General features: G+C 39.7%; 1 long non-coding RNA gene across 2 annotated transcripts; it reads left to right on the top strand.

Annotated features, from left to right (window-relative positions):
- Positions 1-53,461: 53,461 nt before the first annotated feature.
- LOC108961319 (uncharacterized) lies at positions 53,462-65,456 on the top strand. 2 transcript variants are annotated; one of them, XR_007777844.1, is made up of 4 exons: positions 53,462-53,668; positions 58,900-59,018; positions 64,550-64,647; positions 65,073-65,456. It is a non-coding gene; the product is annotated as an uncharacterized LOC108961319 (long non-coding RNA). The 2 variants fall into 2 exon arrangements; XR_007777845.1 differs by lacking the exon at positions 53,462-53,668 and adding an exon at positions 56,796-57,110.
- Positions 65,457-72,089: the final 6,633 nt, after the last annotated feature.

Here is a 72,089-nt window from a genome sequence, read left to right as displayed (position 1 = left end):
CAGAGGGACTTGGACAGCAGAGTTAAAGGGAAGTATTTTGCAGAGGGGATGAGGCTGGACCTTCATTCCATAAACGGGGGAGACAGTCTGGGCCACCTAGATTGCACTGATGAGAAGACAAAAAGAGCCAGACATTCCATGTTTGAACTGCTGGACTCTCCCCTTCATTTTTAAAATGAAATTACAGGCATTGAACCCAGCAGCTGAAAAGCCTGCTGAATGGGTTTCTTTGTAGATAGAAGGAAAAATCTGTATTCTGATTAAAACCATTATATATGACAGCTTTGACAGAGGGTTCATGAAATCCCACGGAGCAACAACAGCCCACCTTCATTTTGTTACTACTAACTGCCCCACTCCTGGCCAGCCACTACACAAATCACTAAAAACCCCAAAAATCCCAAACAAAAAACTCCCTATAAGCATTTTCTACTAGGTGAACTTAGTGTAGAAAAACTTAGAAATATCACATTTGATTACCAGAAGGTGCTTATGCTGCCTGCAAGGAGAAAAGTGTGGAGGGAGCAATGTTGGGGCAGCACTGTGCTGGCCTTGGCAGGACTTATGCAGCTGCAGTGTCCCTGGAGCTCTGGGCTTTGTGGCTTTCTGAACCCTAACCCTAAGCCTAACCCTTGGTGGAGCAGAAAAATGGTCATGGAGGTAAGAGAGGCTGTCATCTTCTAATGCGCTCTTTGAGGCAGGATTGGATTTGCTGTAGATCAGCAGCCACCAGGCTGACAGTAATTCCACAGGATGTGGATGTTACAATGGTGAATTGCCACGTGCTTGGCACTCCTGGGCAGTGGAGTTGCCTGGAACAGAATCATCTTGTGGTTAGATGGTTGGTTTCCTCAGAAGGAAACGAAACAGAAGGTGAGAGTAACAGAAAACTGCCTGTGAAATGACCTCTGACAGTCTGCAGATTTCTGTGACATCCTTATGTTCCCACTGCACGATAGAGGGTGTAGTTTATAGCTGTTAATGTGGGCAGAACTATTGTTAAGGGTTTTAATTCTTGTTCTCTGACCCTGCAGGTGCTCTAGGTGCAGGTGTCTGTGTATTGTTTGTTTCCACTTTGGCCTAAGGAAATGCAGCTGTCATGCTCCTGGGGAGAGCTGGGGCAAGGGACTTGAGTGGTGGAGGAGCAGGAAGTCTCAGGTGTGGCAGGAGCTCAGCTGCAGTCCCTGGCTGGAGAGGGTCCAGAACACATGGAAGGCACTGCTTCCCTGCTATGTTTCTGGTCACCATGCACTGAGCACTCTCTCCTGCAGAATTTCTGCAAAACGTCTTAGGTAACAGAGGGGACTTCTACTTCTTGTTTCAGGCTCTTCTTGCAAGGTGAAGGGATTAAAGAATAACATGTCCAAGGTACTGCTATCCTTCCTTTAAATGTAAATCAAGGTGGTTAATGTATTTGCATAGAAGATGTCCATCTATCAAATCAGGCATCAAGGTGTTGATCAAGTGAAGCATTTTCTAGCAACGTGGCTTTGAGATTAAATAGATAATTATAGCTGACCTTCTGCAGGAAAAAAATGGCAATGCTTTCCAAGTTAGTGCCAAGTATTGGTTTCCTTTGAAGTATCAAGAAACAGCCTCAAGTTATTATAAAGATGATGAACTGGACTGGATAACAATTGTTCTGTGCATTCCTTCAGTTAGTCACCGGTAAGACTGTGAGGAAGCATTGATAATTTCCTATTACTTCTACTTTGCATGACCTGACAGTAACTGAGCAGCTCTCCTTAGGCTCCCCATCAGCTGGAGTCATAATCTGTGTGCTCCTTGGACAGGTAAGTCATGAAGAAGATACACCAAATCATGGTAATGACACTAACATTCAGTACTGATTTTTTGTTTTCTGTTGATTCACACATGCACTTTTGCACTGGAAATCCCAGCAGAAGAAAGTCCTTGGTGCAAAAAGATGATTTTAAAACCGAGTAACTCTCAGGTTTTACTTGAACTTGAAAAGAGAACTCTGGAAACCCTGGTGCCAGCAACTGGCTGGAAATACACTGGTCATGTGTTTCAGACAAGGGTGCAGTAGCTTTGAATCTTTGAATTAGGGACCACAGATAAGTCAAAGGAGATACTGAAAATTTCAATGGACTCAGTGTTTCCTTACCAGACTCCCTTAAGAAGAATATGCTATAAGCTATTGACCTGAGGCACCCTCTAGTATTTTAATAATAGGAACTCTAAGCAATATAAAAAAAGCCTTGTTTAATATTTTTAAATATTAGTCGTTCATCTTGGACATATATCCGATGTTATCTAAAATATTTACCTGAATAGCATGAATAATTTTGACTGGAAGGAAACTCCAGCACAGTAAATCCCTGTATATGAAACTTAGTGGATGATCTGACAGAGGAGAAAACCCACTTGCTTTCACTTCTGCACTGGGTGATTTTTCAAAAATTCTGTACATTCAAGGCAGCCAAATTCAGGTGAACACCTCTGTCAACACTTGGTCTTGGTCATCTTTTCTCTGATTCCATTATTTCCTGGGCTTAAACCCCAACAGTGTTTAAAGTGAAAAGGGCAGCTAGAGATGTCTGGTCAGTTATGAACAACAGGAGCCTATTATATGACCTGTCAAATGTAATGCCTGGCTAATTCTTTTTTTTTTTTTCCCCAAGGCTAGCTGGGAGCTTAAATGTCTCTTTTACTTTGTAAGTCATCTGTTGAAAAGAAGCCTTTCCTCACCAGGATAGAAATAGTTGTAGCTAACAGTCCAGATAAAGCAAAAGTCCTTTCACCCACTGTGTCATTATGTGTAGGTATGCTAAGAGGATGAATACACTATAAAAAGTCCACTTTTGTGGAACTCTGCATAATATTCTGCTTGAAGTCAAAATTCAGAGAAATGTGACAGGCTATAAAGTACAATTAAAACTGAGTACATCAGTAATAAGGAGCCACAAAGCATGCATAATCATGAGATAAATGACCTCAATGGACAGATGATGATGGCCAAGGAGAAGCCAAGGTCAATTATCAGAACTTCTAATTTTAGTGCTATAATTAATAATGAATATTTCAACAAAGAATGTTTAAAGAATAATTGTATTCTGGTATTAAAACCTGTTCAACATTAAACTTATGCAATTTATGCAAATGAATCTGATAAGAAGAGACAATTAAGGTTTATAATTAACAGATAAATACAAATGATCCAGTGATGAAGGTCTTGGTTTCTCCTCTGTCTTATGAGACAATGTAATTGATTTTTATAAATGCTAATTTATATGCACTGCTAACCATTAATACATTGAAGAGATCATTTATTAAATTAGAGATGAATAGTGGTGTATGCAAAGATAGTACCTGAGTTTTCAACATTCTAAAGATGAAAAGGAAGCAGAAAAAAAACCCAAAGCCTTGAATTATTTTCCTTGGGGTTTTTTTTTTTTTTTTTTCCACTAAACAACTTTTGACATGCCAAGTACAAGGTATAGGAAAAAAAGTTTAATGGAGACAAACAGTCTTTGTTCAGTAAGTCTTTACGTGACAGTAAGAGAGATTTTTGGCACGATGCTTGCCTTTTAACATTTGTTCTCATGGACTAGAAGTAATGTGCATTCTTACTTTGCTTTGCTGTGCTCTTTCTTTGTGTTCTTGTATGAGAAGATGGCACGTTCCCCCTGGAATGAAGCTGTTTTTAGCAGGGCAGGGGGAGTTTTTCAGGACAAGTGTGCTAACTTGGCATCCTCTCACAAACAGTCCCCTCCTTGTTTTCTGAGGTGTTACATTGACTCCGTGCTTTCTTAAGACTCTCTGACTTCTCCTCCTTTTAAAATGTATGATGGCATTTTGCCAGCCCCTGTACTTATAAGTACATGTAGTAAGTTTCTCTCCTTTCTTTCATTTAAATCTCTGTATTAGCAGGGATTCTGAACCAGTTATAAAATGGATGCATTTTGCATTATATTTTGTATCCACCTTCAGAACAGTAATGCAATTTGGCTTTGCAGGAGCAACTTCAAACAATAGCTACACTTAATTAAGTGTGGCTTTATCTTTGACAGCTCTTCCCTTCTCCTCTATTTTCCAAGGGTGAGGTTGTTGGCTGAATTGCAGCAAAGCAGGTGCTTGCAAGGCAGCTCCAGGAAAGTGGCTCCCAACGGCCCAAAGAAAGTCCTGAAGGGTCAAGGAAAGGGAAATGAAAAAAGCATGCTGTAGCAGATTTTATTACCTCTATGATTAGATTCCAAACAAAAACATAAGAGATCTTTGCAATATCTAAATATAATGACCGTCCATTTTAAAGCATTCTCAGTAATTTCCCCCCTGTTTTTCTCCTTACTTCTGACTGGTGTCCTTGGCATTGTAGTCTGTGCTGAATTGCACTCTGGAACTGGCTCAGGAAATCAGCACTACAGGAGCTTCAAAAAGTATGGACACTTTTGCAGGAATAGGCAAAATTTGCACCTACTGATGCAATCAGTGGAAAATCCATGGTCTTCCACTGGGGATGTGGTCTGCTGGGTTCAGCAGGGCTTCTTGATCTAAATCCGTGCAGAATTTGACTTAATAACACATGCACTCATTTTCTGCCCCCAGCAGCTGTGGTACAGCCCAGGGTATTCCACTGAACGCATACTGGCACTGTCACAGCCAGGTAAGGAAAAGCACACTTGTCTTCTCACACAGGTCATCTTCTAACACAGATTAGCTGGGGATATTCACCATAAATCAGAATTATTTCTCTGTTTCTAGATGTCAGTATGATGTGCTTCTCCCAGTTTCTGATTTCCTTGAGCAAAGAGCTCTGTTGACTGTGATAGTTCTACAGCATCTAGCATGACATAGGCACTACAGAATAAGTGTGTCTGATGTCAGTGGTGCATTGAAGAAATATCTGTTCTCTGATTGCTGGACAACAAACCCAAATGGTAAGGCAGAGTTTGTTTAGTCACTGCCCATTTCCCTCCCCTGGGAGTTCCATATTTTTCCATATTTTAGTCATATTTTAGCCCCTTCTGCAAAGTGTGGTGATGGCAAGCAGTAGCCACCCAAGCCTGTCACCAGCTCATCAAGTACATCAACAGTTGGAATAAAAGAATGGCAGGCTACTTTTACTATACCTTTTGCACTGTTTTTTAATCCTACATGGCCAAATATGTGGACAGAAAGTATGATTAGGAGGAAGAGATGTCAGACTTGGACTCACTTGAAGCTGTTTGGGCTTCCTAAATCCCCAGTGTGGCCAGAGCCAGCTGGAGCAAGTGTCAAATAGGGGAGGGCAGTGTCCCTGTGCTGGGCACTGGAGCAACCTGGCAGGTGGTGGGCTGCAGCCTTTTATGTTCTGCCAGGTTTTGGAATGGCTTTTTTTGCTGCTGCAGTGATTCAGCACTTTGTACTGAAACCCCCTTTCACTGGAAGTTGCAAATTGATTCTAGCAACAAGTGTCAGTAAAGGTCTAGAGAATATTGTCTTGGGAATTTTGAGCATAAAGCCTTTTTTTATTTGTTTGTTTGTTTCCCAAGTCTTTAATGAGCCTTAGTATAGTTAATAGATTTGTAGCAAAAAACCTTGCTGCCTTTGATTCTGGAGATGAAAGTCCAGATATTTCTGAAACATTTAATTATATAACAGATGCTTCCCTTGTATTAAGATTCAAGAATGTGGCTTTGATTAAAAAAAAAAGGCAATTTCAGGACATATTTTCTGAATAACCTGCTATGTTTTCTATCCTTTCCTCTACTCCCCACAAAAGGTACTGGTTTTATACTTACCCATATTTGACTGTGATCCCTCTTACAAACAGCCTCTAGAGCTCATAGTCTCTTCTAGAGGCTGAGTACTCCCTGGAAACAATCAAGCAAAGAACAAACTGAGGTTCCTACCTGTCACCGACATGTTTTATGAAAAATCCTTTCCTTAGGATTTTTCCCCTCCTGAGAAGCTGAGAGGCCTCAGGAACAAACTGTAAACAATTCTTATCTGCTGCTGTGGAATGCAACAGGGGGAATCTGTGATTGGCCTCATCTGGCTGTTTCCAATTAAGGGCCAATCACAGATCACCTGTCTGGCCGGTCTCGGTCTGAGAGAAAACTTTGTTATTAATTCCTTTTCTATTCTTAGCTTAGCCTTGTAGTGAAATCCTTTCCTCTATTCTTTTAGTATAGTTTTAATATATTATCTATCATAAAATAATAAATCAATCTTCTGAAACATGGAGTCAACTTTCTCATCTCTTCCCTCATCCTGGGACCCTTGTGGACAATACCACACCTACCCTTCTCTAATGATACAGGCTGGAGCCAAAGTGAGGACATCTGCTCCATTTCTATTTTTATTGAAATCACATAGTAAGGACTGTTTTAAAAATTTTTATTTCAGGAAGATAATGCTATAGGATCAAGGCTTTTTATTTATCTGAACTGCTGTAGAGCAGTTATAGATATGATTATATGCCAATAGCCATAATGAAATCATTCTAATAATTTGGAAGACATTTCCTGAACTTGTTGAATTCTTACATATATTTTGCACTTAGCAGTCCTTTACATGTTTTGTCATAGATTTTAGTTTTAGTAGATGGGAATTAAAATTAGAGGTATTTAGATGTGGAAAATATTGGCATTTTGGAATTTGTCATGTTATGTAAAAGTAATATTTCAGAAATTTCCTGGGAAGTTGGAAATTGATTTAAATATTTTTGGAAAAGTTGTGCTTGAAATTCTCTGAGTGTGCTGGCAATTATTCATGTCATTTCAGTTTTATAGTTTACATAATCCATTTGGATAAAACATCCTGCTTTCTTCATTTCAGCCACCAGGAGACACTTGCTGTACAGAAGCGATAAGGTATTTTAGTTAATGTAAAGGAAAAGCTGACCAGAACAATTTGAGGAATCAAGTACAGCTGACAGCACTGAAATTGTTATAATGGGCTGTATTTTAGCCACCAAGTAAGCTGGAGGGAACCTGCAGAGGTCACTTAAGTCTGACACGCTGCTCAAAGCAGGACTAACATCATGAGTAGCTCAAATTGCTCAGCCTGCACTGATCAAGCACAAACACCTATGCAGAGGGAGATCCCACAGCCTCACCAGGCAGCCCTTTCCAACGTGTTACTACTTCTATTGATGTTCTTCCCACCCTTATCCCCCACTGGTATTTCTCTTGTTGCAGCTGGTGACCTTTGCCTCGAGTCTGTTGCTGTGCAGCTCTGTGGAGCAATTGACTCTGTCTGCTTGAGCTGCTGCAGGTAATGGAAGCAGCTAGAGTGCTGCTTTAGCATGCCAGGAAGAAATGTCAGATGCTAGTCCTTGACTGCAACCAACAGGAGGGCTTCCCCAGGGTAACATTTTGAATGAAAATTTCCATTTCCAAAACAATCTTGACTTTTAAATTCTATTTAAAAAAAAATTATGAGATGGAGTCTCAGCATTCCTGAATTTTCCCCTGAATGAAAAAGAAAAGCTTTTAACATTTTTGAAAACTACTTGTCCCCATGTCTGAAGATCCCCAGTATTTTTCAGGTTAGGTGTGGACTCTTTTCTGCTAAGGATGGTTAATGAGTGTGGGGCAGCTCTTTTAATTCTTCTTCATCTTCCTACCAAGGGTCTGAAGCCCCAGTACAGAGCCAGACCAGCCCTACTGGGACCAGAGCAGGATGGTTATGCCCTGCCAGAGCAGTGCTTGGCCACACAACTCCTCCAGTTGTCAGCCAGGGCTAGGGAGCTGGATGCAGCCCCAGTTAATGCAGCTGTAATGTTCCTGGCAGCTGGGCCAGTCTCTGTGTGTGGCAGTGTGCTGGAGCCTGCACGTGGCTCCCTTTCGCAGGGAGAAGGGCTGCTTGTGAAATGGGGACACCTGAAACTCTGTCAGAAGCTCTGTGTTCTGCTTTTTGGGGCTTCAGCTTTCTGGGGGGAAGAGTCTGCAACTTCAGGACAGCACAGCAGGGCTGGAGCCAGCTGGCAATGCTGTAGAATGGTGATTTCCCTCCCAGATTCCTGTCCCAGAGCCAGGAATTGCTTTTTCCTGCCCAGTTGGTGGCTGGGCTTTATTCCTTTACTAATTTCTCTACCAGCAATGGTCATGCTGCTCCTCTGCTCGTGCTAGGGACATGTGTGAGGAAACACACCCATGTGAAAGTGTTGGACTGCTCTCTTGCAGGGCACTGGGGCTGACTGTGAGGGACTGGCATTGATGGGGGGTAGGAGCTCCCAGCCTGGACCAGAAGCTGCAGGGGACAGTTAGAGAGGGGAAAAACATAAAGTTGTTACCCAAGAGATGACTTTTTCTCAAACAGACTTTGAAGAAAGCTTTGTTGGTGTTTTCTTCAGCTGGTCTTTGCTGGGTTTTCTTCAGTTCTTCTGGTGAACTTTCAGAAGGTCTTTTGCTTTCTCAATGACAGCCAGGTGTTGCAAGCTACCTATTTAAAAAGTAATACTGAGAGAGATTCCCTGTGTGGCACAGAAAAGGGAAAATAATGCTACTTACAGGCAATAGCACTTTTCACAGTGAATGCTTCACTCTGGTTGGGGGGGAATCTTCAAAGCATGTTTATATTTGTGTTTCTGTCTAAGCATTGTGGTTTTGCCTGCAAAGAGATTTTGTTCTCTTTTTGGCACGAATGCAGCAGTTTATTCAGCTTCAAGCAATTTTGCTGAGCTGCAGCACAGGTTTGACTGACTCTGTGCTCCTGCAGCACAGCTGTAAATCACTGTGAGATGCTACTGAAGGCACGTCAGCCACGCAGAGGGCAAGTTCTGCATGGAGGGGGGAGAGGAGTTCTCTTTGATCAGTCTGGCTCCAAAACCTGAACGTGGCTTCAGCTGGGAGGCCACAGCCATGTGAAGGTGGAAGCTCAAATTCCTCCTTCCAGAGGATTGCTCTTGTAGCTGCTTCATGAATGTTCAGTTGTTAAAAATTTTACCTGCTACAGCACTGCATAATTTGGGATTTGACTGGAGATCCTAAGTGTCCTGTTAATTTATGTACCAGCAAGCACAGTGCTGTTATGTTAAAATCAGAATGAAAACATGAATGGAAACATGAACCCTTGAGATCAGCATGAATCAGATGGGCAATAAAAAGAGAATTTGATTTGTTCCAAGAGATTTTGTGAATTGGACTACATCTGGCACTGATGATATAATCCAATACCTTATTAGTTTTTTCAGTGAATTAAATAGCCAGTTTTAAAGAAACTACTGTCTAAAGAGGAAATACTGCTCTTAACAGAGACTGATACCTAAGTGAACTAATTAGTAACTTAGTAAAGATTGGACATGATGTCTTTTTGTATTTAGCAGGGGAGAGAAGTAAGGCCAAATTCTCATATCATCTTCATCTCATTTACAACACTTTGTCTCAAGATTGCAGGCAGCTCTTGCATGGGATGGCTGTTCACTGTTTGCTGTCAGCCAGTCAAAATGCAGGTGTATTTATTTATTTATTGATTTATCATCTTTTATCAGGAAAGAAACATCACAGGGAGGAGGCAGAACTTTTGACAACTACTTGAACCCAAGGCCTCCTAAATTTCAAAACCTAACATACTGAAGAACCTGGTTTTCCTTCTCTCTCCTACAATTAAATAACCAGCAGAGATGCAGAAACATCCATCAGGAAGTTTGTAGCTCCTGGCATATGGCACTGTTATTCTCCATATTGTCTTTCAAACAATTGGCCCTGGCAAGGGACCAGGAGAAATGGTAAGGACAGAAGATGTGAAAGTGCAATTTTGTACTTGTGTGAAGAAACTGGAAGAAAATGTCAAACAAAGCTGACATTCAAATATAGTTGTCTGTTAAACAAGTTGGACTAGTTTGTGTTTAGAGGCAGGTCCCTTCCCCTCTGTTCCAGCCCCACCTTCCTGCTGTGATATGCAGGTCTCCAAATCCTCAACCCTGTGCCATGCTCTTATACAGGCACTTTCTCTGCCCTAGCACTTAATGCCTTAAAATGACTGACCTCTGCACATTCTGTTCCCAGTTTCCACAAGATGTGCATTCCTTAGTGATGTGTCTGTTTGGTTGGGGTTTTTTCCTTGGTGTGCAACCTACTGACTTTTTTGCTGGTTGGTTTTAATTGGGTTGTTTGATAGCCAGGACTATTTAGCTTCAAGTACTTGAGCAGATGATTGGATTCTTTAAAGGTTAAAGAATCCTATTTGTTCCCTTCCACAATAGATTTGAATCTTTTCTTATATAACCAAGAAATTGTTTTCTAAGAAGCAATCTGTGGAAAGCATTATTAATACTCACCAGGTGTGAAGCATGAGGAGACAGCTTTGTTCTTTTAGATATATGTAGATGCTTAAATGATTTTTATCACAAAGGAAAGCATCAGTACTGGCCTTTAAATTTTCAGTTGTTGTTTTAGAATGCCTAAGAGAAATAAAAACAAGACAAGGAAATCTTTTGTGGGAAAAGTTAGAGACCTCTCTTAATTTTGGCTCAGCACTTTTCAAAAGTTCTTTCCATCAAGGAATTAACTGCTTGCTTTAACATCCCCTGCAATTCTTTTTGGACTTTTCAGGAGGGGAGATAGTGAGCTTAAGGAGTGGTGTTAGGCCACTAACAGGCTTGATGCTGATGTCTGTAGCAGTGTGTGTTTTGCATATTCTGCAGTCTTGGAAGTGTGCTGAGCTCCTGAAGGGATCCAACATACATATTCTTTGTGTGTTTCTCTCCAGGAGCTCAAGGCTGAAGCAGGCATTTAGGAGGAACCAGAAGACAAGCATCTGAAGCTCATCAGACAGCCAAGCTGTGATATTTTAATATATGAAAAGGAAATAAAATTAAAGATTGGTGAAAAATATTTCCTTTTTAGCAAAGTATTCTGCTCCATTAGAGTAAAGGGAGTGGCTGTTTATTTTGCAGTTCTGCTTTTTTCCCCCCTTAAAAGTGCTTTGTGCACAGGGCTCTCACTTGAGGGTAATCTTTATCATAACTCATTAGCTCTTATCTAAAATCAAACTACTGTACTTGATGTTACATGTGTAATGCCCTGTTTTTAATATTGTAACGTGGTTTCATTGGTCTAAAGAGCTGGAGAGCAGGAAAGAGGAGATGGTGAGAACAGAGCTGTGTGAGTGCCTCCACACACATGCAGAGGGAGAAGCCAAGTCAAAAATGGGCTTTTTAATGTCTTCTTATTGCCTATGCCACGTAGGGATCAGTCCTGGAGCCTGCTGTGATTATTTATTTATTGAAAAAGAAACACACTGGAAGACAAGACTGTAAATGGGCTGGAGCCATGCTTGGATGTGGAAGAAATTTTGGAAGCCAAATCTGACTTTGCTATTAATTCACGCAGAACTCAGCTTTGTTTGCTGAATTGTTTGCTTGAATGCTTGCAGGCCTGGTTGTGTGTAGGTACAGGCTTCAGGTCTCTCTGTTCAGTCTCTGGGAACTGCCAGTTTTCTCAAGGATTTCCATAATGAAGGGTTTTTACTGGAAAAGTGTGCAAACTGCATGAAATTGCTGAGATTCGTTTTTCTCTGGTGCCAAACAGCACAATGACACATTTCACATATTAGAATATGGCTTAAAAAGCTATGTCTCATTAATGAGATTGTAATGGCAGTGTTTTTCTGGTTTAGGACAGAAAAATAATAAAAAAATCAAGTGAGGATACAGTATTAAGAGTCAATAGAAGGAATACCTTTTGAAAAAAAATGTCTGTTTAAAAGCTGCCCATAGAATTCCAAATACTACCCACTATATAATATGTTGTTTAACAAGAAGCAGAGCTCTAAAGCATTCTGACAAGCAGAAACAATTCCTTCCCTATGCATTATGTGCAGCAGATCTGAATTCTAGCTTGAGGAAAACCACCCCAAGTGGTCTGGAAAGCCAGAACTTTGGCCTGCATTGCAGCTGGGAGGCACATGAAGATGTGATAATATTTACACAGAATGTTATTCAGTAGCTAGTTATGTGAAATGTATTAAACAGCACTCCAGTCCTTCTTACCTGTTTCTGGAATGTAAGTTTAAAGCTGAGATCTGCAGGAGAAGAGCAGCACCTGTGGTGGGATTTTGGTGCTAAAGTCTTGGTTTGGGTCTCAGACTGAAAAGCCATTTTCCTGTGTTCTCTTTACAAAGCCTGGGAAGTGTTGTCTTCCATGAAGCATCAAATCTGCTGAGCTAACTGTTGGAAGGTGCATAGTGGGTAAATCTTACATTATTCTTGTGTGTTCTGTAGGGGTGTTAGCACTGTTTGCCATGAGTTGTTCATCCAGTCAGTGCTGCTGTTTGACCTGTTTTCTTCTGCTGGGTTGCTGAGAGAGGTTCAGAACAAATGGCTACACAATGGATAGGGGAAACAAATCTGTTCAGCCACTCCTGTAAATGCTCAAGAGTTCAGCTAGATAATACTCTAAGTTTTAATTCAAATGGACTGCTATATGCTGGTTCCCTGAGCACTACTTGTACAAATTTTATCTGTCTTGGTAATAAAACAGACAGTAAAATGGGTGTTCTGCTTGCTAAATTGCTGCAGCTGCTGCTGTAACAAGTGAATTGCAGCAGGTACATGCAATGGTGTGTGCTGGCATGGCTACCCAAGCTTTAGAACTCTCTCAGACACAGAGGCAAGGTGACAGGGAGCCAGTGGTTTCACCCACCTCTGCGGACTCTACATCAAGTGCCAGATACACTCTTGTTATCTAAAATAGAAGTACAGCAATGTAATTAAAAGGGTTAGGGTTATTGAAATTTGGCACTGAAATAATCCAGCTTGGGAAACCTTGATTTACCCCTCCATATACATATTTTTAAATAGAATCTGTACAGTGCCATGCTTCTCATGGGAGGCTTGGAAATGTCATCCTCCACCTTTGTGCTGCAAAAGCTCAATGTTAGAAACAAATCAGGGCAAGGCAAAGAAGACCAGGATGGAATTCCTAACATAGGCAAATTGTTTAAGTCAAGATTCCTGCTAGCTGTGAATATTTTGATGCTTAATTGTCCAGCCAGAGATCTGCAGTCTTGCTAACAGCAGTTGGGTTGTAGAACAAGCAGCACTTTGACATTTTCTCTCTTTCCCATTCTGCAAAGAGTGAAGTGAGTTAAATTAGATTAGACTTTTTTTTTTGTGTATGTGAAAGTTTATTCTCTGAAACCTAATGTCTTGGTCATTACAGATTGAGGATGGAATTGCCAAATTGTATTTTTTTTTTTCAGCAGGAAAAAGGAGGGGGGATGTTGTGTAGTTTTTGGGTTTGTGGCTTGATACCTAGCAGCCTCTCCCCACTGTCCCTCTCACACTTTGTTACTTGATGAAGTAACAAAGTAATTCTCTGTACATGAAAGCAGAACAGCCCCTGCTTCCCTTGCTTTCAGCTGGAGTACTCTACACCTGTGGAGCCCTGACGTGCAGGAATTCCAGGATGCAGTGATTCTCCAATGCTTAGTGAATGCCTCTCACAGTGAGCCTTCACAGCTCTTCCTCAGTTTCCCTACCCATAAAATGCAGATAAGGTGGAAGAGATTTTTTTGACAGCTTTGAACAGAAAGCACTCATAACTGGCAGTGTTTCCTACCTTTATTTTTTTTTTCCTACTGACCGAATAAGAGGGACTTGTTTTTGAACCTGTTACCTGACTTTTTTTCCAGGAATTTTTACTCTTCTCAGCCATTTTAGCCTGAGCGTGGAAGAGACAGGTATAACGACCTGGCTAAAGTACTTTCATAACCATATGAGAAATAATGTTGAAAATTATTAAAATTAAGGACACACATTGTATACCCAGCTGCCAGGTCAAGGCCAGAGCTACAGGAAACTTTAACATAAATATTAATATAGCAGGCACTTTAATTAGCTGTGCCCTTCAATCACTTGTTATTTGCCCCCTTGGTCTCCATCTTGAGCCTTCATAGAATAGGATGACCCCTACTTGTCAAGTTGGATTTCATTCAATTTATCTAATTACTTTTGGGACCCTTTTAATACATGCTCCACAGAGTGCTAAGATTGCCCAGCTCTGTCTCTGTTCCTGGACTCAAGCATATAATACAGGATGCAAAATGCACATCAGAACTCCTGCTTAAGATATGCACAGCCTGCTTTAAACTGCACTCCTTATTAGTGATTCCTTGCTTCCAATCAGCTGAAATAGCTGGGAGCAACTGTTCTTCATTTTTCTCATGTTAATGCTTTGCCTTTTTATATCTGTCTTTTTCCCTTCAAGGCTGGTTTTGCTCCAAAGTTAATGGAAGGAGAACTGAAAAAACTGTCTGAGAGCATACCATGGAAGTGTAACCTTTAGGGAGGTGTTGGTACTGGTGTAAAACCACTTTTGTAGGTTTTGCCACATGGCAGTGGCTCCCCCATGATGAGCTGCAGCCACAGTCACATTGGTGGTCTCTTCCAGCTGGTCTCAAGCAGCAGTGCACATTTCAGCTTAAAAGAAAAAGAATGGGTTTTTTTCTTATCTGTTGCACAGATTCCTTAGGAATAATACACAGACCTCAAATTTGACCTTCTGCAAATTGTGTGCTGAGTCTGATCGCCTATGAAGTAAAGTACTAGGGCCTTATGTACCCTTCAGATTTAAACCACCTTTTTCTGATTCTGTCCTGAATAAAAATTGATTGGAATCATATGCTGAGTTTTAACAAGCAGCATCCAAACACACCTGACTTTAATATGCAGTTGACAGACCCACATTTTACTATTTTCTAATCTTCCTCCTTACAAGGTTACAGCTGTTTTTGAGACAAGCCTAGTGTGAGAGGGAGAGGCAGACAGAGTGGCAAGGTAAGTGAGTCAGATTTACCACAAGGATTAAAAAAAATAAGCATTGAAAGCAAGGGTAGTGTCTTGTGATACTCTGCATTTATTTTTTTCTTTTAATCCAAAACCTCTTGTTTCTAAAAATAACAAGTATTGGAAAGAGAACAATTTGCTTGCTATGAGGGGAAATGGGCCAGCTGCTCAACAGGACACAGCAATTCTAAACAGTCCTAATCAGGAGGGGAAGCAGAATGTGCTACTCAGTTGAAGTTCAAGGGCAATTTATAGAGGCAGAAAATAGTATCTATTACTCCAGACAGAACATGACTAAATTAAAAGGGATTATATCTTGAGTGTGTGAAAAAAAAAAAAAAAACAACACCTCAATAGAATTACTGGCACCTCGTAGTTACTGGCTGGAAACCCAAAGGTTTTGTTCTGGATCATTTTACATTTATTGTCTTAAATTGTAAATTTGGAGGGATCAGCTGCATTGGGCAATATCCTTGGGATGCTGGGTTTGCTTGGGCAAATGAAACCTGGGGAGGTTTCTGCAACCCATTACAATTATGCAATTAGTAAGGCTGGATGTCTTCACCTCTCTGGGCATTTTGATTCCAGTAAGAGTTTTTACTGTAATTAAGAGGAAACAGCAACATTTTAATATGTTTGTGGGTCCCTTCCTATCCAAAACTTTTGGGTTTTGGCTCCTTTCCCTCTTTTCTCCCAATCCCCCACCCCACACACTCACAGAGCAGAGCCCCACATCTCAGCACTTATTTTCTTGGCAGCTTTGGAAAGTGGTTGAACGTGCAGAAACTGAAATCCAAAGGGTACAAATTCCTGCAATGAGGCACAGAAATTTACAAAATGTACTAACTGTAATCTTAGTAATCTCAGGCAACAAAGACATGCTCTCTCAAACATGGTATTAGTTAAGGTTTCTTTTGATACTTTATATTACTTTATTGCATTTTCTAATGTGTTAGTTGAATGGAAGAAACAGAGCAGCGCCTAGGAATAAACTGTCTTCACCAGTCTTTTCAGTTTCTATTTAGGCACAATGTGTTTCTGCTGTGAAGATGCTATTTTATTTTTGTGATATTTATGCCTGTTTCCTAAGTATGAGTATTTTGCACAGAGCATATTTAAATGTATGCATATTTATTAAGACATGTCAACATTTTATCAAGTAGTTTTGATATTACTTTCTGCATTCAGACAGTCCTGGGCTTTCTAAGGGCAAAAAGAGGAGGTGGGAGTAGAAGCATTATTATTGTGTGCTCTTGATGGATGGATGATGGTTGGCATCTGAAATTTCTTGAGATATTTAAAAACAAAGTAAAGATGGTCAAATGTTCTTTTTAACAAAAGAATGGTTTCCCAAGGATCTGGTTAACTCCCCTACCATACCCTGTTTAGTGTGGAGAAGTGTTGCCCTTTTTAGAACTCAACAGAGAGCTTCTTTCTCTCAAAGAACCTAAAAATATTGCTATGTTGTCTTATGGTGTTTTCTGAGCTTCTGTTTTGTCCTCTGTGAGTCAGTGCCTCCTCTCCTGGCTTCACTCTTGCTTTACTGTGGTGTGAGTGTCTCCAAGTGGAAGGTGCTGTCAGCTCAGTTAACAGGGAAGATCACAGAATACAGACTTGTCATCTGAAAGATGAAGGGTACAAAGAAGTGTCTGAATTGATCACTGAGGCAGAATTTCCATGCCACCTGTTTTATATTTGCAAGTGTTAATTTTCAGCCAAAATCTGAAAATATTTTTGAGAGATGGAAACTGAATGTCCAAATGCCCAATGATAGACTCATTTATGCTCCTACCAGAGCAGGAGTGAAACCTTCAGACCTTACTGAGAGACAGGTTTGGTAGGGGCTGATTCAGTTATTTTGGAGGAGCTGAGTCAGGCTCTTAATTAAAAGCATTGAGAGACTTTTTGGTGCTAAGGAGACTGGTTTCCTGCAAAGAGCTTGCAGTTATACTCCAAATGTACCCTGCACAAAGGCGTGTTTTGCTTTTACTTCAACGCTGCCAGTCAAACCATCACATTCCAGTCACAAACAGTTTCAAAACTGTCCATCCTTCCCTGCCATTTCATGGAGTGCTGCTAATACGATGGAATGGGCACGAGAAGACTTCCCTGTGCCAATTTGAACAAAAAAGGTTTTGGCTGCCTTTCAGACTGGAAATAGCAGGTGCTTACATTTTTAACCACAGCATGAGCGGGAGCTCACGTCCGCACGCACACACAGAGCGCGCCTGCTCTGACGTGCGGATGCGGGGCTGCAGGCTCCTTGTTGACAGCAGGGTCACATTCGACACTGGCTGTCTGATTGAACAAAAGTAGGCTACAGCATGGCAAACAAGTTGTGCTCTGGGTTTCTGATCTATCAGCAGCCTTGCCAAAATGCCAGCTAGCTGAAAAGGAGATTGCATTGTTTCTAATGAAACATGCTGTGCTCACTTGTCTAGTGTGTGCTTTAGGAAGCAAATGCAACTGGTCCCCTCTCATTTGCACAGTTCCTTGGTTGCTGCTGCCTCCTGTTCCTCACACATTAAACAACTGCACTAGATCTTTCCCAGCAGCTTTATGTATAGTTTAATATTTACATGGGGAAATAACTTCTCTGTCTTACAGATAAGATGCGCTGATTTCTGTGCAATTTGTGGTTACAGAAAAGCTATGCTTTTGGGAAGAGAGAAATCTAAAAAGAAGCATTGTGTCCTGCTAAGTAGCCTCATTATTATCTTAAAAACATTTCCTTGCACGCATAGAAATAAATCTGTGTGTATGGGCTTAATGTTGTAAGATTCTTGAGTAGTATAGGATGTGTACAGAAGGTTATTGCTGGAATTGTTTTTGTTGTTGCCTAATTGCAAATGAAATAGTGGCACTTCCTGCCACCATAATGTACAACTCCCTGCCAAGAGACCTTTTGTAGACCAAAACTCTTTTGCTTAGTACAGTAAATGAGAATCTTGTTGCTTGAAATGATTCTTATTTAACTGTGGAGTATATCAGCATAAAAAAGGCATGATGGGATCTCCCAGTGGCCTCCAGGCTCAGCTGACTCATTTTCAAACACTAAAAATTCTAGATGGAGAAGTAGATAAGGAGAAAGCATTCATGAACAGTAGATGATAGCAAAAGATCTTGCAAGCAGGGTCTGTCCCTGTGTGTGCTGAACAAATGATGCTTGTGGGGGATGGCCAACAATGAGTAAGGAAGGACAGCAAGAACTTTCAGAAGTTTAGTAACCCTGATTGATGTGGAAATCTTGGATGAGCTGAGTCTATCTAATCTAGAGAAATGAGTAGCAGCCTTAAGGTAGATCCAACATGGTAGGAGTGCAGAGGAGAAGGACCTGCACATCTCCCTGCCTGTTGCAGCAGTGTGGCTAAAACACAGCAAGGGGGTCTTATACAAGATAAGGATTAAAGATATTTTTAAAGCTATGTATAGTCAAGTATTGGAATGGATTCTGTGCAGTCCCTGTCGCTGAAGGTTTTACACTTTTAGAGTCCCTTAGAGAAATGGGTTGATTATTCTGGAGGAAAGAGTGGGGACTAAGCTTCCTCTTGAGAAGCTCCTGGTTGTGAGCAGGGGTGTGATTTATACCTGGTGTTCATGTGACTGCCACAACTGGTGCTACCACAGCAGAAGGATCAAAGTCAATTTGCTGTCCCAGTTGTACCACAGATGTGTTTCCAAGTCAAAGAGCATCTCTAACACTTTGCTTCAGAAGAATTACAAATACTGCTCAAAGTGACAGATGGTAGGTTCCTAGAGGTGACTGCAGCAAGATCAATTTCTGTCTTTAGTGGGGAGGCTTTAACAGTTGCAAACAAATCAATTCCTAGTAAACATTAGTGATGTGGAAAATGTACATATTCAGGGGTCACCTTTCAGAATTGTTTTCCTCTGGCAGATGGGGATCTTTTTAGGAAACCTTCTAGTGCCTAACTAAATTCACAGTGACAGGAAAATGCAACACTCTTCTGGCTATTTACTTTACTGATGGTGGCTTTGGCTGATGCTCTTGAAGAATCTTCCTGTGATTTGTTATAGGACCAGGTAGACCTTATCAGGATAATTGCAAAGCAGTTATTTTGTTAAATTATAGTGTTATTTTGTTAAATGAAGCATATTCTTCAGGAGTGTATTGGTTTTAATAAGGCTGGAGAGATGAAAACTTTGACTTTTTCTAGTGCTTTATGGTTAAGTTATGAAGTCACTGGTCTGCCATGATACCATTTTTTGGGAATGAGCTGCTGACACATGAAGTTGGCTTGACAACTTCACAGGTCAGTCTCCTAAGCAAATATATTCCTCTGTGGTTTTATTCTGGGTGAAAAAGACATCAAAATACTTTGTTTCTGCAAAAGGCTGTCAGCTGTGGTTGGGGTTTTTTTTTTGTTTTTTTCTTTTTTTTTTTCCATGGAAGAGAGGGGTGGAAAAGAAAATACCTTGAAAGTTACTGCAAAAGAGAGTGAAATTTTTAATTTAGCAGCTTGTGAAGTACCTGAGGTGCTTGGTGCTTTCCCATGACACTGTATTGCACTGCTCTTTATGCTTAGTTTCTGTGTTTCTTTGTCCTTTTACTTTACCCAGGTGTGAACAGAGATGGTGTTTTAACCTTCAGGTTTGTGCAAGGCATATAAAGTTACTGTGATGCTTTTCCTGGGTTGCAAGTCAGATAGACTCTCCTGACTGACAACTATATATAATGTAAATTATCACTTTGCCGTAGGGAGAAGCTGATCATCCCTTTTATTCCTCTAGTAATTTATATTAGGCTGTTGGCCTATCTTAAACCCAGATCTTAACCTTTTTCTGCACTCTCCCCTTTCTACCCTCTAATCCCTAATTTTCTATTACTGTTCTTGGATTATAAATAGAGTAAGGATCCTCTATTTATTCAGTAGGTGTGGGGACCCACTGGTTTACAGCATAGTTATATCAGCTTCCACATTGCAACTTGGATAAAAGCACGTGGGGATGGGAATAGGATCATCCCTGATGGGACTAGGTTGGATCCCTGTCCATCCTCCCCTCCCACATGTGATTTATGCACTGGGCTGTCAGAGTACCTGCTCCTAATGCTCCAATAGCTGGACTGAATTGTAGTCTGGGCTACATACTCCACAAAATATTTAATAACACGTCATAGATTCCTGTTTAATTAGGATAAATATTTTAATGCAATTTTTTTTCTGTCTTTATCTGAGGGTTAGTCAGTGGCTGTGTGGTTGGGATGTATTTGGCACCTGACACAGCTCAACAGCATATCAGAAACTGGAGGTGAGAAGCAGTAGCAATCATGCCAGTCTTTGGCACGACTTTCTAAACTCCCTCTCAAGCAAGGGTTTAGGGCATTACCTTTCCACCTGCACCAGGCAGAAAACAATCTGCTTCTTACCTTTATTCCCTGCTGATCTTGGTTTAAGCTGTGGCTTTTTGGGAAAACAGAACCTTCTTCACAATGTAGAATGACCAGACATTATATATTATACTCTGTGTGTGTGCAAGTAAAACTATTCAAGTGTGTTGTAACTTGGAATTCTGAATAGTATTCCTTCCTTAATGTGTTTAGAGAGCTTATGTTTCACACTGTGCTGTAGTGTGCTGCCACACTAGAAGAAGGGTTTTATTATTTATTGAATTTCTTCCTGAATAAACATAAACATCCAACAAAGGAAGTATTACTGTACAGATAGGCAAGTGATGTTAATAATAAATATACTGACGGCAGATCACCATTCAGGTCACTATTTTGCTGTTATTTTTTTCCTGATTTCAGGAATAAAAGATTATTTCAAGAAGCTTTAATAATAATTTTCTTTATTTCTTTCTCTTATCGCATAGGGCTAGTCTACACACAAGTTGATACCAAGAGCATTGAAAGTATTTTGGTGTCAAGTCTGCTCATAGATTGGTCTTTCCACTTTGCTTTGAAGTGTTGCCTATCCCAAGAAAATCACTACTGATGGCCTGTGAGCAATGTTGCAGTTGAGCTGGTAATGAACATAACTTGTTTGCAAGTGTCAACCAGGATACAGCATCTTTTACTCCTTGCAGGAATTGTGGCTGAATTACAGTTAAATACAGAGATTTCTTAGTGCAGACTTTACAAGCTTTGTTTTCTAACTGCACACATTTGAGGGTGCTCAGCTTTTCCCAGGAGTGTTGCCTTCTGCTTCCTCTCGTGTTGTTTGAGAAGCGTGATGGTCTCCAGAGCCCTTGGGTCTTTCCAGTGCTACACCAGGCAGGCTGGGATGGGAGACTGGTGATGATCCTGGCTCAACAGGGGGACATCCCACAGCTGATAAGGACCATGTTCCCTTGAGACTGCGTGCACGTTGTTCAGGTGATCCATTTTCTAAGGTTGCTCTGGCAACCCAGGTATGCACGAACAAAAACTATGGTTATTTCTTGTTGGACATATTTGGTTGCCTTGGTAACAAGAGAATAATTCATCTGAAATGCAACTGGATAGGATAATTGATATATTTTGAGGAATGCCTACAGGCAATAATAGGGATTTGTCTGCCACCAATGGTTCCAGACTTCAGAAAAAATAAGGTTAGGCTCTGAAACAGGAACAAGTGTGTTTTCTATGAGTCTGGATGTAAAGGTAATACTGTTCTTCCTCATGCCTCTGAGGGATCCTTGATGGACTTTTCTGTGACTTTAGTGCAGATCAAACTGCATCTATGATTTCTTTTGAATATTTATTTTATACAATCCAAAGAGTTTAGAAAACCTATGAAGTAATGAGCTCCCACTATTGTTTTGTTTCTTTGTTCTGTGAATGAAATGCCTTGCAGCAACCTTGGAGGCTCCTGTACAGGAAATTCATATTGACAGTGATGACCCATTATTACAGATCCTAATGACTGACTGCCAGGCCTTAAAGGCATTAAAGCCCCTGGCTGCTAACCTGGCTCACTGTACTCAGTCTTCGTGGAAAATTTATGAATCCTGATCATCCAGTATTTGATGTTTACTTGAACAGCCTCGTGTTTTCAACACCTTGCTAAGTGTCTTCCAGCCCCTGTGCAGGACACAGTAAGACCTACTCCCCAGTGAATGGGAGGTTAACATCTCATCCCTGTTCATCTCCTTCTGCACAAAGGCTGACAGGAAGGGGTGTAAGAATGGCATGGGAAAACAGATGGGAAGAGTGCCTGTGGGAAGACTGAGCAGATGACCCTGGGGTCCTGAGACTTGCTGGGTACATGCTGGAGCACAGCTCTATCTGACTTCATAGCTGGTTGATTTTCTTCTTGTAACACTAACCTTTCCAGAGGGATGGTTTTCCTGCTAAGCTGTTCTGCCCCAGGCTTTTTTCTCTCACTTGACTCAAGAGTCTGTCCTCCCATGACTGGTGTCTTGTCTTCTCCCAGTAACTTCTTCTGCTCCCAAACAAGATATAAAGCTGACAACTAACTTAAACAAGGAATGTTCAGCCTGGCTTTAAGGCTGCTTGTGTGAATTCATCAGAAGCTTGACAGTTTAATAGCATTTCTGGAACTTAATCTCAATTTTCACTGACATTTTATTAATTTCACCTTTTTCATTCTGGATATAGGATCTGATACCAAGAAAGCTCTCTATTTATTCAAAACTAGTTCTGAATCAAGTAGAGCTCAGAAAGATATCTGTTTTCCTGGAAAGGAAAACTATAACTCTTAAAGTTTCCCAGGAATATATATTCCAGCAGCGACAGATCACAAGGTCAGTACGATTAGAAAAAGGAAGTATTTACTTTATTATAGCAAGGCACCAAATGGTGCATGCTTTCACTTTGAGGACCCTAGAAGAAAATGTTTTCAGAAAAAAAAAGTTAGAGCCCTAATGAAAGTAGAAATACTTTTCATTCCCTCAGGACACTGTTTATTGTGTTTGTATACAATCCATCAGAGCAGTAAATGGAGTCAATAAATAAGGTAGTTGTCTGACATACTTCAGGATTTTGTGCTAAGGGAAATATGGTTCTCTTTCTAGCACAAGACAAGATCTTTCTTTAGCCACAGACAAGGACAGTCTGAATGGATAATGTCTGTACTTGAATCCTTATAATGACATTTGCAACTGGTCAGCCATTGAAAATCCTTCTAAATTTATCTGTGCTGTGCTGTAAACTACATGAGCCTGCAAACTTTTGACTCTAAGAATTCACAAGTAACTGTTGAAGCCGTGCAAATAGGTATTATTCATTCCTTTTTCAAGGAAAATGTTCAGTTCGCCCTGGTTGAACAATTATGAGTATTAACTCCATAAAACTTCTTTTTATTACAAAAGTAATAAAAAGAAGTATCCCAATTAAGGAATTCTAATACTGATGCAGAAGATGATGGTATGTTAGCTCTTGTTAACCTCTCTATTATTGTATCTGATCTATAGCAATCTTTTTATCCTGCAATAAATTAGCATCTTAGACTTCAATTTTCCTGCAGAAAAAAAATTGCTTTTTTTTAGTTGAGATAATCTCAGCCTAAAAATACTCAAGGTTTTCCTTGTTTTTTTTGGCCATAGGCAATCTCTATGGAAGTTTACCTTGACTATATGCATGGGAATGAAAACTGGGGCATCTTATCATACAGAAATCATACCCTGAGAAATGAGATCATGCTTGTCTCTTGAGTAAAGCTGAAAAGTATTGTTCTTCCTCCTCCTTTGGCAATTTCAGAAGAGTTCCTGACATCCAAACAGCTGTCCAGCTGCCACAGGGCAGAATCATTTAAAGGTCATTAGCACTAGCCCAAGTTTCAGTTATATCTTGGAAAACGTTTGACACACTGTCGCAGACTATGTTATGGTCTCCTTCACTAGGGGTTTGATAATTTTTAATTTGTAAATGGACAATTTTAACACTACTTGCAGCTAAATCTTTCTCTAAAAGGGTGTGTAACTGATAATACTGGGGTGTGTGGTATACTAACAACATAGTTGTTATTTTGTCATTATCTTCCCCATCCAGTATATTTGAGAAAGATAACAAATTTCTCTAACAGCCTCTTACATAGTATGGAGTTTCCTGGGAAGTTGGTAAGGCTAAAGCTTACAGAAACTTACAGCTTCTTCAAAGATGAATAGTAAAACAGTTATTTTGAAGTTTGGTTGTACTGTCTGCCTTTCTTATCTCTCACAGTGGAAAAAGCCCCTGACACTCTATGGGGATTCTCTTCAAAGAAAGTGGAACATGATCCACACATGAAATTGTAGCCTTCATTGAATTATTAAAAGTCGGCTGCTTTCTGGCAGCAGGGTCAGAAATCTTCAGTCCTACTCCATATTTTACCTTTCTAGGCTTTCTGTCTCTTATTACAAAATCTGCAGCTAACAAAATTCAGTGCAGTCTCTGAAAGGACTCCTGAGCACTGTTATCGTTTTCTTTGATTGCCTTGGAGATGTTGTAAAAGGAGAAACAGGACAAAATTTAAAAAATTACTAAAACAAAGTCAAAGGTGACGATTTGAAATGAGAAACTCCTTGACTCTTTTCCAAACACCTTTCAGTGTTTCCATCTCCCCTCTAGAGTTTCCCACTCTGCAGAAGCTGTACATTTCTTTAGGATCAAGAGAACGGTGGCCAGTATTTCATGGGAACTACTTTCTGTGCATTAGAGATAGAAGGAATTCACTTGCCCTACAAGGATCTTTTCTACAACACTGCAGAGCAAGAACTGTAGAAAACATCCTGCCTGTGGTTTGCCTACTTCTGGAAGGTCAGCTCTGTTTAAAAAGAATATACAGCGTGATGAAATGACAGCTGTACTAACCTTATAATTAGGAATGTTGCTCTGGAGGGGAACTTCTGAATCACTGGAAGTGCTATAGCCAGTCAGCCAGGTCACGTAAACTCTTCCAACAGCTGATTGAGTTCTGTTTTAATCTAGCTTTTCTTTGTAGTTTTTTATTCCTGCTGAAAGGCTGTGCTGGGGCCTTTCTGCTTTCAAGGCTAGAGGGGTGATCCTCTATCACAGCTGGCTTCTTGTGTGTTGTTTTGAAATTTAGTGCTAGTTGATTCAGCTTGGTTTTATGCTAATTTTTTTTTTCATGGCTTCTTTTCCTTTGCTTTTTTTCTCTTTTCCCCCTGCTGCCTAACTGTTTTATAGACAGTGTACCTCTCAGCCACCAAGCTGTTGGGTAAAAAAGTAATCTCTCAGGCAAAATGTGTGCTGTTCCATAGGGTATCTGCTGTGTATTTCCCTTCTCTGTTCAAGCTGGGGAACTAGTTGCAGAATGTCTTTCCTTTACCTCTCATCTGGGTTGCCTTCCCATGGAAACTGAGGCATAAGGGAGAAAGAGGGCAGCAAGGTCTAATGTGGCCTTGTCCTCACGTGGAACTGAGACATAAAGGGAAAGACCTCACAAGCTGGAGACATGAAGCATGCTTTGAGGTCCTGCAGTACAGTTCAGCTTGATTTTTATTTTTTTTTAACAGCTTGAATGATAAGGGAATGGTGAAACTACTGTATAGCCTTGGCTCTGTCTGGAGTTCATGTTCTTCAGACACAGAATGGATCACCTAGACATCACTAGTGCTTTGTAAGTGATTTTAATAATGTTTGAATCTCTCCAAAAATCTTGCCTAATAGAATCCTCATCTACAATCTGACTCTTTCACATCTGAATTTTCTTGGTTGTTTTCATCATTGTTCAGGAGCCTCCATCCATCTCAGGCTTTCTCCTTCTTTGGTTCTTAGCAATAGATACATTTATAGCAAGACCTATGTGTAGCCTTGTGCTTGGTATAAATGACATTTTCATCCCACATGTCTCACTCCAGCTTTTAACACACTTCAACTTTTTTTCACTGATCTTCCTCTGTATTGGAACCCTTATGTTCTGAGGCAATAGCAAATTTTAATGCTGCAAATGCATTTTGCACCATATCCTATTTTGTTTTTTTAAATAAGAATCAAACGTATTCTAGGAAAAAGTAATGAGATTTTACCTGTTAATTACCCTTCATCTACAGGATTCTTTTGCTGTAATCTTCCCTTTAGCCAGTTATTCTCCTAATTTATAATCTAATATTGTATTAATCTCTAGTTTCTGACTAAATGGTTTCTCTCTGATGCCACATCATTAAGTATTTTTACCAATGTCCACCTAGATTGAATCAGCTGCCTCTCCTTGGTCTTAATAATTATTTACTTTCATGTTTAGTCTTGCTTGTTCTACCTTTAATAAACCTGTGCAGCATTTCTTTCCACTTACCTCCATGTCTTTAATTATTCTTTCCATCAAAGTTTGCTCTAAAAAATTGTGTACAGTTGTGGTCAGACTAATGATCCTCTCCTGTGTTTCTTCCTCTTTGCTGTCCTCTGGCTGTATGACCTCTTGGAAGATTTGACAACGAATTCTGTGGAGCAGACCTGCAACTTCTCAAGCTATTTCTTTTGGAGGCTGGGATGTAACCCAGTATTTTTCAAGTTGGAATGTGTGGAGACCTTCAGCCTCTTTCTGCTCTAACATAGTACTTGTGGTTCCTATTTTTGTTCTGCTTAGCCATTCTTCCTGTGCATCCCCACTCAATATTTCCAACATACATGAGTTAACTGACATAAAAGCACTTGGGTTTTGGTCTAAACTGTAATTGTCTTTAATCTCTATCCTACTCCTCCACAATTTCAGTTCCCATCTGTACTTTATTTTTATTTACCTTTTGGAATGTCTCTGCACGTTCTAATTCTGTTTGACTACCAATAAAATTGCTAGCAGAATTATTGCCATCAGGTTTTGACATTGGTAATTTTCAGATTTTACCTCTTAAAATGTCTGTCAAAAGAAAAAAACATGGCATCAAAACAGCACTTGTTTATTTCTGGTCAAAAAGATACCACATCAGATCACTGAGTTTTGTCTTCTTGGATGTTGTGTTGGAAGAGTGTGGTGGTTTTGGTTTGCCAGTTTGAGATTTCCCAGCTAATGCACCAATTCAGGGCTGGCTAATCACCAGTGCACTCTCTTGAATGATTTTAATTTTTGACATGGGTTCTCACAGGGGTGTGTTAGCTTTTTCTTTGCATTACTTTTGTGAGTGCCTCCCATGCAAAACTACTACAAAGTGGTAATATGTTGAGTGTTTCCCTTCCCTTCCCTGAAGTTTTGGAGAATTCTTTGCATTAGCTCATAGGTATTTTCAGAGTGTTCTCATGCATTTTGTTGAGGGGATAGAGAGGAGGAAAATGTAATACACAGGATTTGGAGTGGGGGGGCGGGGTTGATGTGTGGGGGGGTGTGTTCTTTGCCTGCTATCAATTGTGGCACAAATCACAAGCCTATAAACAATTAGAAAAAAAAGTTAGTCAACTTCCTTGGTAGATTTTTGCTATATGTTCTGGTTCACTATATATTCAATATTCAAATTATTTTCAAGGTAACTGTATCTTGATTTTTAATGCAAAACCAACTAAGAAAAGGAGAAAAAATAATGATTATTTTCCTATATCACAGCCAAAGCAAGCTTGCCAGACTAGTCATTGTTTGAGGTGGAGGGAACAGGAGGAAGGAAGACGTGACAGTTTTGAGGTTGCAGTTCTTTGTTTTACATCTATTACCTAAGAACAAAGGCTGGTCTTGGTTGAGCTTGAGTTAATTTTCATCACAGTAGGCGGTGTGGGGCTGTGCTTTGGATTTGTTCTGGAACCAGTGTTGGTAGTTCAGGAATGTTTTTGTTACAGCTGAACATTCCTTACACAGAGTCAAGGCCTTTTCTGCTTTTCACCCCACCCCACAGTGAGAAGGGTGGGGATGCACAAAAGGTTGGAAGGGGATGCAGCTGGGAGAGCTGAACCCAGGGGTATTCCATAGAATATGGCACCATGCTTGGCCATAGGGCTGTGGGGGTGAGGTTGTCTGGAGACCACTGCTCAGGGACTGGGTGCACACTGGTTGGTGGTAAGCGGTTGTTTTCATTTGCATCACTTGTCTGTCTTGGGTTTTACTTCTTTCTCTTGTTATTTCCTTTTTTTTTTTTGACAACTTGAATTATTAAAAAAATTATTTTAATTATTAAACTGGTTTTATCATAATCCGTGAGTGGATTAAACTGGTTTTATCATAATTCCCTTCCCCCTGTCCCACTGGGGGAGCAGCTGTATGGTTGGAACATGTCAGCCCTTGGCACAGTCCAGAGGGACCCGTGAAGACACAGGAGGAAAAAGAAGCAATCCCTACCCAAGGACCTCGGGAATGATTGAGGAAAGATTTCTTGAGTAATGTCTTTAAAAGCAGTTTTCAGAGAGATAGACACACACACACACACACACACATATTGGTGTGGTGCATAAATTATCACAAAGGCTTTATTTCTGCAAAAGGGCAGGTTTTAATTTACATCAATAACAGTCAAAATACTCAGCCAAAAAGGAGCTGAAGTGGGGTTTTGAGCCATGGCTGGGGTGTGGGGAGCCCCAGGAGCTGGGCAGGGACAGTCAAGCTTGTTACGGTCTCAGGGCTGTTAGGGACATTGAGCCTGCTTGTGTGACCATCCTAAGCATGCTTGTTTGGCTGTAGCATTTGGACAGATACTGTATATTTGAAATATAAAGTAAAATTGGGTCAATTCAGTCCTATAAATGTAATTTATGTAGTTTAACCATCAGGATTTGGTGTAGTTTCCTGACCTCAGAATGCTATAGCATTAAGACTCATCTAGGTTCAGAAACTCCCAGGCAAAGACTCTGATCTGTGGTAAAAGCTATTAACAATTTAAATGAAATGTAATCAGGATTTGGACAAAATGTCATGGGAGTATCAGTGAGACAGAAGCCACAATTACAGAAGCCTGTATTTAATGTTGTAAGGGACTTACAAATATGTTATTCTAAAACTGAACATAAGAGCCATATAGTTCAAACAAAATTATTTTCCTAGCTTATAAGGATCCAAAATTTTATGAAATTCAGATCTATCTTATTACAGTTTTTGATCTTTCAAGAAAAAAGTGAAGAGAATGAGAATTCTTTTGCTTCCTCTTGATACGTTTTATCTTGCTTGGCTTTGAGTTAAAACTGTGACATTCAATTAGGTGCCGAAAATGTAGTCGTTGATTTGACACAGAAAGAAAAAAATGTGAATAATTTCCCATAGAAATACAATTTCTGCAGGATTTCAAGTCCCCACTTTATACTATAAAACAGTCTTTTTTCTTTTTTCCCTCCCCTGTAAAGATTTTGATGGGAAAATTCCCATATTAATACCTGTAAATATAGGTATTAAGCTGAGCCAGAGGAGGGAGCCTCTAATTGTTCTATGAACACAATGAACACCTGTTGAGAATAGCAGCAAAGTGAGAAACTTTTCAATTAAAGAAAAAAGCAAGCAATCAGAGGCCTTTGTTGATTCCTATAGCTTTTAATGAAAAAGCCCTCCATCTAAGCCCATTTATTGTAGTTATCTTTTTCAGTGACTCAGTGCCATGTCTTCCTGAAATCCAATCCATGAAATTCTTGCAGCTGGTGCTGCAAATGCTGCCTACACTGCCAAAAAACTCTTCCTGTCTCCAGACCCCGGCCTCCCTCCTTCCCCTGCCACAGCAGGGTAGTGCTGGTCCTTTTCAGCTCAGGTTTGCTTTGCTTCTCCCCTACTTTTGTCTTCCTTTCCACCCTTTTCCTTCTCCAGTCTTGTCCTGGTCTCCGCTCCTGTTGCCTGCTTTGCCTGGCAGCAGGTCGGGGTGGAGAGCCTGGCAGTGGGTGCTGTTCAAGGCGCAGCAGTGAGAGGGAGGCAGTGTTTTTATCAGCCCAGATAAACAGGCATGGAAGCAACCCACAGCAGGATTGTGGAGGTGTGGGTCAGTTCACTCTGCTTTGAGGAGTGCAGACACGGTGTACTCCTCACATCCTGAAAATGACTAATCTATAGCTGATGAGCAGGCACTGTTGATTTCTCCTTGAGGCTTTACCCAGTCTCCCTATGATTTCTCCTTGAGGCTTTACCCAGTCTCCCTATGTGCTGCTAAAAACAAGATTTAGCAAAATGTTACTTGAAATTACAAACGTTGGAGTAACTCAGAATGTGTGTATACTTTCTGCCTACTGTAGCATTCTGAATCTTCAAATTGCAACACCTACTCAACCCCCCATCATGTTTTTCATCTTCCTGAGTCTGGGTACACAAAACAATATAAAACACAAAAGTCAGAAATGTCTGAAATCAGATTGCCTGTAGGTTTGAAATTGTTATCTCTGTATATGGCTTGCAGTGGTTAAATGCTTAAAACCCCTCTATTTCTTGTTCTGTTAAACAAACCACTCATAATTGTCTGACCATATATAATCATGACTCACAAACCTTCTGCACACTGGCTGAAAGGGCTCCTTCAGTCCTTCCTCACCACCACATGAATGACTTCCAGGAAGAATGAGCAATTAGAGATTAAGCTAAAGGGTTAAGACACTTAGATTCAAAGCTGTAATGGTATTATTAAGGGGCTGGCATTGGAGGGGGATTATAATCTTTACCAGTGAAAGCTGTTTCTTGCCTTCATTTTGCTCTACAGTTCCCACCTAATGAGTTGTTTCAATAGCAATTTGTATTTGATTACTGCCTGTGGGTATGGCCAAAGCCTTAGCATGCAGTGAAATTTTGTGCAAAGATTCCCTCCATCTGCTCCTGAACACTTTCCATTTTCTGTTTGCCAGGAAATATTTACTAGAGTTTCTTCTTGCATGTGAGAGACACATGACAGAAAAAGCTCATCCCAAAACTTCCAGAGGAAGTATTCATTTAACACTTGTTCATTTTGAGATTACAGGTGCCTGTTTAAGTTCCACCACATGTGGCTTTAGCTTCCTTTACTTTATTTGTTTTAAGGGGTACATCCAAGATCTAATGTTCAAATCGAGATCTTGGATCTTTCCAGAAATTGCAGCTCAATGTTTTACTTTATTCCATTGCTGAAACAAAATATTGTTTTCCTGAGTAACATGTGAACAAGAACCCTAAGGATAAGATATCTAATTGATAGCTTTAAAAGTATGCAGTACAACTAAGTGGCAGTTTTACTTCATTATAATTTTTCCCCTTTCTTCCATTTTTTAGCATTATATCTCAAAAAATCAGGTATGAACTGGTTCTCAAATGCAAATCTCTTCTAGCTGTTGTAGATAATCAGGCTTCAGATAAAAATCATGGCACTTCTCATTTTTATCCTCTCAATCAATCATCTCATCTTCATATGCTTAAAATTCAAAACTCAGCTCCTTCCAAAGGTCCAGTTAGATGTTCTCAGTCTGTTGCAAGTGTTACAAGCCTTTCACTGTAGGTTGGTTATGATGATTTTGCTTAGCTGGTGGCAAATATCAATTAGTGCATGCTTTTCTCTAGACGATATGACTCTCAAATGTAAAGGAAAGGAAGGAAATAGGCATAAAAATTTCACTCTTTCCTCTTCTGAAAATACTGTATGAACATGTTTGTGTCCCACAGGCCTGAACTGCTGCTGAGTTTCTCAAAACTCACTAGAATTATCTTAGCATGCTCTACTGCAGACAAAGCTTTCCAGTGTTCAGTTCTCACTGAAGTGTTTTCCTTCCTTGGCCTTCAGCCACAGATTAATAGTCTGCAAGCAAGCTTGCTCTCAGAAACGTCAAATTTAATTGGGAAAGGAAATCAGAAAATAAAAGGTTGTCTGGCCTGCTTCCTCTGGGTCCCACTCCTGGCAGCTTTGCAGGTTTCTCTGTTTCATTGACCAGCTCAGGGCTGGTAGGTGAGGTCCTCACTGTCCCCACTGCAGCTTCCACCTGGAGTCCCTGGGGCACATCCAGCCATGGTGGCATCAGAGGAGCACAGCTAGGCTCACTTCTGGCTCACAGCCTGCACGGAGCAATGACAGCCCTCTTGTCACCTCCTTCCCCTGCCTGCTTTGCTCATAAGCTGAAGAAAAGCAATAGCATGAGCTGTCACATGGCTAAGGACAGTGGGCTGCCATCTGCACCTTGTTATTTCTAGCCCAGCACTGTGCATCTCAAGGGGGGCTGGAATGGAAGGTGCAGAGCTCTGAAAGGAGACTGCAGATACGTGGCCCAAAAGTTTTCCTAATAAAGCAGGTAGCATTTGGTTTAGAGCCTCTGGTTTGCTGTGCTTTGTGTGTATCAAAGGGAATTGTGAAAGAGCTGGATGTCTGTCATGGCATGCTAGGAATCTGAGAAAGTGGTGACCCCAGCTCACCACATAACTCTAGAACTGAGAGCTGGGATGTGCCAGTCCCTCTGCTCTACAGAATTGCCTCCCTGGTCAGTTTTACTGTGTGCCTCTGAAACTGGCAGGAATGTCTAAACCACAATTCTTCTCTTGTGTGAATTTACTGAAAAAACCCACAATTCTTCTCTTGTGTGAATTTACTGAAAAGCAGAACGCTGAGGTTTTGGCTGAATTTCATGCTGAGAAAAAACTGTTGAGGCAAAGCATTCTGTCCTGGAAGCAGCTGTTTAGAGCTGTTGTGGATGTGCACCAGTCCCAAGTTCTGTATGAGGGCATATGCCCTCAGTTTTCAAAGCTTTCCAGTGATTTTCTTTGGTTTTGAGTCCAGCAGACTAAAGAAATCTTGTATCTTACAGGAAGGAAATTTGTTATAGGAACTTGGTGTTTTGGAAATAGTACCAGAACAGGAGAGTGGCACCCTGCCCTGGGAGGGTCTCTTTGAGTGGGCATCCATCCTGCTGCTGTGTTTAGATGCCAGCAGAGTCCAAGTGACCTCCCTTTCTGGCCTACAGGTAGAACACTGTTTTGATCTAGAAAGCAGCATAGTGTTGATGATTGTCCATTCAGAGGGAAGCATTTCAGTGTTGGGTTTTTGCCTGTGATATCGGAAAGAATTTTTACTGTTTCTCTTCTGTGTTATATCTTGGAGGGAGGTAAAATGTGGCCAAGTTAAAAAACAGAGTGCTCAATCCAGTGCAGGTGTGCAGTGACTCCTCAGTATTCATGGATCATAGACTTTTTCCTGCCTTCACACAGTGCTACAAAATTGCAGAAGACAAATTTATAGCAGGAACCATTATTAGAAATTATTTCTTGCCTGTTTGCTGTTGAATATGTTGTGCAGTACAGATAAAGTTCTGAAACACTAAGACTTGTGCATGTGGGGACTTTATTTAAAGAAAACTGTCTATTTCCTTAGAATAGATTTTTTAAACATACTTCTTTTACAGCTCCATAATCTGATATCTATGCTCCATAAAGAGATAAGAACACTTGATGAGGGTCCATGAGGTCACTCTTAAGTAATGCATTCAGAGATGTAGTCTACATTTTCCCCATGATTTCCATGGTTTGGTTCTGTTCCAGAGACTCTTCCCCAGGCAGGCCTGTGGGAGAGTGAAAGGCTGTATTAGTGCTGAGAACCAAAACTGGAGAGGTAGGGAATCCTCAGCAAGTCAGGGAGTCCTCAGCAAGGAGCCTTAGGACTTTCTCCAGTGCTGTCTATAGCAAGGAGACTTGCCTTGACAGGAATTGGGGGTTGTAGGATATTTTTGGTGGATGGAAGAGTGCCACAACAGAAATAAGGTGCTCACCCATGTTCTGTATTCTCCAGTTGTATGATGGAGGGCTAGGCTGCTCCCCCCAAAATACCTTCTTCCTTTGGGACTGAAGGCTGTGCTGATCAATGACTGCAATGAGAGTGGGGATAATGAAGGTCTCTTCACACCTCTTGATTTACCTTGGGCTAATTTCCTCACCTTCCTTATTCCTGAATTTCCTAAAATTGTGAGCAATCATACCTGTGACTTTACAAAGACTTTTCACCAAATTAAGCACTAAAAACTGAGTAATATCCATGAGACTAGTCTAGGATGCCATCCTGTAGATGTATAGCGTTTTCCCCAAGCATGACAAACAGCTGCAGCCTGTAATGGATTTTTTTTTTTTGTTCATTTCCATGTCCAACATTTCTTGAAGGATAAGTAGGTTTGCAATGTTCACTTTTGTTTAGCTCTGAATATTACAGCCTCTGTAGGTGGTTATTTGGTCTCCTCTCTGACTCAAGGGTGGTACAGCTGAGTGTTGCTAGGAAAATCAGGCTTCTGCTTTTTATTTTTGTCACAACAGTTTAAAGCAGTTGATCTCCAGGTTTCTTCTGTGAGAACAGGAATCAGACTGCACCAGCACCACTTTTTATCCAACACATTTTCATAGCTGGAGAGAACCTGGTGCAGGCTCCCAGGCAGTTGTCAATCATGGGAAGCTTTGCATTTTCAATCACTTCTGAGAAATTCTGTATTACCATCAAAGCAATCAACTCAGCCAGCATTCAGCCTTAGTCTCCTCATACTGGGGGGCAGCTCGAGTTTACATGAACAAAATCAGGATCACTTTTATAGAGGTTTGTTAGAAAGTGTGGGAATACTATCTTCAGTAAAATAATTATCCATCTCAAAGTAGAACTTGATAGAAGTTGGAAAACAGGAAACAAATGCTACAAAAGACAAGTAAACTCAGGCTCCTGAAGAATACAATGTATTTTCAAAGTTACACTGGAGGGAATTTAGTGCCTTCAGATAATTTTCAAACTGAATGATTTCATATAGGCCATGAGAACATTCTTCAGACATAGAGAAAAACCAGTGTGCACTCTCTTCACAGATTGGGGGAATAACTGAATAAAATTTATTTACATGACCTACCTCAAAAACTCTTTAAAGATTAAGTACCCTAAAATCAATTTGCTGTCCAGCTCAATATTGAGTTTGTAAAGAATCTGTGATTGATTCTAAATGGAGGAAAGTAGTTATCTGAAACTAGTAATTGTTTGCTGATGAATGAGGAATGCAGCTGACTGAGACAGTGGGGCATCTCCCTAGTGTTAACCAGGTGACAGCTGTAGAAACAGATGCAGTTTCCAGGTGTCATTGCAAGAGATAATATGGTTATGAGTTAAGGCAACATTTTGTGGTCAGCAAGTGCACTGATGCATCTGGATGTTTAGGATTGTGGGACAGTGTGAAATTGGCCTCTGAAGAAGCAAGGCTGAGTCATTAGATGTGGCTGTGGATATGAGTTGTAAGGAGCATTTTAGTTTGAGCCCTCTCAATTATCAAGCAAAAATCTCCTAAGAGATCAAGGTTTCCTTCAAGTTACAATTATTATTGGTTTTTATCAGCATGTTGGACACAGAACAATTTGAAATCTCTTCCAGCATTGCTGGTTACAGTAATAGTTACTTTATTAATTTTTGGAGAAATAATGAATTAACTTCTCTTGCAACTCTTTAATAGGGAAGTACAACCTGTCTTTGAAGTACTAGCAGCCCTGCTGTTCCTGTGTTATTCTGGCACATGTAATTATCTCTCTCCAAGACTTTAAGCCATTATGTTTATCAAGCAAATCAGCAAGTAAGTCAAAGTACAACTCTAAAAGTGAAGCAGCCTTGTCTGCAATGCAGGAAATAGAATTCTGCTGCTATTTTGTGGCACATGGGGCTATCCAAAATAAATCTTCTTCCAAATCAGATAACTTTTACCAATAGATCAACTAACAGAAATTATGGAGAAAGGAAATACACGTGAAAGTAGAGGAAAGAAGTCCCAGATTTCAAATCTAATGTGCTTCTGCTGTAATAGGCTCCAGTATTAAAAAGAGAGAAAGAAAAATAGCAGAGTGAGAACAAATCTACCACATTGTTCTATAACCCAAATGGAAACAGTGTTTACAAATCTTCAGGTATTCATAGGAGAGAAATAGTTCTTTCTACTAAAGTGGAACAATGAAAGTAAACAGGGATAAATAATGTTCTTCAAGAAAACTCTGAATTCTTGTCTACATGGAGTGGTTTTCCCTCCTAAAAAAAAAAATAAAAATTACATGTATCTCATTTTTTCCAGTGATGATATTAATAGATTTAAAGAGTCTGTCACTTTGTTTACATTGGGTTAGTTCCCAAAGAATAAGAGAGAGAGATCCACAGAGTCCTAGACTTTCTCAAAATACTTGTGTACCATTCTGGTTGCAACATCCCTCCAGTTTTGCATTCTGGGACATTTTTCATTCTTGGTTTTCTACTAGAGTCTGCTGTATTTATCAATCTCATGGTCAAATTAAAAGATTCTTTGATTCCTCTGATAGGATCTCATTGTGCGTGTGGTTTCAGTGATTTCACCACCAATTTCATGTTGCTTGAAGGCACCACTGACCACTGTAAATCAGACAGCTGTTACTGCAGACTGGGTAAGCGTGCATGCTCTCGTAGCCTGGGTGATGGTCCTTCCAACAAAGCCTCCTTTCCCAGCATTCTAAAAGGTTTCCATACTCATACATCCTTTCTTCTTCTGGTCAAGTGATATGGATGATGCACACAGGGCACAGGAGTGCCTGCAAAATGGCAGTGGCCAGAAGGGGCTGTGGGGCAGCTGGATCTGGAAGGGCCTTTGGCTGAGTGCAGGTGGTCAGTGGGTGTCTGCAGCACAAGGCTAGTTCAGGTTCCCTTTCACTAGAGGGGGCTGTCTGTCATCACCTCATTGTTGCTCCTGAGATCTATTTACTTGTTTCAGATCAGTTTAGTGGTATTTTTTAAGTGTGAGGGCTGTAGTCACTGGTGATAATGCTGTTTAAAACTGTCCTCTGCCCTCGTTTTTCTAACACCGAGTGCTACAAAGGAGATGAAATGACAGATTTGCAGGACTGTGATTGCAGTGAAACACAGAGGTCACTGATGGGACCTGGTTACAAACTCTCCAGTGTATTTAAGTGCTTAAATCCCACTGAAGTTTTTTGTGTATTTGTTCTTATGATGTTCCAGAGCATAATCTAAAATTAAACATCTGATTTTGTCCATAGGGGAAGTTAATTAGCAAATCTCAACTTGCCCACCAATATCACTTTCATTTGGCATTAAGAGCAAGTTTAGCACTCAAGTCTCTTGTTGTTTTTTCATAGCAAACAGCCTCTGCTTATTATCATATTAAAGGAATGCCACTGGTTAAATCAAGCAATGAATATAAATAGCTGTATTACTGCCATCAGGCATCAGTGTTTATTTAGTGGATGTGAATCATGAGTGCCTCTTTGATCTGGCTTTGACTAAGCCAGTGCTGTTTTCATACAAAAGAGGTTATTTGCAAACAATTCAAGAGTATGTATATATTAAATATGGAACTAATCAATATGGAAGGGTCTTTGCTACTTTGACAACCCTGCATGCTGCTACAGTGTTTTTAAGTGTTTTGAATTTCTCCATCAAGATTGAAATCTGGGCCCCACTGAAATCAGTGGCCATATCACTCTCAGGTCCCTGTGAAGGGCACATATCTTGCAGCAGGAAAGACAAAAATAATCAAGGACAACACTGATTTATGTGTGGACTGGTTTGATTACAGTGCATGCAAGAGAGTATTTGAAAGAGAAATTTGTGCACAATCAGGCAGGCAGGTAGACTCGGACCTACTTGTGCTCATTACTCCCACTGAACTTTTTATTACTTTTTGCTAAGGCAAAGATCCTATGTTGAATTTTAAAGCTGAACCCACATGCCTTCCCTTCAACAAACTATATGCAGACTGCTGTGTGCATTGGAAAAGCAAATGATAGCCCATAGGTACTGCCAAAGTAATGTTATCACAGTCATTGTGATAAACAACTTAGAATGAGACTCATTCTGATGCCAAACATTAACCTGGGTAAAATAGCTGACAGGAGTGGTGTTTGTTCAATCATGGGTCATGACTGACCTCAAATGCTCTCCACTGAGGGAACTGGGGCTGACAAATAAGTGGAAAAATTGTAGAAATACCCAAAGCATTAGGTGATTTCTGATTCCAAAATGAGCATCCATCCCTCCCTCACTTTGCTACTTCTACTACAATGCAAGGTCATACCTGAGTTTTAGGACTAAAAGAAAAGCTTGACCTCAGGGATTTGGGCAATTTGGTCTTCACTGCTAAATCTGGATTAGTTGAATTAGTTTTGCATCATTTGAGATTTCTTTTTTACAACTTAATGTCATTTTGAATGTTAATCTTCCCTATGTTTATAGGGTATTTGTGTTATAGGTGTTGCAGAAAAGGAGTTTTAAAATAATTTGGAATTATAACTGTACTAGGAAAGCATAGTGGACCAGTGAAATATACCTTTCAGTTTTGATATTTTGTAATTAACATAATTGCACTTTATCTAACCTAAGGGAAAGGGTGAGAATTTTGAAGAGAATGGTGATCATTTGGAACAGTGTAAAAGGAGAGTTTGGTTGTGTGCTTTTGTAAAGACCACATGCTCTTCATGGTAATGTTATGATGTTCTCTTGACTGACTGTGCATTCCTACATCAGAACCTTTGTCAAAGAAATCCAGCCAGAAGGGAATGACCCCAATGACACAGAGAAAAGTCCTTGAAGGAACAGCAGACATACAATTATGGGGGAATACCTTCCATCTGGCTCTTCAGACTGGACGGATTTATTCTTTGAGTTGTTGCAGTGAGTCCAGAGAAGGGCAACACAGTTGATGAAGGCTCTGGAGCACATCCTATGAAAAGAGGCTGAGGGAACTGGGAGTGTTCAGCCTGGAGAAAAAAAGGCTCAGGGGAGACCTTATCACTCTCTGCAACCACCTGAAAGGAGGTGTAACCAGGTGGGGGTCAGTCTCTTCTCCCAGGAAGTGATGGGACAAGAGAAAATGGCCTCAAGATGTGCCAGGGGAGGTTCAGGTTGGATATTAGGAAGAATTGCTTTACTGAAAGGGTGGTCAGACATTGGAATGGGCTGTCCCAGGAGGTGGTGGAGTTGCCATCCCTGGAGGTGTTCAAGAAACAACTGGATGTTGCACTTAGTGCTGTGGTTTAGATGACAAAGCCAAAGGCTGGACTCGGTCTTGGAGGCTTTTTCCAACCTAAATGATTCAGTGATTCTAGTCCATAAAGGAGACATACCAAGGCTAGAGGCAAATGCAGTGACTGGATCTCACTTGTTTTAAGGGATGTTCTTGATTTCATTGACTGTTACATGAGTAAATGGAAGGCGGATCAATCAACCTTTTGTTTTATTGACCCAGTCAAAGCCATGTAAGAGTTGATTGAAGCTGTTTTTTCTCTGCACAGTTCAGCCTGGACAAATGCAATATTTTAACACAAAATAAAGCTTAACCAAAGCTTTAAGGTATGCATGGAACTGCGTGCCTTAAATGAAAATCATGGCTGTGACTTCATGGTGGGAGTTTAGCCTGTTTTTACATATATATATGTATATATATAAAATGACCTTATCTCAGACTTCTGCTTCTTGCACCTTTACCTAGCTAAAAAGGCATGCATGGAAGAACGTTTCTAAAAAAAAAAGGATGAATTAATAGATATATATTTTGTTATCTGTGTTAGGGAACTGTTTCAGTGACTGCAGAGATTACAGTGTCCCAAACTGTGTAAATAACTCCTCACCCTGACAAGTAGTCTACTGCTGTGCCTTGCAACGGGGTGTGCAGGCAGACTTTCCTGTACCATATTTGAGGAGGAGGTTATACAAAGTCAATCTATTTATCGAGAATTTTTGACATCAATATATATATATCTGCTGTTTGTTCACTTAGTCAAAAGCTTTTTCTGATGAAGGAAAAAAACCCCAGTTTTGAGTATTTGTTTCAATCCTCATTATGGTAGATTCCTTCCAGATCTTCCCACCATGGTATCAAATTTCAGATTACGGTCCTAATGGACACTTTAACAAGTGAAGCTGTTACAAAAAAGCACCTGAAGTAATACCCTTTTTCCTACTTTAGTCTCAATGAACAAACTGGTGATATTGTGAAAGATACCTTCAACCTTTGCCCCCAGCGCTGCTGACAACCCTTCCATGTGCTTTGGCAGCAGCTTCAGCAGGATCTCAGCTCAGAGGAGCTGTGGGGTATGTGATGCAATGAGAGCGCATCTGTACCTGGGCAATGAGCCTGCTCACCTTGCCCCAATTCAGGTGCAGAGCCAAGTATTCTATAACATCATTAAACAAACAGCAGAAACTGTTGAACACACAGAGAAATATTTGCTAAATTACAGAATCTTATCAGGGGAATGTGTTCTTGCTGTTTGTTGGTGGGACTTTCCAGGAACTGGAGATACATAGGGTCAGAAATTCCTGGCAGCTTCAGTGCAGCTGAGTGCACCCTCAGTGTCTATGTGAAACCACAGATCACATGCTCTCTTGCTCTCTCCCTCCATTCTGTTTAATTTCTCTATCAGCCCTAAGCTGTGGAAAAGATACATAAGTTTCATTTCGATCCATGCCTCATGTTTTTTTGGCAATGCTTTTTAAAAAAAGATATGTGATGCCTTGTCTCATGACGGCCAGTAGAAGTCATCCTGATCCTGTTGAAAATTAGATCCTCTTTATAAAACTTTTTCCAATCCTCTCAAGAGGACCTGATTATTTAGATGGGAATATAGATAATATGGATTACCAGGGCCCCAGCTCTACAATATTCCACATGTAAGGAAAGAGTAAGGAAATCTCTAATAGTGTCTTAGAATCTACAGACAGAAATCCCTTCAGGAATTAACAACTCAGTTTGACAATTCTTTTAGTAGAATTAGCCTAGATTTGTGACATGAGAATACTCAGTAGATTTTGAACTGGCTAGCCACTTTGAATGGAGAAGTGTAGAACTTTTAAGATTATTAGAGTCCAAGTGAGTCTTACTGATAACCCTTCAGGAGAAAATACTGCAATATGAGTCTAACAGTATTCTACACCAGAGAATCCATCTGTATGGAGGATTTGATGAGTACTCAGGGCAAACTCTGCAGGCAAATATTAGACACAAGGAACTCCAGTCAGGAGCATCTGCATCACAGGAAGCCAAACTCAACCTTTTGTGCTGCTTGTAGAGCTCCATGTCACTACACACATAGCATGTAAATATGATCAGAAGTTTGTGTGTCACTTACGCATTATGTCTCCTCATTACCAGAGCATTTCATTTCCTGGTAAGTGAACTGCTTGGTTAAAGAAGAGTTTAAAAAAATGTATTTCAAGCTGAGCACACACTACAATCATTAAATTGACATCCAGGTCCCATCCCATAAAACATTTCTGAGTCTATGGGTCTCTACACACATGCATAGCTGTGCCTTGCCATTTTTTATTGAAGGATTACAGTCTAACCAGGTAACTAGGCCTTGCCTAAGGAGCCTATTGAGCCAGTGTAATTTTCAGATAAGACAATAATGTCATATTTTATTTGGATAGTTGAATATGGAATCAATCAGTGTTGTGCAGGGTAGTTCTGTAATAAGGGTTTCTATCACTAAAACATTTGGTTCTGTTATTACATTAATTCTCCCTAATAACCAGTGGTTTTTTATTTATTTCTGAGTGCTTTAGATACAGTTCTCAAGAAAAAAATTAATGAAAATGTCTTCTTGTATGTAGGTATTTAATAAAAAATCCCAAAGCCCAGGAAGATTTCTCATTTAATTGTTTTTAAAAGGTACATCTTTCCTCTTTTTGTTTGCTATTGCAATTTAAGTTCTTTGTGCTTTCAGCATAAATGTGGATGTCTCTTAAATGTTCAGCATGTGTTTGCCCATGGCTTCTTGATCATCTGATTTCCTTGTATCAGCCTCTACTCTCTGCTGTGGCTCGGGTCGTGTCCCAGACTGAGGAATGTTCAGAAATCTCATCATGCCTGACCCTAGTAGTAAATCTCCTGTGATGGATATGGTTCTGTGATTGTTTCTATCTGGTTTCTGCTCCAGTGAGGACAGACCAGTCTTTATTTCATGAAATGATTCATGTGGGAAGTAGCCTCGGTCTGCAGTTATTCAAACTTTCCTGGAGTGGTCTGCTAATATTTGTATGGAAGAAAGTGCTGAGATGCTGCTGGCTGTAAGCAGTCTTGCTGGTACATATTTTAGCACAATATTCTGATACAAAATTAGCCCTTTTACCTTAATTAGACCTGAGCTCTGCTCAAAATACATGTCTTGTTATTAAGGGATGTTCTTGCTACAGCTAAGCACAGACATCCCCAAAGCCTGGTCTGCAGAAAGAAATCAGGGAGAGGCTGTGTCTTTGTAACTGTGAGCCTGCCTGCCTGCTAGGGTCTTCCACTGGTCTGGAGCTTCTCACGCCCTCCCCCACAAGCACAGTCTCTAACCTGAAGAAAGCAACAATTTTCAGAGTTCTGAAGGCATGGTTATTTGCCTCAGCACGATTTATATGTTTTAATCTTGCAGCTGGTTCTCATGGTCATGAGCTTGAGGTCCTGAAGCCCAACTCCTTGGCTGTTGCATCTGGGCATTTAGCAACTGTTGGGTATGTTATATAGATGCATCTGGGGTTTTTTTTATATAGGTGTGAAAATATGGGTGCTGATGAGAGTGATGAGAATTGTTCTGTCATGAGATGTGAGGGGGAGAGAGATGCAGATAGAGTTGTCTGTTACCACCAGCTGCTTCCTGGCTTTGTCACGCTTTGCAAGTGGCTCCTGATGTTGCAATGGGTAAAAAGGAAATAAAAAACCCAAACCCACATGATATTCAGTTCTGCAGAATCATAATGGAAAATCTAGAGGAAATTCTGTGAGTGAATGAATGAATGAATGAATGAATGAATGAATGAATGAATGAATGAATGAATGAATGAATTTTTTTGCTGTGTTTATTGTTGTGAGGAATTGAGCTGTATTTTGTGGCTTGAGATGCCTACAGATGTAAACCTACCTAGAACAGAGTCTGCATGGTGAATATTTAGTGGAAATGAAGGGTCACTCATGGAATGGAAGTTGGAGTTGAAGGGTAAAATGTGGGTTATGTACACATCACTCTTTCTATTTTAAATAGCTGTTTTCCTTGGGAAATAAATTCCATTTATTTCACAATGAGATATTCTGGGAGACAAACAAGACCAAAAGAAAAAAGTAATGGGTAAAATATTTTATCTACTTCCCATTCCTTTTTTCTTAATAATGTTTATTGTCTTTTGTTCAGTTTTTTTCCCCTTGACCTTCTTTTTCTTGTCAGGCCCAGTTTGTTAATTTCCATTAGCATTTCCTTCAACTGATTTTCCCCATTTTTTTACTGAAGATACACCTCAATTGTCTCTCATGACTATTTCCTTTTCCAGGCTCTGGGTTCCCTTTCTTCCAACCTGAAAGTCTATTTCGTTCTCCTCTCTCTCTCTCCCTCTCCCTCTCCCCCTCTCTCCCCCCCCCCCCCCCACCCTTGCTCTCTCATTTACTACTTTTCCATCTTTTGATTAACATTCCAGCACTTACCTTTCATTCCAGGGCTCTTCTCTCTGATTTCTCCACTCTTTTTTTCATCTCTGTTTTCTTCAGAGCAGCATGTTCTTTTTCTCTTACCTTTACATCTAGGAAAAAATGTTACAGGCAGATGCCAATTGGCTAGTGGATACTCACTCCTTCCTGCCTGCCTTGAGGTTTCACACCAAGACAGACAGCTGGGAAGTCCACCAAGGGAATCAGAGGTGGGATAGCCCATCCTACATGGGGATGGGGACCTCCTAGTCAAACAGCAAAGAAATTTTATGCTTGCTTCAAATACATTTTTTTGGTCAAGAACTCAGCTTTTTCATGAACTCTTTACTGTGAAGTAAACTGAATTCTGTGTCCAGCGTTACTCAGCCGGAACGGGAATTTGGAATCTTGTAATAAACTTCCTTCCTGAGAAACTGCCTCAAAAGGGCTTTTAGTAAGAGCAGTATGATACATTTTGGAAGTTTAGTTCTAAGTGAATAAACATGTTCCTGAGAGACAGGGAGAGGAGGGAGATACTTATTTTCTCATGTCTCATGGAGGCACTGAAGGGAGGTAAATATCTCATGATAGCCACACCCCTTGTCATACTCTGTTAGTCACATCACAGCTTCCTGAGCACAACACTTCTCTCTCTTGCCCTGACATTTAGCACGTCTCACCAGCACAGTGACTGGTTATCATCCTCGGGGCAAACACCCGCTAAGTGCAGTTCAGGGAGCCTTTACAGGAGCCTCTCCTTGTCTACAATGTACACTGTGCTGGCTTCACAGAGGCTGCATTTGCTCCTGCCAGAGAGAAAATGCAATTGGATGTGATTAGTATGTTCTGACCTTAAACTTGTGCTATATGAGTCAAAGAGGAGCTGGAAGCCTTCCTGCTTTTTGCTGCAAACCTTGAGGATTGCATGCTGTGGTTCTGCCAGGTGGCACTTGGAGCAAGTCTGCAGGGTAGCACGTAGGTGGCCTTGTCCTAACTGCTGCTCCTCGTGTGCTGAGGGCCCAAGGGACATTGGTCTTGCCAGACTGCAGGAAAAAAACTTCCCAAGTGGTGCATTTGGGGATTCCAAGGTAGTGAGGTTGCTATTGTCTGGAGGATAATTCCAGTTATGGGCATCCTTGTCTGCAAAAGATGATGGCAGCCTATACAACTTTGTGTAACTTTGTTAACCAGGAGCTACTTCAGCTCATTCATCCTGTCTCTTCTCCTTTAAAGCCATTGTAGGTAGGGGAAGCAAAGAGAATTAGACTCTGAAATCCCTTTGGTTTGCTCTATGAGTTAGCAGGATTCAGTAACCACGCTGCCCAACTGCTTCTTTGTCCTTCAGATTTGTATGTCTGGTATGACAGCACTATATTGTGATCTCGTTGCATCAGGATTAAAAAAAGTATGGCACAAAGTAGTTTCAGTGTGAGAGCCTGGCCTAGAACATCAAATAAGTGAGTTTTTGTTAATTTTTATGTAATGCCATGCTATAGATGAAGATGCACAGAGAAGCTGGGCTAGGTTCTATGGGCCCACAGCATGCTCAGGGCACTATGACTCTAGTCCTTCCTTCATATAAACATGGATAAATTACTGAAATCTTCCTCAAAAATTTCTCTTCCTCTTTGATGCGCTTGAGTTAAAAATAGTAAGTTAGAAAGGGCAACTGCTGCCTATGGGAAACACAACCAAATGCAGTTGTGGTTCAAGACCTGAACAAAAACATTATGTCCATGCATAAGCCAAATACCTTTTCCTGGAGTATAGGATGCTTCCTTTTGTGTGTCAGGCTCTGACCACTGAGTCACTTCCTGTGGGTTTGCATTGTGCAGATTAGCAGGTGCAATCCTAAGCACGTATAGAAACTTCCTTTCTTACTCTCTCTCAAGGGCTGTCCTTGCTTCCTCTGAAGTTCAATCTTCTCTACTTCCTCACCCACATGACATTTCTCTTCATCTCTGCTCCTGCCTGTTCCTGCTATCTGCCCAGGCTTTCTTCCTGACAGCTTTCTTTCATTTCTTTCTTTGGCCAATAGAGAAAATAGCCAAGCTAGTCCATGGACTAGTAAAGCTAACTCTTCACAAGGAAGTGTTTATTCTTTGCTTTTACAAGTACGATCTGCCTGCAAATTCTGGAATTCCTCTGGAACTGCATTTGGTGCATAGGATCTGGCAAAGGAAAGAATATGAGTGGGAGAGTCTGTTGAAGACAATACAGTCACTGAGCTACAATGGTTCAGGATTCCTACTTTTCCCAAATTTTGTGCTGCAGCTATGGACTTCATGTCTTTGTACCAGAGTAACTATTTCAGCTGAACCATGGAGGTTTTCATCAAAATTACTAAGCAAATAAATGTGGCTGTGATTTTACATGCCCTGCTCCACTTTTGTTTTGTTCTGCTGCCTGCATTGGAAGTAGCTATGTTGGGGTGTTGTTTTAACTATACTAGAATCGGTTTTTAATTTAACTTTTGTGTGTACATGACCTCTCTGTCCTATGTCTGCTTACCTTATGAATCAGTAAGGGTGTCCCTTTTGAGGAAACGTCTTATTTTAAGGGCTGAATGTCTAATAATCTGCCAGAAAACTATGAGAACATGGTGATGCATTTGTTGAATGAAAGCATGACAAATAGAAGGCAGGAACCTATTTTGAAGAATGGTGCTGGGATTTTGCTGATATTCTAGAACTATAACAATAACAGAAGCAAATGGTTTTGGGCTTTGCCAATATAATGAGCATAGGGTAGAAGCTGAGAACAGTTGTGCCTGTGTTCTTCACATTTTCCAGAGCTTGCCTCTGGCTAGGGTAGGGTGAGGGATGAGAAAGAAGGAAGGACCTAGACTCAGAAGTGTGCAGAATGTTTGTTTGTTTTTTCGGAGGAAAAGGAGAAGTGATTGAGATGATGGTGCTTCACACCCCAGAGGGAGTTTCGCTTCGAAGATAAGCACCCTGAGTCATGAGCTGAATACGTGCCAGAAGGTTTCAATGGTAGAAGTCAATCCTATCAAAGTTTGCTGTTGTGGTTGGACTGCTGACTCCAAGCACTTACTGTGTGAGCTACTGGGGAGAATGGGGCTGGTAGTAAGTCAGGCAGTGGCCCATGCGGAAATTGGGAGGCAGAAATTGTTCTTTGCATGAACAAGAAACAGCCTGGGTATGTGAAAATGTAAGCTGCTTGTTTCAATGAAGAGGTTTGGTTTGGCTTTACTCCATGAAGTTATTTGAAGGCTATTGAGAAATGCAAGTCATGATTTATTTTTACTGTGCTATGTGACGAGACTCATACTTCAGAGGCAGAGAGACATGTTTCTGGAATCTGTCCAGAAATTAGCCAAAACGATTAAAAGAATCACACAACTTATTCAGTTTGTTTAATAAGATTATGAAAACTTGGGAAAAAAAAAAAAAGAAAGGTAAAGGTGATTCACAAAGAACAAAAGAAGGTAATTGTCCCAGGGTAATTGTCTGTCTCTTGCAGCAGAAGGAGATACATTTTTGTCTAGTGGCCTAAGAACATTGGCTATCTGGGGACTTTAGCCTTTTTCATTAATCCAATTTGTCTCTGTAGGAGTTTTCTGTTTCCCCTGTTTTGTGTTAACTTATTTAGGTAAAACATGCTCAATGTACATATGTTTTACTCTTAGCTGCCAGACATCTTGCAGAGTCTTTTGTATTCTGTCTGTGAAAAGGGTTGGGACAATTTTGAGACAGCATGGAAGGTTTTTACAGATTACTTTTAGAATACAGGTTGTTAGCTATATCCTGGTCCATGGAAAATGCTTTTAATTTATCCTAAACCATTTATTCTGACAAAGTACAAAGAGTTGTACTTAGCTAATAAGTTAAAATATTCCCTTACTTAGTAGAAGATGCTGACAAACATATTTATAGGATCATTCTGGTGTTTAATACTTTTTCATTCCTTTTTACTCCACGGAACCTGAACGTTTGAGAATAAACTTGAGACAAACTGGTTTGAAGACAGAGTTTATAAAATCTCACAAAATCTGTGTCTGTTGTATGATCTATTCTCCTCATTAAAATGGGTCAGCTTTAAATAGAAATATTTTAACCTTGCTGCTCTCTCATAATGCCTTCCATGTTGACACACCTGCCTTTTCTTTGCAATTTCAAAGACCTTGAGCACTAATGCTAGTGACACTCCTCTTTGGAATGTGTTAGACAGAAATATTCTTGACTGAGTGCAGCAGGAAATTGAAATGGTGTGATGCCAGAAGATGAAGAAGACTCATGTTTGAACAGCACTGGGAAATGGAGGGACTTTGCTCGCAAAAGTTCCCTTTGGGATTTTCTCTCCTACTTTCTCTCAGCAAGGGCAGATGCACAGGTCTAAGTTTCAGCCCAACACTGACTGTAAGAACAAATCACTGTTTTCACAGTACAAACACAGCTGGAGCTATCAGACCACCCCTGAACCAGCCTAGGATCCTTCACAACACAGGTACAAGGTTGGCTGCCTCTGGAACCTTGCCATTACTTGCTTATCTGTGGATAAGCCCTGGTTTTCCAAGAAGAATAGACAAATAGCAATAGCCCATGCTTAATATTGGCATTAAACAGCTGGTACGAGTCTGTAGGTCTGCTAAAGATAAGCACTGCAGCTTTGTATCAGCTACACTAGTGATCCTGTTTTCCTAAAGTCTTTTATAGAAAAAGCTTCCAGAGTGGAGGAGTGGAGTGGCAAAAGAGGGCTTGAAGAAGTTTCCCATGCAGGAGTTATGATCAGTATTGCTGGCCTTCTTCCAAAATTGTCAGTTCTTAATGTGAATTAGAAAGGGCCACTAATAATCAAGCGAGGGCTCCTAAAGTCAAGGGAGAGAAGGCAGAGGCTCAAACAGCTTATTGGTATGTGACCCTTAATCATGTCCTGGGCACCTAGATTCTCATTAGGGGCGAGCTAGGAATGCTTACCAGCATGATCATTTACTCTGGGCTGCTCCAGATGATGTCCTTTACTCTCTGGGAAAGGCAGCACTGAGCAGCTCAGACACTGTGTGGGGCAGCAGGAGCACTCAGTCCAGGTTGTGGGCACGTTCAGCTCACCAGTGACCTGGCAGCTGGCTGGCACACACCCCCAGACCTGCTGCATTGCTTTATCAAATCAACAATAAGTGTTCGTGTTTGTTCTGGTCTGTGTGCAAGAGCTCACGTATGCCTGCATACCTCATAAGTGCCTGAGCAATTACATCCCATACTTCCCTTTTCTGTGTTGCTCTATTAAGAGTTACAACATTACATAGCTATACAGAGATTAAGCCCATCTAAATACATGCCAATATACAGCATTTCCTTTCCCACTTATGCTGGACTGCCAAAGCAATAATTTCTTCCCTATTCTTTTTTTCTTTGCTCTTTTTTTTTTCTTTTTTATTCAGCTTCATAGCATCTTCATCTGTCTTTACAGTTATACCTTTTCCCTGTCTGCTTGCATTCTGGCATTTGACTTTGAACTTTTTTCTCTCTTATTGTAGTTAATGGTGGAGAGTTAAAAAGTCTTTTAATAAAACAGAAACAGAAGAAAGGGGTGGACAGAGATAAGAGTACTACCTGATAAGCCTCACAGATGTGTTTGGGTTAATACTGAAATGTCCAAAAGTCAGTCCTCATGGTTGCTGTCATGGGGCCTTAGCAAACAAGGCTAGAAATATTGCTTTTAGTGGTTCTAATGACATCCTATTTTTAAACACAGACTAGAATTTGTTTAGCTCCATCTCATCCTTGCAATATTGCTGCATGTTTATTGTGCTCTTATTAAAATCATTTGACATCTCATTTCTGTTCTAGCTCACCTTTGTTCTTGCACCAAAAGAGGTCGTCTTTGAGTAGTTTTCCTTGTTAACCATATGACTTCTCAAATTTACTCTGTGGGAATTTTCTGTAACCCTGTAATTATCTCTATTTATGTAATGGAAGTTTTTTGCATGTCCTATTTAGCTTTTGCTAACTGCTGTTTGTGCTTGCCTCTCCCTACTAACAATGGACTTTGGATTTATTTTTTTTCTGTATGATTAGGACGTTTTTAACTCTTGCATAGTTGGACTGAATTACTTAGCGAGTACTGAATGTGATATTTCAAACAACAATTCTTTGCAAGACGTGTCTACAAGAGTACAATTTGAGAGCATAAACTAAGACTGACCTTGAAATTATAGGCAAGACTGAAATCTCAGGCTAATTTTAAATGATGTGAAACAATAGGGTGCAAAACTTTTTCTCCTTTATATCCATGCCAAATAGAGAATTTGTTGAATCTTCTTTGCCCAAATCATACCAAAATAATTTTTAATAAAAGCAGCTGCTGTTACTGCAGCACTGGATGCAGCTTCAGTATTTCTGAGATGACTGTGCAGTGGTGCATTTTTTCCCCTACCAACTGATCTGGGGTGTTTTCAACACCAAATAGGTGATTTGGGAGGGGGAAGATGAAAAGGGGTATTATATTCTTGCTGAAGTCCAGTGCTGGAGTGTGTAGAAACCAAAGAGGTGAAATACCCTGTAAAGATGAGTGTTTAAGCAGGGTAATAATAATAAAAATAATCAGATCTACATGGCCCTAAACATGATTAAATATGTTCTGTAACATGTTCTGGGTTATTTGATTAATTAACATTCAAAGGATCTGACAGAAGTACAGCTGATGAGAACAAGCAGGCAGTTGACATGGGGGACACTCAGTGTAGTATTTTCTCCTTTCAGATTTGACCACTAAGAATAATTAATCTAGGTGTGAATAGCCCAGAATGTGCATTCATACTTCACTCCAGCCAACAGGGAACTTCCAGTGTGGGAACTGAAGTGGGATTTAGGGATTTAGGCTGTACTAGTCACCAGGAGCTGTGGCCACACTAGCTCTTAGTGCTTTCTCTTTTGGACTGTTAAATCCCTGTCTGCCTGAAGTGGCTCTGAAGACTTCTGTTACCTTGAGAGAGAGTTTTCACTTTGGATAGCCAGGCTTGGGGAGATTTCACAGGTAAAAACAGCAGGGATAGGGCTTAGCATGGTGCTCTGACAGTGACATTCAACATTTCCATTAAATCAGTGCAGTTGACTGGAGCAAGTCTTATCAAAGCAGTGTTTAATGAGCACAGTATTTTATCAACATGTTAGAAGGAATGTTTGTAAAAAAGATACATTTCTCTAAAGTGTAGAAAGTCCCTGAAGCTCATTCTGAAACTGTGTGGAAAATATTTTAGAGGGTTTTCTGCATCCTTGAGCCACTTTCAGTACCTTTTTGAGAAAACAGATATTCAAACTCAGTTCCACTGCTTCCTGCAGACCAGACTGCAAAATGACCATGCTTGTTTTTAAGATCTCCGAGTTCAAATGGTGCATGAACACCAGTCACAGGCAGTGAACATTCCTCCTCCAACCTGAGTATTTCTAATCAAAATGAAATGACACCAGCAAAGAGAAGAAATTAATCAAGCTCTCATTTCGTACAGATTGGGATTCTTCCTCTTGTATTTTAGTACATTTTTTCCCCTGCAATTACCTGATATGTATAAGAGGAAGTTAACTGTTTTCCCCCTGCACAACTAGGACAAAAGACATTTCAAAGTTGGTTTTGTTTTTAATGATGACAAATATTTTGCCTATATTAAAAAGGCCATCCATGCTGTTTCTTAAATATAACAGTCATCTTCTACTTCCAGTGAAGCATTAGGTAACTCAAATATCTGTAGAGGTATTGGGTTAGCTGGAAAAATAGGTTTCCTTTGGTAACCTGCTGAATAGTTCTTAATTATATTAATAGTCACAGATTCCTTGAAAAACTCCCAAAACCCCAAAAAGAAACAACCCAAAACTTTAACATTTGCAAATGAATGACCAGAGTTCTGAAGTTTGATTAAGGTTGAATTGCTCTGAGTTGCAGCAGAACATTAGAGAATATGCTGTGTATTATATTTTAAAAAATGCATTCATGATTTTCCTGATATGTTGCTTTCATTTGAAATAAGAGATGAAATAAGAGCTTAATCCTGTGTCCCTACTTCTCATTTAGGCTAGCATCCTTCTTTTTGCTAGCAAATAGAAAGCCTTCAGATATATTCTGTTGAATACAATGCTGTGAGACTGAAAATGTGATTAGCTTCAGTAATGGTATTGCTGCTACTTGTTACTGTGACAACAGAGCTACAGTGCTCTCTGAATGCTAGTAAATATCCTTATTTTGAGTTTTTAGAAACTGCAAACCCTTGGGCTCTTTACTGGTTGTATCAGGAGCCCAGATGAATGCTTCTTCTGTCTGAATCTTTTCCCAGTTTTGTGTCATGGTAATAAGATGTCATTGTGCAATGATATGGAGCCTTTCATCCCAGAATTGTGAACAAAATCTTCAAGGTATAAAGTCAGCCACTGAGGTTCAGTGTGGGTAGGACAGGAAGCTTCAGGATCCTCCCTAACTCCAGAGCTAAACAGTACCATGGTCTGTTAACTCAGATTTTCTGTTTCAGGATAGAAGGAGCTGCTCATTGTTCTTCTTGAAAAAGACAATTATCAGTGACTAACAATCATCCTTTTGATTTATGAAACATCTAAGATCTAAAGATTGACCTTCATATACATGGGAGTCACTAAGAAAGGGCAAAATCTTATACATGTCTTAGCTTTTTTTAGTGGCATGCATATAGTTCAACATCTCTCTGGCACAAGGTGGAGTTTTTTTAAATTTAGTAGCATATCTTACTGAGAAGAAATGAATTTCTTAAGCTTTTCCAACCTTTATGTGCTACTGCAGTCGCATCTTCTGAGTATGGAAATCATTTACCTGAAAATAGGGAGCAGGTTACTCCCGACTGTCTCCGGTGTCCACTCACTAATGCAAGCTTCATTTACAGACAAGAAACCATAAATTTGCTTTCTAAAACTAGAGAAAACGCTTTTAGGTCAACTGGTGACCCCATTTATGCCAAAGTATTGGCTGACCTCAGTCAAGAGCACTTAATCCAGGGGTCAATTTTTTTTTTTTATATTAAGCCATTAAGACTTATTTCTCCTCCTTATCATACTGCTTTTCTTGTTTTAGCATGGAGGGTACCAATTTACTTTTTCTAGGTATGAAATGTAAGACAACATTACATCTGAGACCTTTAAAAAGAAGAAGAGCACTTCAGTGTGCTCTGTTCCAGCCAAAGCAGGATCCAGTCCAACAGCACTGCTACATTGCTGTAGTTTTGTTTGGAATTCTAAGTAAACAGAAACACCTCACAGACATCATTTTCATAAAACCACGGGCACTCTTTTTACATTAAAGTCTTTTTGCATTAAGGACTCCAGAGTTTAGCATTTGTAAACTTGATAACAAACATGGCAAAATTAACTGCACATAATGTAAAATGTTCTTTAAACCCACGTCCCTCTCTATTTAACTGTGTACGGTGGCAAAGAAGGAGACATATGAAGACTCCTGAATTCAGAGGAGTTTTACCAAAATGCTGGTTAGCATGGTATCCCTCCAGATGTGGAGTGCATTAGGAAGAGCAGATTACAGAAGGACAGGTGTTAAATGCAAATTTTCACCTGCTTGATATAGTTTCCCACTGCTCCACTTACAGCATTCTAGAATATGAAATGTTTGATCAAAGCCTTGCTCAAATGCAATTTCCACTGCAGTCAGTAGGACTTTTGCTTGAACAAAGACTACAGGATTTAGTACACAGGATTTTATAGAAATTATTTATTTTAGTGGGAAGTTTAGTAGTAAGTGCAATAAGAGAAAAGGGGGAAATAACTTGGGATAAGGGATTTGTAAGAAAGTTCCTGTGTTTGCATAAAAAATCACAGATACTTTTTAATATTTTAGGTTGGTTTTTTTTTCCCTGTTGTAACACCTGTGTTGTAAAAATCAAAAACAATGTTGCATTTTAAAGTTAGCTCCTTTAAATTTTTTCTTCTTCCTCTATTACTCACATTTCTGTTCCGGTTTTTATTATCTTGCCCCAGTGGGGATTTTCTTTTAACTTTGTTATATTATAATAGGTAGCGTGTGTACATGAAAAACCCACTGACCTTTTTCTGACTTGTGAGTCACAGGATTAATAGCTGTGCATATGACCTTTTGAAAATAGGAAAAAAATTTCCCTTAACCTGGTTTGCAGGTGAACAAAAGGTAAAATTCCTATTCTGTATTTTCTCCACATTTATTGCAATAGATCGCTTCTTTTTTTATAATTGTCTCAGATTTTCAAGTTGTATATTTTGATTACTAATCTATAGAGTTATCCAGGTAATAATATAGGTAATAATATAGTTATATATTCTGTGTTGGTTTTAAAAAGCAGATGTTTTGTGCACTTTGCAGCACATAGCTTCCATAATTGAAAATATTTTGAACTAGTTGGTTAAGGTCAGTCTCTAAGCTCATTATTATCTTCACTCATATGAATAGTTTCAGAGAAATACCATAGGAAATCCAGAGCCAGTAATTCCAGTGGTCATGCTGCTGGAAGCATAACAGCATGAGGGAGAGAAGCTTGCAATTATGGAGGAGGAAGTTGGTTGTGGCTTTCCTCTGTAATTCACCCAGCAAATGCCAAGACCAGCATTAGGACTTGGGATTTGCCTCATGCAGTGACCTTTAGGGTGAAGAAGATTAGTGAAAATTTTCAGAAATAATTCCCAGAAGTTTTAGAAGTTACCACTGCCAGTAGCTTTCTCTGAACTTCATGGGAAAGAAAAACTTCAACCTAAAGAAGTCACTAGTTCAGATACCCCATATGGAGACATCCAAAAGTGGAAGTCACTTGGGTAAGTTCTGACCTTAACCTTTGTGTCTCTAAAGCCATTCCATGTAACAAGTAGAGGTTATGAAAAGTGAGAGGGATAGGGAGATATCATGGGAGAAAGATATCTGGCAGTGGCATTTGCTGCAGAGAACAAAAAGGGCCACAAATAGAAAGGAGCAGTTTGGACTCAATAGAAGGGGAGCAGAGCAGTGAAAACATCACTTTGAAATGGAACAAAGTCCAGTCTGTCTCAACATAAATTTTCCAGGTGCATTGTGCACACTACAGAGAGCACTCCGATGGTAAAGCACCCTATGCACTGTCTGGAGTGTAAAATAATATTTAATTTGCATGTTATTTTATTTTACTTGATTTTTGACCCTTCTTACATTGTTTTCATTAGTGCAGGGCTTTCATTATTTACTGAAAACCAGACTTCTTGTGAGTCAGACTTGCTGAGAACACGGGAGCACGTATACTGAGGAAGTGTATCCCTTAGCAACAGAATGCAAGTTAGGGTTCCTCAGAACTTCTCTATTCATGTTTCTCTCATTGTTAATAGATCTTTTACAGAGAAATTGGCTCGCTCTTCATTTGGAGTGCTTTAGACCCAAATGTTAGTCAGGTTTAATGAGACAATTTTGGGAGTTTCATTTGCTGCCAGGCAGTGAAAAACATGTACAGGGTTGCATCAATTGTTCCAGAGGTACAGACCTTCTCAGGAAAAAGGTAAGGGGAGAGAATTATGTCACTGTTTTTGTAGGTATGAGCTAATCTACTGAACAAACATATAAACTGTAGACAGGGTACATTTTAATCTAGTTTGTCTTCATGTCATTTGCCTTAGTCAGGCTTTAGGCGTTAAGGAACAGGGTGCCCTATCAGAGGCATCACTTAACTGATTTTACCCAGAAAGTGTTTTAACCCTACAGGACTTGCACTTACAGGAGCTGGGTTTATTGTCTTTCCATTCCAGTGCCTGTTTTACTTCCAGCACACAGTGGCATGCAGGTGGCAGTGAGAAGCAGGCATGCCATGGCATCCTGTGTGCCTTTCCTTAGGTGACCCGTTGCACCTGGCTCTCCATGCTTGTCACTGCCACCATCCCACCCTTCCTGAAACTGATGGATCCTGGCAGCAGAGGACAAGAGACTGACTTTCCTCTGGTGCCCATCTCCCAGAAGGTGGCCCAAGGCAAGTCAGAGCATTCCCACACATTTCCCACACAAGGCAGCAGTTGTTAGCACCCAGAACACACACACCTTTTCACATGGTGTATTTCCATGCGTATAACAAACCATGTAGCAAAATCACTAAAGGCTAAACTGGCCAAGTAACACTGATAAGAATGAGAAAATTTGAAGAGGAAAATATTTCTCATAAATGGAAATAAAATTATTTTGTGTACCTTTTATGTTGGTGGCATAGTTCACTCCACTATTTAATTATTTTTGTTCTAAATAAACCCATTAAATTTTAAATGATAAAAAGCAATCCTAGTAAGCCAAAGAAAAACTAAACTTTATCTCAGTATATTGCTTAGCTAAATGATGTGTGTTGCATATTCTGACTTCAGATCTTTCTTTAAGTGTTTTTCCTGTGTTGTTGACTCAGTGAATACTTCATTTATTTTCTGGCAGTTTCCCTGAAAGGAAAGCCAAGGAGCATCATCTGAATAAATAATTGTAGTTTATTTTGGCTATATATTGTAGTAGCTCAAGTGGTCAGGTATTTTATTTTTTCAGTGAAACATCCTATCATCTTGGAGCCTCACCTGGAGCTTTCTGCCACTTTGCAACTTACTTGTTTCACTCTGTTACCTGACCATCTTTTGTAAATAATGCAGAGGACTTTCAGCTAAATATTGCTGTTTCTATTTCAGATGTCTGTCTTAAAAGCCAGAAACATAGCACTAGAGTCACAGAATGGTTTGGCTTCAGAGGGACCTTAGAGATCACCTGGTTCCAACACCCTGGATTATGAATACTGATGTCTTTGTGGTAGCCTAAGGAATGTGGCTAATATACTTACAGGCATTATCTTTCTGGCAAAACCATGAGTAATTTCTGTGTAAAAAACTTTAAAAAATAATAGGAAAAGGAATGAACCCACAATCCTGTGTATTCAGGTAGTTTTCTACAAAAGGATCCTCCAAAAAAGATAAGATTTGAGTAAGTCTTGAGCCAAAATACTGATTTGTAAACTTATTTCACCTAAACTTGAAAAAAAAATATTTTCAGCAAAAATGACAAATCTTTTCTCAAAAAAAAAAAAAGAGGGAAAAAAAGAAAAAAAAAAGAAAATACACATTTCCATTGCAATTCCATTTTTTTAAATTGAGACGTTTTCATTTAAAAAGTAACTCTATTTTTTGGCTTATACTTGTGACACTGTCATAATTACCTTTACAAATAGGTGAAGATAATTATGACAGATAAATAAATAAGCAAGCAATTGCATATGAACAAATAAATGTAGGGTGAAAATCTGCTGTGCTGCTGCTTAATGAAGACACTCTTGAAGAAGATGGTTGTTCTCAGTCTCAGTTCTGGCTTCTGGCATCTGTGGATTTTACCTTGACTATTGCTATGTAGAATGCATCAGCCACCTCTGGAACTGTGTCCAGGCAGAGGGAATAGGTTTTACACAGCACCTCTTGGCACCACCAGACCTAAGAATGGGATCCTTGAAGGAGTGCCCTGTATTCTCCCTTTATTCTTGCCATAATCTTGCTATAAATTGAGAATTGTGTTAAGGCTTCTAGTAAAATCAGTTTTTTAAAGAGAGAGTCTGCCAAAGCACCACTTCACTGTAAATGTCATTCCTTTGCTTCTGTTTCTGTGGATAGCCTTGGCAGAAAACTCACAGTATAAAAGAATTTGAGGATTCCTTGGGCCATATTTATTTTCCCTTTCCCATCTCCATTTTTTTCTTTTCAAACATGAAACTGAAACCAAACACTTTCAGGAAACCAAACTATAATTACTGGTGAGTTCCACCCTGATGTAGCATGAGATGTGGCTGCCCACTTAAAGCAATACAAATCTGGTTTTGCCAAGCAGAGAATTCTTAGTTAATAAGCCAGCCATTTTCTGAAACAAGAGGACTGAAATTATCTGTAATGATTTATGCTGACCTCAGTGGATGGGAAGACCATGCCTCATCTTGGCAGACAAAGGAGTTGACCTCCAGGTCTTTGGCCCTTTGCAGGTTGTTGTGCTTAGGTATGCCTGTGCTGACCATGCTCCTGCAGATGATTAATTTGGTTTGTGTTTACTTCATCCTTACTTAAGTGGAAGCGATGAGAGGCAGCTCTTCTGAGTTAATGTAATGCTGCTCAGAGATGTAGGAGGTGATATCTCACTGCTGAGGATGCTTGAACCTCCCGTCCCCACCTCTGCCAAGACATGGCTGCAAGCTGGATGCAAATACCTGCTGGCAAGATTTGGGTGGGGAAGCACTGGGTAGGTTGTCCTGACCCAGCTGATGGGCTACTGAAATGTGACTCTGAAAGTTCTGGTTCCAGATCAAGTAGAAATGTCCTGTTTTGCACAGCCAAAACACTAAGGCTTTGCATCTGAAGTATATTTCACAGTCCTTGATGGGTTTGTTGCTGGTAGTGGGGTTGATTCTGGTTTTGGTATTTTATTTAATTTGTTTTTGCTTTTAAGAAAGGCCCGGGGTGCATGTGGATGTACAGGACTCTGTGAGAATTAAGGGTATTTATTTTGGAGGCTGGGCTTGGGTTGCATTTTTGGTTTTTTTCTAATCCCTGAGTTGGGAAACTGGATCTTATTTTTCCTGGAATACAGGGGGGAGGGTGGCAACAAGAATCAATGTGTTAAGCCATTAGCCACCAACTGCTAGTGTACAAATATTGACAAGTGCAAAGGTTTGGTGGTCTTGCTTTTCTGCATGAATATCAGCAGTCTGTCACACAAAGGCTGCCTGCACTTCCAGGAGGCCTGTGCCTGCGTAACACGAATTTTGCAGCGTAATAGGGAGGGAAATGTTGGATGTGGGTAGTGCAGCTTCCACTGAACCTTCGTTACCCAACATCTGCTTATACAGAGCTTCGCCTTGCAACACAAATATCATACATAAACTTTACTGTTCTAAAACCAGCAATGGCTTTCCTGAATCATGCTTCCTCATAAGGACAATCTTGTAAGCTCGTATCTGATCATTTGATTACGGATCTCTGGTGTCTCCTTTAAAAGATCACATGCTCTGAGGGATGTTCCCCAGGAAGAACGCTGTAACTATGTTGTTCACATGCTAGGAATAGAATAACTGTGGGAACTGAGCAATTTTCAAAACTGAAGCATCTTGCAGTGAGATCTGTGAAATGAATGGTCAGTGGGCTCTGAACAGGGATCTGTGAGCAGAGAAGTAGATGGTAGACTAAAATCTTGTCTGAGAAAAGAAAAAGAAACTTGAAAACTTTCCACTGTTGTTCAGTCTGGCTGAGTTCCATGAGCTTGCAACACTGAGTCATTATAGAAGTTGAGTCACTGGATGCCATAGGCAGTTTCAAATCCTTACTAATGAGACCTGCCCAGAGCAAGGCTAGAAGCCCTGGTGCTGGAGATGTCTGCAACCTGTGAGACAGGTACAGCCAAGGACAGAAGTGTGATCTTGGTCCATCATGCTGCAGATCCTCAGCCAAACTGCATACCCATAGTCCCTTCTGGGGTTATCATTCCAAAGCTGAGCATCCTCTGCAGATATTGTGCTGACACCTCTTTTCCCTCTGAAAATCATAAATCACTTTCTGCATAAATCTAACTTTCCACCGGACTCTGTAACATCAGGAACAATTGCTATAGTCTCCCTTCCAAGGAACAGTACTGCTGTGACTGGTTATATCTGTGTGCAAGTAAATAGCTGCAGGACAAGAAAGAACAGCATTGTTAAGTCTTCCACTCGCAGCAGTTAAAAGCACTGTTCTGTTCCAAACCAAACTGTTAAACATATTTCCAGCAAGTTCCATTCCCTTTTGGTTTTCACATGACTATCATCCAAAATTACGATTCTTAGAAATAATCTGGATGAAGTTAATTAATCTGCCATGAGTAATGAAGAATTTAGTTTGTTCTTGGGCATTTTATATGTTATATATTTGTTAGCAGAAGAATTCAATAAGGAAAACGTCTATTCTTCAGTAGCCTCCTGTGCTTTGCTGGCTTTTGATCTGTAAAGTTAATTCACAACGTTTAATTTCTTTTCCCCAAAAATGTCTTCTTTATTCAGCTGTGGAATGTCATGTGTTACCTGTCAGCTCTCAAAATGACACTTGGGCCTGAGTGGTTTGCAAAGGAAAAAAAGCAGGAAACTGAGTCTCACTCATTTTGCTCACTTCTTGCATCATCGTAAGTTTTGCCCTTTTTTCCTTCATTTTATGCTGGGCAATTAGTTTCTTGGGAAATTTTGTGGCTTTTTGATATCATAAATATCATGTCTTGTTATTTATAACTGCTCAGGCTTGTGTAAGCAGAGGATATATGTGAGGACATGGAGAGTGATGAAACTATTTGTAGATCACAGAGTGGTTATAGGGACAGTGGAAATGTCCTTCTTTCCACTGCAATGTGTAGATTTCCAGACCTGCAGAGGACACAGAGCACTGTGAAAGGAGACTGTAAGAGCATGGAATGAAAAGAGCTGCACATGCAATGCACAGTAGGGATCACATCATCTATTCAGGTTAAAGCAGCTATAAACAGATCAGATCCTGAAGCTGAGGTAAACAGCCACCAGCAGCTATTGTATGGACATGGGTCAGATAGTAACAGCTAGGGAGAGCTCAGACCTCTTCAGCTGAGGTTTAGCTCTTTGGATCTGCCCTGCAGCAGGGAGAGGCAACGGGTGACCTCCTGAGGTCCTTCCCTGCCCTTGTTTCTGTGATTCCAAAGGTTACGTGTAAATAGTTCATGCTGAACTCAAAAGCCATCAGGAGAAAGATAATGGCTGTGACAAGACCATTTATAGCTCATATACTTGTTTTTTTTATCATAACTGCAGCAAAGATAAAATAGAGTCAACAATGCAGAGCTTTGTTTGAAAGAAAGTTTCACAATTATTTTCTGTATTAGTGAGATGATGTAATAAACACAGAAATGGATGCACTTACATGAAAGAGATGAAATAGAAAGATGCTCAAGTGAAAAACTGCAGTCTTGTTAGTTTAGCTACTTTCCATACCAATACCAAAATGACCTGTAAAAGCAGCACTGCTAACCCCTTCTCTGCTTGGGCTCTGAAGTTCCACAAAGAAAGCTTGTGATGAGGCAGCTCTTGCCTGTTACTGTATCATTGTGGAAAACAGCACTCACATTGGATTAAAATGTGAGCAGAAGTGCTGCTTGCTGTAATGCCCACTCAAGTAATGGTGTATGACAGAACAAGCAATCCTTGTCATTTGCTGACCTTTATGAGTCACTTAATAAATATTGAGATAACTGGCACCCCTGCTATGCCCCATAGCATATCTTACCAAAAGTGGACAACACAGAACACATATCTTCAGAATAAGGTGTCTTATGAATATAAGAGTGGTACCTGCAGGGAAAATCCATGAAAGCTTCTGTATATAGGAATAATTGTCTACTCTGAACAAGACTCCAAGGTGTAGTGGTTGAACAGTATTTATCCTACTGCATGGATTCTCTTTACTCAAAATGAAAGCAACTTGATGATACAATTTCTTCTCTCAGGGCCATATTCCAGCAGGGACTTAGGGGTGGCCTGAATTATCCCAAGGTCTGTGTTTGAAGAGTAAGGAGCATTACTTGCTAGGCAGAGGCGTCTTTCATCTCACATGTAGGACCAAAAAGGTTTGGACTCCTTGTAATTTTAGCCTTTTGTTTTACAAGTAGTTGCCCTGGCTAAATTCCAATTAACAGTAAAGGTGGACTTAATGAAGAGGGAAAGAGGGCTTGGAAGACATGGAGGATATCCTGTTTTGAAGACTGTAGATGTCTTGAATTCGATTGTCAGCTTAGCATAGTTGCCCTTTGTCACCTTGGCATGTCAGTTTCTGTTTTCTTTCCCTGGATTTTAAAGAAAAGAGAAGGATTGGTGACTATGGGTGGGGAATAAATTTACTTTTCCGAGAGCAATCCTCTAAAGGCATCTTCAAGAATGCCAGGTTTGGAGGGTCTGTTGTGTGAAAGATGGTAGTGCAGAGATGAGAGTGGAAGTGGAAAGAAAACAAATGACTAATGGAGCAGTGTGGCTAGACAAGTATATGGACTGTGCTAAGGATAGAGAGAAAAAGTCTTCAGGGGAGAGACTGTAGAAATTGACAGGTGACTGCTTGAGGTCCTGAATGATAGTCGAGTTCACATCATAGAGTTCAGTGAGCATGCTGGATCTGTCTCTTCCTCTGCCTTTCACAGCTCTGGAACTAATTTTACATATTAAATGAAGTACTCTGTCGACCCAGTGTGTCTGGCACTGAATTTGTAAATCCATGCTTTCCATTTCAGTCAGGCGTGACTGGGTGAGCAACCCCTATAACTAAAAGAAATGACATGAATAATTCTTCCTTGAAATAAGGTCAATGTTATCCTCATGTGACTTCAGCTGTGTGGAAGGAACAAAGACCTACATCAACTGGGTGCTATTAGCAACTCTGAGTGCAGATGTATTTTGTCATGAGTCTCCGCTAATAATTAAAGAGTAATTATGATTCTCTTTTTTTTTCAAGAAAACAATATTCTTCATAGAAATGTCTTCCAGCATCAAATGCACCTTGGGGTCAGAGAAATTTTGTCATTACAAAGCAACTTTCATGTTGTGCCCTAGTGCACATTTACTAAAAAGTTGCTAGTATTCATATTCTGCTTCGTCTTTGTCATCATAAGCCTAATCTTTTATTGTCATATTAAAATGCAGTTTACAGAATTTTCTTTGTTGGTTTCTGTTTCTTTATGTAATTCTGACTTCCCATTTCAGTATATAACATGACTGATTTAATATTGTCAGCTGCCTTTCCTATACATACAATAATTTCAGTGTAAAAAAAGTGGTAATAGTGGATGCAACTTGCTGCTGTTTTCAGATAGCATCAGAAGAGAATGTTTTGGGTTTTTTTAATATACAATCTCAACCTAGTTTAATTTATGTGGAAAGCTTATTTTGTCCTTACTACAAAAAGAAATTGACAATTCTATAGATTATTTTTTTCTACAGAACAATGGAATAGCACTGGTTGCCATAAAATAGCAAAATGCAGTACATCTTGCTAATAGAAAATTACAGTATCTTTAACAAATGAACTTGCATAGATCTTTCTTTTATTGTTAAAAGTATCCTGCCTTAAACAATAGGCAATCTCTTTGGAAATGCTTAAGTTACCAGTTTCACTACCATTTTATACTTCTGCCTACTGTCAATAGGAGTTCACAGTCTGCACTATGTCTACCTAAATCTGCTTAGGGAAAGGAATGGTAAGTCAGGTGTGTGGCATTGGAAAACCTACATTATTTTCTTCTGCTTTTCCTTACTTAACTCTAAATGTTTTCAGCACAAATTGAATAGCATAGATAGGAAAACTTGTCTTTTTCATATACACTAATTTATCAGTTCTAGGTGTAATATTAAATCCATGCTACACAATTTTGTAAACATGCCACCAGCTCCATAAACACAGGGCTTTGAAAATTGCTTGTGGAAAACTTAGGATCTACTACTGAATCATATTCAAAGGCTATTATAGGTAAATATAAGGCATCATGAGGTCTTGCATGAAAGATCAGAAAACAGTATTCTATATTATTAGTTTGTGAACCTTCTCAGGTTACCCAAGAGAAGCCATCTAAAACACTAGCTGGTCTGGAAAAGGTGTAGAGTAATTGGTGCTGCTGTGCTATGGGAACCACTTTCTATTACTCCCAGATTATCTTCACATCATCATATTTGAGATTACAGAGATTGGGTAAAAGAAAGCAGATGGAGATGTGGGTTTATATCTTTTGCTCATGTCACAATATTTTTTGTTAAACCGTTGTCATTACTGGAATCTGGCACAGGCCATAGAAGAATGTATTTGAGCAATCTTTTCAAAATTTATTATTAATTTACCTGTCTTTTGCCCTGATTATGTAAATAAATAAAGCTAAAATCAATTATTTTTTAATTCTGTTTCCCAGTGGTGGGGTGCTATTTCCAGTGACAGTAATGCATTTAAGTCTATTATTTTAAGTCTAGCAGATTATACAACTCTGGTTTTACTTCACAGTCTTTTATAGATTTAGCTACAGCCATTAACAGCAGATTTCTGCCCCTGTATTCTAAAGGCACAGATTTCTGGCCAAACTCAGCAGTCATAGAACCAAAGAATCATACATTAGTTTGGTTAGAAGAGACCTTTAAGATCACTTCAGTAGAGTTAGAATATGACTAAAAGTCAATTCCTTTTCCATTGAAAATAGGTCAGGAGATAAAAAGGGTTGAACAAGAGAGACATTAACATGGGTTGAGAAGAAAATTCTAGATATAAAAATTTATAAAATTGAACTGGGATACATTTGATTTTCAGGAACTACAGTGAACCAGATCCTTTGAACATTTTAATTTATATAAGACAGTTTGTATAAGCTGACTCCTTTGAAGATGTTGGAATTAAATTCACATATCAGCTCTGGTTTTCTGAAGAATTCAGTCAATGTATTTTCTTTAAAACCAGTGATCTTTTTTAACCCTTCTCCTTCTGGTGACAGAAAATATTTTAATGATTGGAGAATTAGAAATAAAAAACTATCTTTTTCTTTCCTAGCCAAACTAGTGCACTCCTAAATAAACTGTTCTGCATTTCCTGGGGTCCTCCCTCCACAGTCCAATGCCAGGCAGTACAAATGGAACTGGCATACCCTAACTCTGTTTAGACTGGTTTTCCAGAAAAGCAACTGATCTCTGAATTTAACCTCACATCTAAACAATGCAGCATACTGAAACTATTGGCTCTTTAGCCCTAAACTTAGTGATCAGAAATTCCCTAGATTATTTTTGCATTCCAGGACTGCTACCATACAAGAGTCATGGGGACATGAGGAAGATTCAAGATGCTAAACAAACATATATATATATATATATATATATGTACGTAAAAATTACATTATTCCTCAAACTATCTGGTGAGCTAGCATTTTCTTCTAACATCATTAATTAGGTCTTGAAAAAATTCTGTGGTGTCACAGACGTTATTGCAGAGGAAACCACACTGGCAAGCAAGGAGGAAATAGTAACAGTGCTTTTGTTAATTTAACAGAATAGAAGGCGTAACCCTTTTAGTGTTAGAACAAGGACATTTATATGAAATATTTATATGAAATATTTTCATTCATTAGAAGAAGTTAGTGCTTTTACCTTAGAAAGAGTTTTGGCACAGACTAACTTGACAATTCACATAGGCTTCCTTTCATTATGTTCCCAGGTATAAATGGCACCTTATCAAAAAGATGAATTTTTGATTAGCAGAGGACAACATATTAGAAGTTAGTTGGACTAATCAGGCTTCAGTTGCTGCTGTTAAAACTCAGAGAAAAGTCTAGCTCCACAGACCACAGAGAAAAAAACCACCTTTGATGCAAGTGAAAAATGGTAATGGCATGTCATTTTCAAAAATACATGCAAGCAATTCTGGTGTCTACCCAGTCAGTCTTGCCTGGGCTCCCCAGAGCTGCAAAGGGACCCTGCACCCTGCAGCCAGTCCTCTGGGAGCAGGGATGGTCTTGAGGCCCTGTCTGTAACCCAGCTCTCCTCATTCTAGTGGGAGCTGAGGTTCCAACTCTGACTTTTGCTTTGTTTAACCTATTAATTTATTTGACTGTCTCATTCCTGAGTGCATCATCACCTGCACGGATGAGGACTGAATAGTTAAGTACTTTCCTATTGTTAGGTCAGCATATGTGCTGCTGCAATGGGAAGAACTCCAGGAGTGTTTATGCCCAAGGGTGGAGAACATGAGAGCCTGAGAGGAATAAAGCATAGCTGCTGGTGAGTGCTGTGTTTTCAAGGCAGATGAACAATTTGGTGAATCTGGTTACTATATTGGCCCAGAATGAAACAAAAAACCTCGGGTGCATCAAGTCCCTGGAGCTGTGGTTTTTCAGCAAGAAAATGTACAGGGAGACTAGAGTTCCCACAAGCACTTATTCCAAGTTCCTAATTGATTGTGGGTGCTATTTTTAGACATCCTCACCCACCTCCTGGGGAGATAACCAGGAGCTAGTTACCCCCACGTTAGCAGGTTATTGGGAGTGCCTCAGTACCATCAGCCTGGGGTGGAGAAGAGCATTAGGCAATTCAGGAAGCATTTGGCAAAGCTATTAGTAAGGACTTCTCCCTCCCTAATCACCTAGTTGATATTCATGATACTAATCGAGATAATAGCTGTCCCTGCTTGTCTCTCTTTTTTCCAGTCTGATGAAATGCTGTGCTCTCTTCCTGCTAAGGAAGACAAGTGGCAGGTGATCACAGAGGGTGTGGAGCTGCTCTGCAAGAAGTCAACAGGCAAGTGGATATGGCTTATAATATGGCTGCTGTTCAACAAGGAAAATACGTGAGACTACCTCTCCTGTTTAGTTTTTGGTACATAAAATTTGTGATGTTCACCTTTGGCATGTGGGTGGACTGCCATTTTGGGTGGTGATGGGGAATACAACACTAATTTGAGAGTCGGTGATCATGATACAAAAGTGATTGTAAGGCTGCACCCTGGTGCTTATCTCTACTCTTTCTGTTGTTCATTTCCTATCTATTGTTATGGTTATCACTTACAATAAAAGAACATTGATTTACAAATACTTGAACTTTATTAACAAGACATTGTTGTAAAATGATGAAGTCAACTGAGAGTTCCACAGCAGAAGGAGGAGGTGACTTGATGGAGTGTGATGTATGAATTTGCTGGTGGCAATGATTTGCATGTCTGGCTCTTATGGTCTGGGCTTATATTTCCTGCCAATGCAGCATACTGATTGCCAGTAGTTCTGTCTTATGTTTCCTTGTCCAGACTGCACCCAGCTGCATGTCTTTTGGCCTTTTTTTGCCATTCCAGCTGGATGGTTTGTACTAGATTGGAGAAGAAATCCAGTTACTTTTCACTCCTTGTGAAGCTCTAGATACCATAGGATTTACCATTCCTGTTGGTCTTTTGCTGGCCTCTGGACATAAGATTACAAAATATATGATCACTGCTCTTTTTTTCCCCCCTCTCTTATGGTTCCAACCGTGACCAGAAATTTTTCAGAGGGGTAGCAAGAGATTGCAGAAATTTGCTTCTTGAGGTCATGGCTGAACAGGAAAAACAAAGAACAGATAGTTGTTCCTGGTTGTTTTATTCCCCTACTTAAAAACATATATTTAAACCTTTATTAGAGCCTTGAAGCAAACACTCTAGTTAAGGTCTTGGGTTTGAGGTTTTTTTCTTTACTGTGCAAGATCAGCATATTGTAAAACTCCTGGGAATACAGATCTAAAGGGACAGGGAAGGGTAAGCAGAAGAAGTATTTAGTGACAGATATTAAACAATTCCAGACAGAATCCTTGAGGGAATATCTTTCAAGAGAAATCCTTAAGTGGCAAGACCCAAGCTGGGAAAATATTACACCAATATATTTTACAGCCTTCTGAAGAGCTGGTGGAATAATACGAGGAATGTTTTCCTTTCTTGCCACATTCAGTTTCCTCCTGTGTGCCGTGCTGGCAAATTGTTAAGCATCTTGTAAAATACTGCCTTGAAGTACATGAGTGCTAACAGGTTTCCATAGCTATAAACTACAGGACTGAGTGTGGCTGCCTCCAGTGAGCTGTTAGAGGCTTCTGTAGCTCCCTCCCCTCTCCCTCTCCAATAGTGGTTCATCACCCTGCATCTGCGCTGGGGAATCAGAGCAGACCCCCAGTGGCTGAGAAGTTCTTTAGAGCACTGTGACATTTTCCTGTAGATGATGCCACTACTTCCCATGCCCTGAATAAATATTGCCTTTGCAGTACCTCTATCAAGTGTTAAAACAGACAGAGCATGACCTGAAACATGCACGGCACAATCCACTACTCAAGTTTGTGAGCAAAAAAGAGAGTAGGTGATGCACACACAAGACAAGTTTACTTACCTGTGACTGAGTTTGTAGCAGAAAAAAAAATCCTGTTCTACCTAAAAACCATGTATGTTATCTTGGAAATAATGTGATTGAATTTCTGTAGGCAGTCTTAGATGTCTTCTCCCTTATTTGCTTACATGTGTCCATCACATTTCACATCACATGTAACATAATCAATAAGTGTGGTTCGCATGCATCTGTTATATATAATTCATTCCTCTACTTTTCTATATGATGGCATTACAGAAGATTAGTTTTGTCATGAAAATACTATATAATGCACTTCATAGGATTTAAATATTTTTCATTATTGAATTGAATCATGTGCTTTAAAAATTAGTGAGTACTATATCACTGAGGTGGAAATGCTGCCTCCCCAAGCACTGCCTTTTGCTCTTGCATGCAGTTTTTGGTAATAATTAGCTGCCTTTGGGTGTTATGTGAGGTAGAGGAGACCACTCATTGGAAATTACTGAACTGTTATAAATGAGGATTTTAGTGAATTTAAGGAAACTTATGATCTATTTTCAAGAAAATCTTTGGGGTTTTGAGGTTGTTTGTTTGTTTGTTTTGGATAGTGGGGAATCAGAAAATAATAAATCTTGCCAGAGAGGAAATGGAAGATAATTTGAAAGCATGTGAATGAGCTGGAAGAAAGAGAGGGTTCCCACCTTTTCACTCATACATGTTTTCATCAGCTGGGAAGGTAGGGTCAGAGATGCTTACTCAAAATTTTCTGTGAAGAAAATTTTCTGTGAATTCAAACATTACTTTGAATTCAAGGTTATTTGTCAGGAATTTGACAGAGAGCATGAGTACCAAATATTTAGCTGAGTTTGTTTCTTGTGGAGTTCACAATAAAGTTCAGGCATCAGAGTGAGATTCTGGGCTCTGTCTCTGTGTTAGGTTTGGACATGGACCAATGCTGGGCTTTCAATTTATTGCACTTTGCCTTTCTGTCCAAGACAATCCATGACTTCCTCTCTGTATCTTATTGACCATGCACTTCATGTTCATTGACAGGGAACAGAAGTGGAAATGTAGCATCTCATAATATAAAAAGTCTTTTAATATCACTTTGTCTTTGAATTATGGATATCAGCACTCAGAACATTTACCAGACACTTTGTGGGATGTGACCTGCCCCGAGATGGCTTTATCAGTGTAAGTCACCATTTCCACTGCTCTGATGTGGCCCACTGGGAGGGGTTTGCACTACTAGAAAAGAGTGTGCCAAAGTGTCAGCAGGATGTGTCAGTGCCAGATAGATTTGGGTGGGATGCACACACATTTCTGCTAGAGCAAAGTAAATTCTCATAGCATAATTTCCATGTTCAGATGAACAATTCTGTCGTGATTGCATTATTTTCTCAGCAGTGACCCTGCAAAGCAAACTTATTTTCCCTGACCTTTAAGGCCTTTTGAAAATCACTGTGGATCCCAGAGCATAAAATAGTATACAGTTTAGCTATTATTCATCTAAATATACATGCATGCTGAGACCCAGATCTTATCTATGTTCTTTGCTTCTTAGTACATTGTTCATTTGCACTAAAATGTGTTGGTGATACTAGACAGATTACCAGGATGATCCAGTTTTCTCTATAAAATCAACCTATCCTTATCATTGATGCTGTATCTACTCCTGGTCACATATTTAATAATACACATACACTCAGACAGCTTGTTGATGAAACAGCAGCTTACTTTTAAGACTATCTTTAAAATGTTGATTTATCTTTTCTGTATTTCATGGAAAAGACACAAGTTTATAACAAAAATGTCAAGAAAAAAGACGAACATGAATCAATCCACTCTAGGATCAATACACTATAGCCTATTGATCTGGCCTCTATAAAAGCAATAAATCTGCTACGAAAAATCTCTTTTTTCCCCCAAGACTTGACTGAGGTCACATGCAAGATTTCAGCGGACTTTTCATGAGGCAGTTTTCTCTTACTTATAAAGGCAGAGTAGCTTCTGGGATATAACATGACCTTAAGAATACTCTCCTGGGACTGCAGGATAGACTCATGCCTTGATCAAGCCTAAGCAAAGAGTGTAAATCAACCTCTAAAATGACAACACAGTGTGGCACAGATCTCTTCAGGTGATTCCTCACCCCCAAGCCAGAGGGCATCCTCAGTAATTCCTAGTTAAGTAAGGGTGCAGTCAAAAATCTTTCTTTTCAAAACATAAACATCTCTTTCTCCCTCAGGGAAGGGAGAAAAAGAACAATTTTAAAGATGGGATTTTTTTTCTTCAGATCACACCATCTGATCATTCAGAGCACAGCAGTGCAGACAAGAGCCCAGGTGAAGTTTCCATTCACAACCACAAAATGGGAAGACAAGTTTAGTCATGGGTAGCGTCTATTTATATTTCTTCCATACATCCACAAAAAAAAAAAAAAACCAAAACATAATTTTCTCAGAAAATTGCTCAAGAATGGATTAGGTAGAGGATTATTTAGCACAGACATAAAGCTTTGAAGATGTGCCTGGCTGCTGCAGTCTCTGTGTAAGGCAGCTACCTGTATCTGCTCAAATTATCTTAACCTGTGTAAATCTCCACTGAAGATACCAGCTGCTCCTCTCTGGTTTGAGCACCCACATTCCCAAGGTGCTGTTGCTCTGTGATGTCCAGGCTTGATGTCCTTGAGGCTGGTTTTGAACCCCCAGTAGGTTTTTGGCAGTAAATAGCTACTTACCCTCTGACTTGGATATCCCCAAAAAGGCAATGAAGGGACTGCAAAGTGAGATTGAGCTGTTTATTAAGTAAGAATGACATTTTGTACTGTGTCTAATTACTGCAGTGTCTGTTCAGGAAAGGCAGCTCAAAAGATCCCTCAGGAAAAAAAATGTTGGTGACAAAAATGTTCCATAATCTTCAAAAGAGAGATTATGGTTGCAATATCCAAGGGTTCTGTTTGAACATACTAGCATCCTGACATGCTAACATTTCACAGTCAAACAGACAGTGAAAAAATATTAACATCAGCTTCTTCTCTGTGGAAGAATGATGAAAAATGTGAATTAAAGTCCATTAATCCACTCTGGCATTACAATAGGAATAGCTGGATCCTTGCTTTGAGTTGTAGGAACATTGGCTTGTCTACAAAATCAATGGTTTAAATATATATGAATTAAATAATTGGTCAACTCTTTTGGTTATGGTATTTTTCACTCCTTTTGCTTTAAATTGGCAAGAAAGTCATTATACAAGGCCTTTCTCCATTAAACCCCCTGATCAATCACTTAAGTCACCATCTTGTGCCTGTAACACAAATTCCATTTAAGTTTTCCCATAGGACACAAAAAAAATTTCAACACTTATGAAAAGAGATACTGACAGTATTTTTCCACAATACTCGTAATTCCTTTAAGAGTTTTCTTTTTTTTAATGCACTACATGAAGGCCTAAATTTTCTTTTCTGCATTGCCTTTAGAAAGTTTTGCTGGGGAAAGACACTACTAGCTAGTTGGAAACAGAAAAATATTTTTGAAAAGGCAGGTTTTAATTACAAGTATTGTTCTTTTTTGCTGAGTTGCAAGTAATTAGTGAAAAGTGATGTCATTTGGCCAGCAAAGAGAGCTGGAGCCTCATGTCAGAGATGGAAAAGCCTCGTGCACACTGTTCTAAACACCAGGACAAGGACTTTCAGGTGTGAGAGGGCTGGCACAGCATTTGGCTAACATGAGCTGAAAGCTGTGCAAGTGGGATCGATAACTACTGGGACTTTGGCTGTTAACTCTTGATTTATGAAAATCACCTAATAGCATTGGTGTCTGCTGCTATTATGTGGCTGGGTAGCTTGCTATCAGTGCTTGCTATCAGAAAGAAATTGCAATTAGAAAAAAAATTGCTTATCAGAAAATCAAATGTGTGCACAAGCAGCAGCCTCCCACATGATCCTCAGAAATCCATGACTGTCTAGATTTTGATTAAATTTTATTTACAAAAAAAGAAAGTAATATTTTAAATAGATCAAACCCTACGCTCTGCATGAGGGTGTTCAGAACTGTGTGCAGGACAAACTAAATGCAGTTTTGTTATAAGGTTGGCACTACAACTATTTATGTGTATAAATTATCAATTGTAAAACTTTACATGAACATTATTTTACATTTTATGCAGCCGAAGTAAAACTTAGGCACTACTGTTCAGAATAACATCTGGCAAATGTCCTACAAAATAGATGAGTTTTATTAGAAAAATTAATTTAAGAGAGCAAAACAAATCTTTTGTGTAAGTTTTATTAGCAAGCTATTCAGAAGAGAATTCAGGGAACAGTATTTTCATGGTTCTGCATTAGGAGGAAAAATTGCTTTAATTAGGTATGGTAAGTGATCAATTTTGCATGCTATGATTAGGAAGACAGTTCTAGTAATTACATATAGGGTAAGATGTCCAAGTGCTTGAACATCTGTTCCTAATTATCAAACTTACAATACAGAAAAAGCTTACATCTGTATTAATTTTTTATGACCAAAACCCAAATCCAAAATATTTTATTGTGATCTTTATGTGAAAATGCTAATTCTATTTTTAATAAAACTATTATGCCTTGTATTTAATGGGATTTATTATCTTCCTGATGCAAAAAAGTCTACATTTTACTATAAAGGACCTGTACTTGTAGGATAGGAATAAAAGGCAGAAACTTACCACTTTAATTATCTTAAGTAGTTTAGAAACATTGTAACTTCTCACTCAGGAACTTTTAAAAAGAATATTGGTTTCTGTTTTTTGTTTAACTTGTATCATATCTTAATCTAAAGCTAAAATGGAGGACCATAGTTCTTGAGAGATAAGGCATGAGATTTGAAATGTATGCTCACTAAATTGCTTAAAAATTTTCCACTCATAGGTAAGTGGAAAATAAATAAAAAGGCAAGAAGATTAAATAAGATAAAGCAAAATCACACTCCCCCATGTTGAAGATTATTTTTGTATTCATATTGATCCAAAACAGGTATGAAGAACCAGAATTCTGATTTTATTCCCTTTATAAGGTTTTTTTGTTGTCTCTGATTCCACAATTTAAAATAAAAAATAAAAACCCAAACTACACCTACACACACACAAAAAGAAAAGTCAACAAGAACCCAACCCAGACACCTCTGCTATCTTACTGGCATTTCAGTAACTGCTGTAAGTCAGCTGTAATTTTTCTTGCCAGCTAGAGATTTCTCAGAAGTTAAATTTGCCTGTACTGACAATTGCACAGCGGCGACTTTAATTATAAAACCAGGTAAGAAATGAGTGCTCATTCATTAATTAATAGAACAGGAAAAGTCTGATCCCTAAACCTGTCTATCTTTAAATATGCTCTTG

Source organism: Serinus canaria, chromosome 5 (assembly GCF_022539315.1).
Source record: "Serinus canaria isolate serCan28SL12 chromosome 5, serCan2020, whole genome shotgun sequence".
NCBI lineage: Eukaryota > Metazoa > Chordata > Aves > Passeriformes > Fringillidae > Serinus > Serinus canaria.
This window is presented reverse-complemented; position numbering and strand designations above follow the sequence as displayed.